We start from the raw sequence: 61,512 nt of genomic DNA, 5'->3' as shown, positions 1-61,512 counted from the left end.
ACTTGATGTAACTCTAAAAAATGTCACACCAACCAATAACTTATTGTTGAATTAATATTTTGAAAATCCAACCGTTGGATCACATTTTCTATATGTTTTTAACATGCATGCCAATTTTCTTGCCAATCGGATGTAATTTACCCTTTGATCTTGAAACTCATCTTTTATGCGTTATTTTAAATTACGAAAACTTGAATTTAAACAATTGATTGATGACATGGCTATTAATCTTTGATCACCTTGAAATTTTTTAAGAATGAAAAATATATGAAGATAATGTAATCTAATGGTAGATTTGTCAAAATTCACATCAAATTAAGAAATATAGGGTTGGGTTCAAGTTTCACTTGATGTAACTCTAAAAAATGTTACACCAACCAATAACTTATTGTTGAATTCACTTTTTGAAAATCTAACCGTTGGATCACATTTTCTATTTTTTTTTAACATGCATGCTAATTTTCATGCCAATCAAGTGTAATTTACCATTTGATCTTTAAACTCATCTTTTATGCGTTATTTTAAATTACAAAAACTTGAATTTAAATATTTGATTGATGACATGACTATTAATCTTTAATCACCTTGAAATTCTGTATGCTTAAAAAATATATGAAGACAATGTAATCTAACGGTAGATTTGTCAAAATTCACATTGAATTAAGAAATATAGGGTTGGATTCAAGTTACACTCGATGTAACTCTAAAAAATATTACATCAACCAATAACTTATTGTTGAATTCATATTTTTAAAATCCAACCGTTAGATCACATTTTATATTTGTTCTTAACATGCATGCCAATTTTCATGCCAATCGGGTGTAATTTACTATTTGATCTTTAAACTTATCTTTTATGCATTATTTTAAATTACAAAAACTTGAATTTAAATAATTGATCGATGATATGACTATTAATCTTTGATCACCTTGAAATTTTGTATGCATGAAAAATATATGAAAATAATGTAATCTAACGGTAGATTTGTCAAAATTCACATTGAATTAAGAAATATAGGGTTGGATTCAAGTTACACTCGATGTAACTCTAAAAAATATTACATCAACCAATAACTTATTGTTGAATTCATATTTTTAAAATCCAACCGTTAGATCACATTTTATATTTGTTCTTAACATGCATGCCAATTTTCATGCCAATCGGGTGTAATTTACTATTTGATCTTTAAACTTATCTTTTATGCATTATTTTAAATTACAAAAACTTGAATTTAAATAATTGATCGATGATATGACTATTAATCTTTGATCACCTTGAAATTTTGTATGCATGAAAAATATATGAAAATAATGTAATCTAACGGTAGATTTGTCAAAATTCACATTGAATTAAGAAATATAGGGTTGGATTCAAGTTACACTCGATGTAACTCTAAAAAATATTACATCAACCAATAACTTATTGTTGAATTCATATTTTGAAAATCCAACCGTTGGATCACATTTTATATTTGTTCTTAAAATGCATGCCAATTTTCATTCCAATCGGGTGTAATTTACCATTTGATCTTTAAACTCATCTTTTATGCGTTATTTTAAATTACAAAAACTTGAATTTAAACAATTGATTGATGACATAACTATTAATCTTTGATCACCTTGAAATTTTGTATGCATGAAAAATATATGAAAATAATGTAATCTAACGGTAAATTTGTCAAAATTCACATCGAATTAAGAAATATATCGTTGGGTTCTAGTCACACTTGATGTAACTCTAAAAAATGTTACACCAACCAATAACTTATTGTTGAATTCAAATTTTGAAAATTCAACCGTTGGATCACATTTTCTATATGTTCTTAACATGCATGCCAATTTTTATGCCAATCGGGTATAATTTACTATTTGATCTTCAAATGGGAAGACGAAAAAATAGAGGGAAATTTAAATGTCTATTGCGGCGGTTCAACCCGCCGCAAAAAGGAGTACATATAGCGGCGGGTCAATGACCTGCCGCTATATCTAAGCTTAATGCCGCTAAAACAGGTCTATTGTGGCGGGTCATGACCCGCCGCTGTAGTACGCCGCAAAATACTTGAGCTATTTCGGCGGGTCATTGACCCGCCGCAATAGCTAAGCTAAATGCCGCTAAAACAGGTCTATTGCGGCGGGTCATTGGCCCGCCGCTGTAGTACGCCGCAAAAATACTAGCGCTATTGTGGCGGGTATATAGAACGCCGCAATAGATCTCATGTACAGTGGCAGGCAAAAAATGCGCCGCAATAGGCGACATATAGCGGCGGTTTTTGCACCCGCCACAATAGCTCAGTTTTCTTGTAGTGTATAAATGTGAGTTAGATTCACATGTGCACCAAATTTTATGTCATTTATCAGTTCTATTGGATATATATATTTTAAAGTTGTCACTTATTTATATGTTCTTTAACATTTACACCAAATTTTATGTCAATTTGATTTATTTACCATGTAATTAATAAACTTAAGTTTTATATTTAACTAGTGTGTAACTCGTGCATATGCACAAGTTTAATTAAAAAAAATCACAATTACGTACATAGATCAAATTATACCCTTTTTTTAAAAAGAGATTGAAATTATACATGGTATTACATTAGACATTTTTTAAACCATAGATTTCTAAAATATGTGATGGTTTCTCATTATATATATATATATATACACACTCATCGATTTTTGCATCCATTAAGTCACTTGTCATTCATAAAAAAATAAATAAATCATTTGCCACAAAAATTAAAAAATTAGATGGACACATGGCACCTAATTGGAATCTAATTGAAATCCTATTTTGAATCTAATTAGATTTGGACACTTCGAATTTTACAATCAATAATTCACTTAATACAAAAATTAAAAATTAGATAGGACGCATGACGCACAATTGGACTCCAATTGAAAGTCAATTTGGATTCTAATTTGATTTTATTTTAGCTTTGGTGGTACAATTAAAAACTACACAATTACACATATATATAGATTCAAATTATACCTTGTTTATGTGATAGATATATACTTGAGTTTTACACTTTCTTTCTTATTTATTTAAGTCATAGACTAGTGTCTAGCCCCATGCATATATAAACTCTTTGGTTTTTTTATCCAATAATTCATTGACTACAAAAAATTTAAGAAATAAATGAACATGTGGCGGAAAATTAGATTCCAATTGAAATCCAAATAAAATCTTATTGGATTTGGACTCTTCAATTTTTACACTCAATAATTCAATTGGCAAAAAATTTAAAATTAAATGGGACACGTGACGAAAAAGTGAGAATCCAATTAAAATCTAATTGAATTTTCTTTGATCTTTGGCTATTAAATATACTAGCTTATAACCCCATGCAAATGCATGAATACACTTAAAGATATACAATAAGATGTGTAGGGGCAAAGGCCCACAGGTCCAAAAGTCATACAATGGGCCTTGGGCCCTATACGGGATGATCAACCTTGTTCGAGGAGATGATGTGGATACCAAAAGGGGCCCCAGTCCAGTTCTCGTAGGCCTAAAGTCACATAGAAGGCGGTCCGAGGAGAAATGTCTCCTCGGACGTAACAAATATGGCTCAAACATGCATTCTGCCTGCTAGAAGAACCCACCCCAGTGGGCATTAGTAACAAGGATGAGTCCCACAGGCCCGCAGGAAGGAAGGAAGCATAGGGTGTCCAAGGAGAAGCTGCAGCTGCAGCATTAAATGCATGACAACTACTTTTTTGGCCACATTAATGTGAAGGGGACCTGTGAACAGTGCTACCTTGGCTACCACAACTCACAGAAGGATGGGGGGGATATTCGATGGGACAAACACTCAAGTGAGGGTTCAGATGATCAACAAATGTAAGGCCCTGATGACTTCAAGAAGACTATATAAGAAAAGGGAGTCCCCATGAAGAAGGGGGAGCGAAAAGAAAACTAGAACAGAAGAACAGTGAAAGAACGCTAGTCTTTGAACAAGGACCCGTGTCCACTCCTCTCGTCTCCTTGAATTAAGAATCTATGGACGTTAAGGGGCTTTTTCTTATTTTCAATCGTTCTATGGCCCTACTCAAATATTCTTTTAGGCCTAGTTCTATAGCCCACTCTCTATAAATTCATTGTTCCGGGGCTTTTTGGACCAGAATTCCATACCTGTTGGGCCTGGGCTCTAAATCGTGACCCTACAAGATGTATAATATAATTCATATACATACATACATATATATATATATATAATTTAAATATTATTGATAGTCATTTTTATCTTTTGTTAACTATTTAAAAATTTTGTAAGGATATTATTAAGTATAAATTGTAAGTTGTCCATTTTAGGACATATGTGAATCATTTTGAGAACATATGTTATTTAGAATTGACTAATCATTTGACAAAATGCTCTTTACTTGTAATTTGGTAGATCTAGGATAGTTTAAGTCTTCAAGAAACATGTTGTTCAAGTCAAGAGTTAAAACCGTGCAAATCTGTTCAAGAAACAAGTGAATAAGTGTTGTATTTTAAAACTCGACGGCTAGCTTGACAGATGGCATCTATCGAGGTTTAAAAGGCAGTTTTAGCCTGATGCTCGATAGCTGCTCGATCAATAACCTATTTATCGAGATTTACGAAAATCAGTTTTTCAAATTTGATTTCATGCATATCCATGTGTATGTGTTTAGGCTTTCTTTTATCACAACCCTAAACATATATAAGGATTATTTTAAGGGCCGTCATAAGGTTGTTGCACTTCTTGTTGCAAGTGACCGGAGACAATTTGCCTTAGTTCATCTTTCTCTTGAAGAAGCCGCTGCATTTGTACACCATAGGGTTTTGTAACCAAGGAGCTTCATGATCTTCATCGTGTGGATGAACTGAAGAACTTTGCAGCTAATATCCTTCTCAAGTTGGTACTTGGACTCGTCAACACTGCCTGTCATATGGTTAATAGGGTGTATTTCAGACTCATTACCAAGAAAACTTCCTATGAGTTATGGAAGGGAAGGAAGCCAAATGTTAAGTATTTTAGAATCTTTGGAAGTACTTGTTTCATTCTCAAGAATAGAGAGAATGTGAGAAAATTTGACTCCTGAAGCAATGAAGGAATATTTTTGAGATACTTCTCTACAAGCAAGGCTTATCGGATATACAACAAGAGAACCAAGAAGGTAATGGAAACTGTCAATGTTGTTATCGATGAAGCTTTAGAGTCCGGTTCTAAGATTTTTAGTGAGGAAATCCGCAAAGAAATTCTTCCTCCCAAGCCTCAGGTTGTTCAAGAAATTGTTGATCAAGAGCCCGCATCTCTAAGTACTCCTAGCACTCCAAAGTGTTATAGAAGGTTCAGCAGACATACCTACCTCACCTGATTCTGAATCTCATGACGAGAAATGACTCTCTTCCAGGATTAAGTTGAACCATCATCCTGAAGTTATTGTGGGAAACATGAATGAACTTACACTAAGGAAGCGTACAGTTGATAAATGTCTTGCTAACTTTGTGTAACATTTTTGTTATTTGTCACAGGTTGAACCCACCAAGGTTGAGGAAGCTCTTCAGGATGAAAGTTCGGTTGAGGCTATGTATGATGAATTGCTTCAGTTCAAAGGAATGATGTTTGGACTCTAGTACCTAGATCGGAAGGCGAGCACATCATTGTCACAAAGTGGATATTCTGCAATAAGACTGATGAGGAGGGTAATGTGATCCATAACAAATCTCATCTTGTGGCTCAAGGATACTCTCAAATGGAAGGAGTAAACTATGATGAGACATTTGCTCCAGTAGCCCGTATGGAGTCTATCAAGATTCTCCTAGCCCTGGCGTGTCACTTGAAATTCAAGCTTTATCAAATGGATGTAAAGATTGATTTCTTGAATAGGTTCCTTAAAGTACTTGTTTATGTGGCTCAACCAAAAGGATTCATTGATCCATACTTTCCGGACCATGTGTTGTACCTCAAGAAGGCATTCTATGGTTTAAAGCAAGCCCCTAGAGCTTGGTATGATCGGCTCACACAATACTTGGTATGACATGGGTTCACAAGGAAAAGTTGATCAAACTTTCTTCATCAAAAGGGAAGACAGTGAGTTGATAGTTGCTCAAGTCTATGTTAATAATATCATGTTCAAGTCGACAAAGGATAACCTTGCTCATAGTTTCTCCAAACTCATGCAGGCCGAGTTTGAGATGAGCATGTTTGGAGAGTTGAATAACTTCTTTGGGTCGCAGATCTGTCAGCAAGAATTTGGTATATTCATATCTCAATCTAAATATGCTAAAAATCTTGTGGAAAAGATTGGTTTGGAATCTACTAGTTCTGTTAGAACCCCTATGAGGCCAAATGTTAAACTCACTATTGATTTATTGGGAAAGAGTGTTGATTCGTCTCTATAAAGAAGCATGATAGGTAGTCTTCTTTACCTTACTGCTAGTAGACCTAACATTAGTTACAATGTGGGTGTGTGTGTGCTAGATATCAGGCTAATCCCAAATAGTCTTATATGATTGCTTTGAAAAAAATCATAAAGTATGTCAAAACTATTGCCAATTTTGGTGTGTGGTATAACAAGGACACAAATGATGTCTTAGTTAGGTATTCTGACGCAGACTGGGCTAGGATTGCTGATGATCGAAAGAGTACTTCGACTGGTTGTTTTTATGTGAGTAATAATCTTGTCTCCTAGATAAGCAAAAAACAAAATTCCATCTCATTATCCACTGTAGAGGTTGAATACATCGCTGCCGGTACTGTTGCACCCAACTTCTATGGATACAAAAACTCCTTTTTGATTACGGTATTCGTTAAGAACATCTTACCATCTATTGTGACAATACCAGTGCCATCAACATCTCTAAAAATCATGTTTAACATTCTCGAACTAAACACATAAAGATTCAACATCACTTCATTCGTGAGCTTCTTGAAGATGGTACTCTCACTCTTGAATTCATTCACATTGATGATCAGAAGGCTGATTTTTCACCAAACCTCTTGATAGCAAATGGTTTGAATTCCTTCATCAAAACATCAGTGTTATCTCTATGGATTGATCTTCTTTTCTCCTTTTCCTTCCTCATGCATTTGCATCTAGTTTTATGCTTTGCTTTGTTTAACATGTTTTTGTTTGTTTGTTTTCAGTTTTGCTTTATTTTTTTTTCATAAAAATAATTTTTTTTTGAAAAATTAGAAAAATACAAAAACAGTGTGTGTTTTGTGTACATTAGTACTTGTGTACCTTGGATGACCATTGAAACAAAATTTTCTAAACTTTGTATTTTTTGTAGCTTAAATGAGCATCTCTATGCACAATTAAGCAAGTGAGTTTTGTGGCTCGTATTTGTGATGAGTAAGATTAAGTAATCTTTTATGCTTAATACTCATATCACTCTTTTTGACAAGAAGAACTAGAAAATCTTAAGAGAAAAGCATAAATAACCATCTCACCACTATTGCCTGCCAATCGGGAAATGACATTTGTATGCTTTGGCATAGTAAAAGTGCAATGTCAATGACATCTGTATGCTTCAGCATAACAAAAGTACAATGTCAAAAGCTTAACATCATTGAGTATTTTTTTTCTCTCTCTTATATGCCCATGCATGGTATGCTTAAAAGAAAATATGCAAAGAAAAATAAAAGCAAAAAGAATCAAAATGTTTTATATATGATTGTAAGCATGTCTTCTAGGAGATGTAGGAGTTATAGGATGTACCTCGAAAGTGATAGTCCCCATCAAGCAGTTATGATTGTGTGTGAGTTAAATTGATTTTCTCATATCTTAAATTGTCATAACATGTAAACACTTATGCAATCTTGTGATATTTTTCACGCACAACACACAATATTCTTTGCTACTTTTGATACATGTGCAGGTACAATATGATTTGGCCGTCACAAGGGAAATATGTGTTAATGTATGCTCACTAAACTGTCTTGACTTGTTTTTAAACTATAAAATTGGTTAGACTTGTTTAGTGTGTGTGTGTGTGTGTGTGTGTGTGTGTGTTTTGGATCTAAATGCTTGTCATTTTTATTTTTAAGAGATGTTTTCGAGAGCTTAAAATGTTGATTGGATTCTTGGTTGAGTAGCATGCTTGATTGCATTTATTTTTGTATTTTTCTCTTCTTTGAAAAACTGTTTCTGTGCATCTGGATTGCTTCTCAATACCTCTCGACAGCTAAGTTATCTATCAAGCCTTTTGACCTTCTTTCTCGATAGAAGTTAACGCAATCTCGATCCATCGACATTTTTGAGAATTTGTCTCGATAGCTTCTCGACAGATTCTTGATCCATCGAGAAAGTTTCTGTATTCTCGATAGATGCTTGATAGCTTCTCGATCCATCGAGGTCACTTTGCTGTGGAGAGCTTTCGATAGCACCTCGACAGCTTCATTTGTCGAGATTTAGCGCTTGATAGCTTCATCTCTCATTTTCTCCAATCTCTCTCGATAGTTTTTGACCCTTCACTTCCCAAAACACTTTTCTCTCTCTCTAAACCTCTTACCCAGTGGATCTTCGGCCTAGATTGATCTTCCCATCTCTGGTATGATCTTGTTTTCCCTCTTTTTCATGCATTTCATTCATATAGATCTAGGTTTTTTAGGTTTTTGAAAAGTTTTGGGGTTTTTCAAAATTGATGAGGTTTTTACAAAATTTTTGGGTTGGTTTTTTCTTAAATGATCCTGTATATTCATGCATTGTATCACATTTGCATTTTAACAATGTTTCATGCACTATAGATGTGTGTTCCATATGTTGAAATCATGTGTGCTAGTAGGATTGGATTGGGCTGAGCTCATGATGTATTTATTGTTGCATGTCACATGTTCATGCATTTTTCATGCATACGTACCATTCTTTTCCTTCTTATTGATATTAACTGTGTTTGGTACTTCTCTCTCTCTCTCTCTCGGTTAGTCTACGTAGGGCACCTAAGAGAAAGTCTACTCCGTCCTGGAACCCTCTTCGTTCTGGGGTATCATTTTCTTCCTCTATTGATCCTACCCCCTCTCATGTCAGGTTTCATGATGATAAAGCCCATAAGGACTTTTTGGAGAACTTTTCTCGACGTGGCATTCATTCGGAACGCCAAATTATCCTTTTAGATTTTTCCAATACTGACCTTTACACTGTCATCTACAGTAGGGGTTAGGAGTCCCTTTGTGACATCCCAATCACTTGTCCTTTCGTGATCATACAGGAGTTTTACTCCAATATGCACAGATTTGATTACTCTATACCTCATTTCATCACTCGCGTTCAAGGTACACGCATTGTAGTCACTTTGGATCTTATATCTGAGGTACTACATGTTCCAAGGGTAGAGTTTGCTGACTACCTCAGTTGTTCTTGCCTTCTGACTGTGTCTAAAGACGAACTCATGTCTCTTTTCTATGAGACACCTTCATCTTAGGGTGACCGTCAAAACACCCCTTGCTCGGCCTTTACTAAAGGTCCAAAGTTCCTGAATATGGTGATGACATTTGTTTTACATCCCTTGTCTCATTATAATTCTATTACTAAGCCTCGTGCTCGTTTTTTGTTGTCCCTCATTGAGAGGCTTACCATAGACCTTCCCTTTTACTTCATACTCTCCCTTATAGATGTCTATAAGGATACAACGACTCATGATAAGCTTATTTTCCCTTCTGCTATCACGTGGATTCTTTGCCATGTGTCTATCTCCTATCCCAAGTCTCCTCGCTTCTCTGTCATGTGTGACATTGGTGCGGTGACTGTTAGATGGAGCGAGGCCCAGCTTCAACCGAAGCAGACACGGACCGAGACGATGACTCCTTCAGCTTCATCCATATTCGTTCCTTCTTCTTCTGCGGGTGGTGTGACCCTCAAGGCAGTCATAGCGCAGTTTCAATGCATGGATGCTTGCCTTGACACTCTCAATAATGAGTTGTGTCAGGTGAACACCCATGTCGGTCGTATTGCACGACAACAAGCTCGCCATGGTGGCTTCATCAAGTCTCCCTCTCCTTCTCCAGAGGCTTCTGAGGATGAGGATGATGGTGGTGACTCTGATGGTGGTGACTCTGATGGTGAAGCTAATGAGGATGAGGCTTCTAGCTCTTCTGATAACGAGGAGATGACTACTTCTCAGTGACTTACCCTTTGTCATTCGTGACAAAAAGGGGTAGTAGTTTTGAGTACGAGAGTAGTCATGTACTTAGGGGGAGAGTTAGTATAGGAGATATTTTTGTTAGGGGGAGTGTTTTTGTTTATGATGGATGTAGTGAGGACTCTTTGTATCTTTTCTTTTCTTTCTATTTTAGATACATTGTTCTTACATTGTGATAGCAAACCTTGTACTCTTATTGATATATATTGAGGTTGTTATTACATTTTTTCACCTATCTCTTTATATGTTGTTTCTTTTCTTTCTTTATGGACATGCATATATATTGAGGTTGTTATTACATTCTTTCACCAATCTTTTCATGTGTTGTTTCTTTTCTCTCTTTATGCACATGCTTTTTGTTTATTGTATGCAATCTTTTTGTTTTACACTAAGATGTCGTGATGAGTTTTGTTTAAAGTGTTTCAGAAATATAGGTTGTCAAAGTCTTTCTTGCCATGAACTCTCTTCTTGCAAAGTTTTTCAAGAGTTTGTGTTAGGATAGATTTTATTGTATTCAACAAGTGAGTATGAGTTGAGTGATTTATGACTTCTCTCATATGTTCATTTGTTTGTTGTAGTTTTGTCACAGATTGCCAAAGGGGGAGATTGTTAGGACATATGTGAATCATGTTAAGAACATATATCATTTAGAATTGGCTAATCCTTTGACAAAACGCTCTTTACTTGTAATTGGGTAGATTTAGGATGGTTTAAGTCTTCAAGAAACATGTTATTCAAGTCAAGAGTTAAAACCATGCAAATCTGTTCAAGAAACAAGTGAAGAAGTGCTGTATTTTAAAGTTCGACAGCTAGCTCGACAGATGGCATCTATCGAGGTTTAAAAGGCAGTTTTAGCCCAATGCTCGATAGCTGCTCGCTAGATAACCTATCCATTGAGATTTACGAAAATAAGCTTTGCAGATCTGATTTTACGCATATCCATGTGTACGTGTTTAGACTTTCTTTTCTCACAACCCTAAACATATATAAGGATTATTTTAAGGGCCGTCATAAGGTTGTTGCACTTGTTGTTGCAGGCATATTGTGATCGGAAACAATTTGCTCTAGTTCATCTTTCTCTTGAAGAAGCTACTGCATTTGTATGTCGTAAGGTTTTGTAACCAAAGAGTTTCGTGAACTTCATCATGTGAATGAACTGAAGTATTTTGTAGCCAACATCCTTCTCAAGTTGGTGTGTTAGTCACGTACTTGGATTTGTGCATCGATTGGTTAGTCATGTACTGGGAGTCGTGCATTGAAAATGAGAGATTGTTACTGTAGAATAAGTCCAATTGTGTATTGGGGTAAGGGTTCAATTGTAGGTTGGTATAAGGTACTGGGATTCCTTTACTTATAACCACTTGTTGTGATAATAGTAGATTCTCGAAAGTGGTGACCTTAAAATTGCCCCGTGAGGTTTTTGTCTTGGAGGTTTTCCCCATTCGTAAACAAATTACCGTCTTAACTTTATTTTCCGTTGCATTTAACTTAGTTTGTGATTTATTTGTGCTATCAAGTGTATTGCATGTTAATTGAGTTAATTAATTAATTTGACTAATTAATTAGTTAATTTATCACAATGGGTCAATACATTCTTGGCCTATCATGAAGTACTTTTTTTTTACGATTCATTTATTCTAGACTCTTTGATTTTTGTACTTAATAACTCACTTGAATGAATATTTATGATGTTGTCCCACATTTGATTCTAAAATTAAAAAATAAAACTCTTTAAAAATAAATAATTTAAGACACATGGCACAAAATTGTAACTCTAATTTAGAATTCTAATTTGAGTTGTTCTCAGGTTCACCTATTATATATATATTAGTGTGTAACCCCGTGCATATGCACTGATACATTTAAAAACAATCACAATTATATATATGAGTTCACGTTAAACTTGATGTAAGAATTACAACTTAATTACACATTTTTTTTAGTCATAAATTTCTAAAATATATAATGGTTTCCCATTTTAAGTTGAAATGGAAATGAAGTAGAAAAGAAAGAAACAAAATGAAAATAAAATTTATAAAAAAAAAAAAAAAAGAGTGGCAGACACTTGACAGGACCACTTGGAATCGGCCTTCCAAAAACACAGACTTGCACACAGACTTGTTTGGGAAGAAATTGACACACTAACAAAACCATTTGATGTTTTTTTACTCACTCATGTTGGCATGTTGCTACACATAATTATTGGTTTAAGAAGCTTGGAGGTCCTCCACTTGGGAGGCAATATTTTCAATTGTTCCTTGACAAAATGTAATGGATTTTTTTTAAAACCTAATTTTCTATTTTTTGAATTCTATGGTTGAATTAACTTTGGGTAAATGTCTAAAAAAGTATTTAAATTTTGATTAGTTTATTTTATTTTAAAACTATATATATATATATATATATAGATAAAATTCAGAGAAAATCTAATTAGATTCTAAATTTTTCTTTTTTCTGAATTCTATGGTTGAATTTACTTTGGGTGCATGTCTAACAAAATATTTAAATTTCAATTAGTATATTTTATTTTAAGACTATATATATATATATAGAGAGAGAGAGAGAGAGAGAGAGAGAGAGAGAGAGAACGAAGAGAGAGAGAGAGAGAGAGAGAGAGAGAGAGAGAGAGAGAGAGAGAGAGGGGTAAAACTCAGAGAAAATCTAATTAGATTCTAAGTTGGGGTCTAATTTTGCACCACATATCTCATCTGATTTTTGAATTTTTGTGTTAAGTGAATTATTAGGAGCAAAAATCAGAGAGTCTAAATTCAATTAGATTCTAAATTGAATTTTAATTGGAGTTCAATTTCATGCCATTTTTCTCATCTAATTTTTTTAAATTTTGTGGTAAGTGAATTGTTGGCTGCAAAAACTGAAGAGTTTAGATCTAATTAGGTTCCTTTGTTTTGGAATCCTCATTTTTTGGTTAAAAAATGCCCCTACACCCCTATGTTTAAGAAGAGATAAAACAAAAAGACAATCTAGTAAAATTACAACTCTAACTCCCATTAAAATATTGCTTAAAAAATAGGGTCACTTTCTTGTTGATTTTGAAATTGTTTTATCTACTTATAAATTAAATTCTCAAAATAAAAATTATCTATAAAAAATAAAGACATAGGTTCCTTTTTTTTTTTTGGATATAAAATAGGACCATTAAACCCAATGTTTTCACTTTTTCTTTTCTTCTCATTTTTTCCCTTTTATTATAACTTAAACGGTTCTCTCTTTATCAGAAACCATTACATATTCTTCCCAAACAAGTCTGTGTGCAAGTGTGTGTGTGTTTTTGGAAGGCTAGTGCCGTGGTCCTGTCAAGTGTCAGCCACTCTTTTTCATATTAATTTTTTCCTCTCATTTCTTTGTTTTCTACTACATTTGCATTTGCACTTAACAGCTACATCGTACTTAAGATTTTAGTTCTTTATTAAATCTTTGTTCAGGGTGTAAGCTAGAATCAAAAGAATTTTTCTTTGGACATACCTATGTCATATGGCAGGCTCTTCATGGCATTATAATCCAATTTCAGGGATTTAAGCGTGGATAGTGCACCCAAAGATCTTAGAATCCTGATGTCGAATTGATTGAGACCTAGGTCTAAGTGCTTCAACTTGCTTAGCTTCGACCAACTTTTGAAATCTGAGTCTACTGTACACAATGAAAAATGATAGCCCGTTATTATAATTATGATTCTCAGTTTTTTTTTTTTTTTTTTTTCTTGTGGATAATTTGATAGTTAGAATTCTCAATCACACTTTAGCAATTAGCATGGTCATAAGCAAGGCAAAAAACCATCTTCATTAAAATTAAAGTATATATTAAAGGAACAAATATTATTAATGTAATCATAACCTCTACATGTACATGAATGCAATTAAAAACAACCACAAGCAACATATTATATACGTTCATAATTTATGTAGAAGTATAATAAATTCAAATTAAGTCTTAATATTCTCAAAGTTTAGATGCATGAATTTACATATAAATATAGTTCTCTTTAAATTATATTATAATTTTTTTTTTTTTTTTTTGAGAAACATACACATAAGAGAGAGAGAGAGAAAAGGGTCCTAACACTTCAATTAAATTATTATATTATAATTGAAAGGAAAATTGACATAAAATTGTGCATTTAAAATTTAAAGACTATTAGTCTCAATCTATAGGGTAATTAGAAGTACATTCAACACAAGATTGAAGTGTAATTAAAATTTAATTTTGATTATTGATTGAGCTTCTATTATATATAACTAGTGTATAACCTGTGCATATGCATGGTACAATTAAAAAAAAATTTACAATTACACACATATATGGATTCATATTATGCTCTCTCTCTCTCTCTCTCTCTCTCTCTCTCTCTCTCTCTTATTTTTTTATTTTAATTTTTTTTGGATATACACATGAGTTTACTCTTTCTTTTTTTGTTTATTGCGTTTTTGATGATTTATTTATATTAGACCCTTCATTTTTTGCACCTCATTGACTCACTTAGAAAAAAAATTAAAAAAATCTTAAATAGGACATGTGGCGCAAAATTAGACAACAATTGAAATCCAATTTAAAACCTAATTGAATTTTCTCTTAGCTTTACCTATATATATATATATATATATACTAGCTTGTAACCCATGTATATGCATGGATACACTTAAAGCTATACAATAAGATTTTATATAATAAGATTTTTGTTAACTCTTTAAAAAATTTTGTAAGGATATTATTAGGTATAAAATGTAAACTTTCCATATTTTTATTTTTGTTATTGTGAAGCACTTTTTATTTTACGATTTATTTATTCTAGACTCTTTGGTTTTTATACTTAATAACTCACTTGGATGAATATTTATGATGTGATCCTACATTTGATTCTTAAATTAAGAAATAAAATTTTTTAAGAATAAATAATTTAAGACACATGGCGCAAAATTGGAACTCTAATTTGAAATTTTAATTTGAGTTTCTCTCAGTTTCACCTATTATATATATATATATATATATGCAATAAAATAGTGTATGATAAAAAAATATTTGTATTTTTCAACTAACATGAATGTCACAAGGCTCATTCATTTTCAAAGAGCATCAAATAATTGTTAGTCACGCTGGGGACTTTCACTTTTGAGCAACTAGCCAGAACCAGTCTAATGTGCAATGTATTTTGAAACATTTTGTAAGAAATTATATGATATCTCACATATAACACTTATTATGTGTCATAATATATATGAAATCAGTTTCAATTATATTACATGTTATTAAAAAGAAAGAGTAATAAAGAATATGAACCAATTACTTAATTGAAAAATATTTAATTATTTTCATTAATTTAAACGTGTAACTATCTTTTAGGTTCTTGATTGAGGGTAATTTTTCTCAACAGAAAAAAAAAAAAAAAAGGAAGAAGAAGAAGAAGATTGAGTGTAATTAAATTAGATATTATATCTGTAAGGACGCGATTCGTGACGGACCGTAACAGTGTCGGGTTCGCACGTGAAAAGGCCCCTAACAATATCATTTGTAGAGCGTGGGTTTGGAAGGCTAGGCCTTGTTCGATAGGCGGTGGGTTTCTCGCGGTGTTCGTATGAACTTAAGCTTTCCTACATCCCTGGAGTCTTTCTCCTGGAGGTGGGCTGGGAGGCCCTGGTTTCTGACCATTTTTCCCAACCCCCCAATCGGTGCACCTTCCTTTTTATTATATAGTCCGTCTTGGCTGATCCTGACCCTCCACTTGTAGGTCAGGCAGGAGCTTGTTCCTGTGTCCATCCCATCAACTGTCCCGTCTAACTTTTTATTAGTCGCATGGATCGACGTTTGCACCGCCCAAACGTCTTTTCTCATTAACCAACTCTGGGTATTGGCAGGTACATTTACTGAAGGGGGTGGGACGCACTTTCCTTGGTCCGAGTTCACACCCTGCTTCCCTATGGGCCCCATTCCGTTCACATCCCATTGAGGGGGCTGTTTGGGGATTACCTACACCAAGGTGTTGGTCTTCCTGTTGAAGCTATGGAATGCCGAGGACAGGGTAAGTTCTCAGCCGTTCCCCTTGCTACCTCGGCCACTGAGCATTTGTCTTCGGCAAGGTACCTCCTCGGCACGGGCCCTGGGCCCAGATAGAGTTTGGGCCGGACTGCAGAGCTCTCGGACCCACAATATCTTTGCTGTAATTTGTTACAATTGCTATCAAAGCAAATCATTGAGTAATAATATCATTTTCCAAATCAATTGTTTCTTATATATAATAATCGTAAGAATCCAATTTACATAAATAATTATTGGATGGCCTATAAATATCTGAAACATAAAAATAAATAGGTTTACCCTATAATCTCTATATAATTACATGACAAATTTAGAATACTATAGTATACATAATTATTATATAATATATCATTAAAATAATTTAGGAAATATAAATTGTTAAGATTAAAATAATTATAAATATAAATATATTACTTTAGTGAATTCAACTGTAATTAGTTATTTTTATTTACTTAAGCATACCATTTTTTTTTTATTGAATGTGTTATTTTAATTTAATAAATATTATTAATTAAAGTTTATTAAAATAATCATATAAATAATTTATATATATATATATATATATATATATATATATAAATTAGTGCACCATGTAAAATACATGAAAATCAATGCATTTATCAAACATTTCTCTCAAAAAACAATTTCCATTAAAACATGACAATTAATTAATATATTGAGTCATTAATATAAATGCAAAATTTTGATTTTGTTGATGTGGAAGGATGAACTAGTATTAACTAATAATGCTGTTTAAATCAAAATCAAGGTTTCTCTATCTCTCTACCTGGAATTTTTTCGGAGCCATTGAGCCCGTTGTTTCTTAAATCCAAAATTTCCAAGTCCTTGAAAACTGAAAGTTCTACAAAAAAAGAAAAGAAAAAGTACTCCGATTGAATATATTATGTAATTAATAAATAATATATTATGGGGAATGCATGCCTTTGGCAGGCAGGGATCCTTCCAAAGCATTGTGAGAAAGATTCAGACTTTTAAGTGACGTAAGTAACCTCAATGATTGTATGATACTCTGATTGAAAATGTTAGCATGAAGATCTAAACTCTCCAGCTTGTTCAATCTCAATAAACTTTCAGAACCTATATATGATAAGATTGTAAGAAATATAAATAATTATATTTTGTATTCAAAATTAAACAAATTTATTCTTGATAGCAATAGAGAACATAGATCACCACCACCTTAAAATATAGCAAGTACAGTTGTTATGTCAAAGCACCCCTCATTAATTAAAGGAACTAGAAAATGCATGGATGAATTATAAAAAGAATTAGTAATATATGTCTCTATGTGTCCATGAGTTAATTAATAAAGGAGTACATTTTTTTTTCTTCGTAAAAACAAAAAGATAGACCTAAAATTGTTCACATAAATATTGCTAGTAAAATAGTTGTAATGTCATAGAACTCCTTTCCACGGTTGTGCATTTAACAAAACCATGCAAGGGGTAGAGAGTTGAGACCTTTTATAGTATGAAGATTTAGATACAAAACCACGATGTTTTGTACCACAACTTTAATGCACTAGATTGTAAAAGAGAGAGAAAAAATAGTAGGTTTATATGAAAGTAATAGACAAAACATTATAGTTTGGCTCATAAGATAGTTGAGGGAAATTGTGTAGTAAAGATTATGAATCTGTGGCCTTAGAACTACTTGTCCCTACATCACTTATGAGTAAAATAATGCACAGTCATTTAATAAAATTATTTTCTTAAAATTTGGGCATATTTATAATATGGTGGAAGCCTTTTTTTATGAAGGGCTGAAGACTTTTTGTAATGGGGGAACTAAGCCTAAGCCTTGACCCAGTCCTATGACAGTATAACGCTAGTATGGATGATGATATAGTGAATTTAGTAGCAAATATTCTAAATCAATGGTTCTAATGAAAAGTTATTGTATCAGAAGAGGTGAATTTTTTTTTATACAAGATAGAAATTCTACTCTCACTTAATCAAAGTGTATATGTATACGAAACTCCTTCCTAGAGATTTAAACCCTGACTCTTACCCCTCATACCTTACAAGCACTTATATTTGTGGAGTAACCATCGCACCAAAAGTGTACGGTAGTTAGAAGAGGAGGTGAATTTAAAATTAGCATAATTTTAACTACTAAATCCTAGGCACCTATGGTTTGTTATTATTATTATTTTCCAAATAGAATCTGTTAATTTTTTTAACACCATTATCTATGAGTAGTTAAATAGAAGGGAGTCAATTATGTACTAGAGCCTGTTTTAATTTTTTAACAAACAAACGATATATTTCAGTACTAATCAATAGTAATATATCCTTTTGAAATTATCATTATATTTTAATAAATTACTAAAACAAATCTTAATGTATAATTTTAGCTCATAAATATACTAACTAATACTCGTACAATAGAAAATTTGAAATGACTTTTAGCATTAAGCAAAAAAAAAAAAAAGACTTTTTAGCAACAAAAAAAAAAAAATGAAATGATTTATCTTTTACGTTTACCGAAAAAAAAAAAAAAAAAAAAGATATTGAAATGGTGTATCCCACTCAGTCAACAACTGTAATCCATTAATCTTTAATTATAAGGTTTTTTTTTTTTTTTTTTTTTTTTTTTTTAAAAATTACCTCCACACGTTTTGCTTTCACGTGAGTGCACCCAAATCCAAAAAATAAAAATAAAAACTTTGTAGTTAAGAGATAAACACACACCTTAATTATATGTTATTATGTGTTAAGAGACAAGCACATAAATGACAAGATAAGGAGGCCGTATGAATAGAGGCCAACGAACTGAAGAAAAAGAAGAAGATGAGAGACCGATGTAAGAGAGTGGAGGTGAATCCTGAAATTTGCGGAGAAAAATTACAATTTTCTGAGTGCTTTATTTTTTCTTCGGTATCAATTTATTTGTTGGCTGAAACTGATATTAACATAGGATACATTACATCCATTACAGATAATAAGAAACTGATATTAACATACCTTTATGCTCAACCCAACCACCAATTGCATTAAAAGATAAATCAAGACTTCTTAACTCCTTGAAACTCTCAAATAAAGAAACGTTTAGAAATGAGACCATATAATAGAATTCGTAAGAGTAATAGAAATAATCATCGAATTCCCAGATATTGTGGAGAGAGAGATAGGTCACGTAACCGGTGGTGGAGTCGCAGGTGACTCTCTCCCACTCACAACACTCACTCTTGTAGTCATCTACCCAAGAAGGGAGAAGATGATCTCTGATGGTCACAAACTCCTCCTTGATTTCTAACAGACCCATCCTCTCTTCTTCAAAGCAACCTCTGTGGCCATGAAGATGAACTAGAACTATCAAACCCCACAATAACCACTTCACCAAGGACCGTCCCATTGTGAATTTGTAGTAATAGTAATACTCTAATTTTTTGCTAGACACCAAATAGTTTAATATAATATGATTTTTTTAGTTTTTAGTTTTTAGTTTATATATTAGTTAGGAGAATCCAAGTATAGGTGTAATGGCTGTGGAGAAAAGGTGGGCGGTGGCATTTTAGTCCAAAGGATTCGGATAGCATTTTTGTCTTTATGCTGAGTTGTACTAGATATGGAGCATTTTAAACTTTCCTTTTTCTTTTTTCAATTGTCAATAGCCTTGACGTTGAACTGAAACTTTTTGGTATTTTTAAAAAACTCATTTAGTGCTTAAAATTTAAATCCACTCTCCTCCACTTATAAAATTATAAATTCAAAAAAAAAATTATACTTGTAAATATATATATATATAAAAGAAAAAAAAAATTAGGTTCAAACTGCATTGGAGTCATCTTTAAAAAAAAATCACAAAAATGGACTTAGCGTTCAAGGCTGTATTTTAACATTGACATGATATGGAATAATGCATTAAACGTAACTAAGAGAATGTCTTAATTTCAACATTCACATGGGCTGATGGATTTAATTTCAACTTGACGAAGACATGCCGTGTAGCGTACCCCAGATCGCATTTCCAAATTCCACGTCTCAAGTAATAATTAGATGAACATGTTGTTTTGGTTAAGAAATGAATATTGATAAGTGAGAAAAGATAAAAATTTGTGGAGTGCACAGATTTTCTGTAATTCTAATATATTTTACTTTACATATAGTGTTTTATCTTTTTTTAGAAAGTTTCAACTTATAGCATTCGCTTCTGATGATAGTTCTATCATCAGACTTAGACATCAATCGGTTTTTTGTGTAGTTGAAAATTGAATCTCAGATTTCTTATTTAACTATCAGAGACTTTACCAGTTGAGTTAACTGGAACCCCCCATATCTCATAAGTGTTGTACTTGAAATATTGATTTGTATGATTTAAAGTGCTTTTATACACTGACGGAGCTACCATTTGATTTTAGCAGGGGATAAATTTTTCAAAAACATATGTGTGCACTAGGGTATAGTATACAAGAATGAAAAAAAGTAAGTAGTTAATATGATATAGTTGGGCTCAAACTCATATGTTTAAGTCTTTTGGGTTTGATGGTTTTCTTATATACTATTATATTTATGTATTATTCAGTTGAAGACTCCCTAGGGTATTATTTCCACAAGGAAGGGGGAACGAAATTAAGGACAGTAAATCTATGAAGGTAGTAGGTAGGATAATTGAGTCAAGTCATGGCACCCTCTTCGTTTATTGTATAGGCATTTACTACTGTTGTGCTTATTGTTTAAGTTCATATATATTCTTTAATCGATAACACATGAAAGTGATCTTGTTTGAAAATTGAAACATATAGAAATATACTATCAAATTAGAAACTCTAATTTCTACAATGAAAGAGACAGAGTGAGCCTACATCCGTTTTATTAATTTCCTTCAACTTACAAAATATGTCCTAAATAATTAATATTAATATGGGTCACTCACTCAGTGCCTTAGATTTCTACATTGACGTGATCATTCAAGAATCCATGTTCATAAATTTATTGTGAATAAATGAGACTTAAATGAGAAGAAAGCAGGGAGAAAAAACTTATTAAGAATTTGAAGTCACAATCCATTATAAATATAAATTAAGTTCGCTACATTTAAGAGTTCCCAAATATTGAGAAAGCAACCATAGCTGTTTATACATACGGACTAATAACTTACATAGGATATTGGCAACACAAAAATAACAAGAATATATGAAATCCTTGGCAAAATTGAAGCACCACAGTCGCTAATGAGGATTGATATAAAGAAAAGTAATAACTCCCAAGAGGAAAATGATATAAGTTACCGAAAAGCTAGTGAATAAAACCACTTGATCTATTTTGTACCATTAGCACTTTTGGTTGTTCCTAACGAAAGTGTCCAGTATTATTCAAACATATACACTTGGGACTTGGGAGGCCCAATAAGCCTATAAATAGGCCCTATTAACAACAACACACTTAACATAACAAGCTATTCTTTTCAAATAAATAAATAAATTAATTAAAATTGATATGACCTTAGCCCAGCCCAAAAATCAGGATTTCTAAGAATGAAATCGGTTGGTTTGAATGTGTGATATGACCCTTAGACCAGCCCAAATGTGTTTGATTTTTATTTGTTATTTATTTTTAAAATTTTGTTTTGTAGTTTGGTTTGTCTCACAAACCACCGAGGGTGGTTGCCGCTGTTCGTTCCGTAGCAAGTATCTTATTACCTTGGAAGCAGCAAAAGCAGAAGAAGAATGTGAAAATTAAGCCCACGAAATACTTTGTGAAGACTTATGAGCATTTTATAATGGAAACCAGTGTTGTTGATACCGTACCGTACCGGCCGGTACGGCCGGAATATACCGTGCCGGCCAGTGATCCGGTACAGTTAACCCCTACGTTTCGTACCGGTAAAAATACCGGCCGTACCGGCCTCGTACCGGCCGTACCGGTCAATACCGGGCAATACCGGCCGGTACCGGGCGTACCGGCCGGTACAGAAATTTTTTTTTTTTTTTTAAGTTTTGTAATTTTTGAATTTTTGTTAGGAAATAATGGTAACTTATTTGCATTAACTTATTAGTATTATTTGTTTTTTTAGTATGCAATGGTAACTTTTAAGCTTTCTATTTTATTTTTTTATTTTTTTTCCCTTTTAATTGATACTAAAGTTTAAAACCATGAATAATTAGTTTTGAATTGAGGAAATGTTTTATGGTAAACTTTTATATTTATTATAATATATATATATATATACACAAACACATACATACATACATATATATATATATATTTATAAATATAAAAAATAGCGATAAACCCGAAACGGTACACCGGTATTGACCGGTATCCGAAATATATCGTACCGGTAGCCAAACCGGTACGGCCTCCAGTACGGTATTGACATCCTTGATGGAAACCAAACTCTAACGAATTCAATTTCTACGTTTTCGTTCTTCATTGGTAAATTACTTAATTCTCTTCTTTGTTACTCTCTGATTGTTGTTGGTTTTCAGGAATCTAATGTAATCTTTGGTTGCTCTTGATTTTACCATTATGCCTAATTATTCATCTTTTTTTTTTTTTCCTGTGAGCTTGGCTTATTAGTAAGATCGAAGTCTGTTTAGATTCTTTTAAGCTTTTTAAAGTGTTTTTTGATAGGATTATTTAAAAAAAAGAAGTGTTTTTTGATAGGTAACAAAAAAAACTTTATTAATATAAAACAAACCCAAGTACAACGTGGGTGAACTTAGGCAGCAGTACAATAAATTTCTTAAATTACAATATTCCAACATATCTAATATAGTAAAACAGATTCCAATGTAGAGCTTTGTTCTTATTTTTATTTGTTTTTATTCCAACGTATCTAATAATAATAACCCAAGTGTTTGTTGTTATTGAGTTTGTATATAAAATTATACATTCTAGTATTTAAGGGAAATTTGATGTAATAAAATTCTAACAAAGTGTTAAATTATGTGATATAATTTATATTTAATTAATTACTCATGAGAATAATAATATGTAAAATTGTGGATTCAAAAGTTTATATTATATGGCACAATATAATATAGATTTTTTTTTTTTGATGGGATATAGAAATATATTAATATGCCCAAGAAAAGTCTTATTAGAGCACGTCTATAAGAAACGTTTTGAATTTCGTTCTAGACTGACTACATTAACAGAATATCTTAGCAGAAACATTTTTGCTATAATAACAATAAAAATGATCTGCTGTGTCATTATTAAGCTAAAAAGCTAAAAAAATTTAATTGATTACATAAAAAAAATAAAATTAATAATGTAAAACTGTCTAAAACACTTTCTAAAGTGATCTGATGTGTTATACAAGGAAAAAATAAATAAACAAAAGAGGTAATATATTAAGAGAAATGTTATATCCAAAACACTTTAATGTTATTAGTTGGAAAAATTATTACTTTAATGTTATTAGTGGGAAAAATAATAATTTTAGTTTTGGGTACTTATTAGAGTCAATAATAACTTATCACTTATGATTTGTAGGGAAAATTTTATGAACGTAACATTTTTTTTTTTTATTGCTATAATGTACCACAAACTTTTCTACAAAATTTTTACAAACAATTGAAGTAGCAAGCTCTTATTGGTTCTTAACTAGCCCACCATGTACATCACCTTTTTACTCGCAAATAATTACTTACCACATCAGCAATTTGTAAAAAAGTTTGAATTTCTAAGATTTTCTGTCTCTTTTTTTATTTCACCCTTCCACATGAATGTCAGATCCTTTACATAGTCTCTACTTTGTATATGTTGATTTTTTTCCCTTTCTCAAATCTCAATTCTACTTTATTTTCATTTTTATTATTTATTACCCTTCTCTAATATTCTCATCTTGCTTCTTATCGATTCATTTTTGATTTATACTCATCCTTTTTTTGATTCAGTCCCTTTCCTAAAATGTCCCTGCGCCTAAGCTGTGGGCAACCTCATGTACACTATGACAACCACAATGCTAGATACTTGTCATGTGATGAGACCAGTGAGTAGACTGTTTAACTGATTTTCCCCTCACGTATAGGCCAATACTACCTTTTAATAGGTGAGGTCTAGAACGTGAAAATTTAAATTGGAGGTATAGTGAAAGAGATAAGAATCAAACTCAGGATCTCTTACTCTAATACCATGTTAAATTACTGATTGTTTCACAAGTTTAAACTATTGTGATATATATGGTAAATTTAATCATTTAACTATACAATTCTAACATAGATATTAATCTAATCACGTTGAGCACATTGGTAGGTAGTTAAATAGATATCTAGTTATCTCCAAGGCACTAAGGGAAAGAAACTGTGTTTTGGTTCAAGTGATCTAGAAATACTAGAATATATTATCGCAGATTTTACAGGAGATATAGATGATTGAATCTACAGGCGAACATACATTTCTAAAGTTGTGTATGAAATATATGATGGATGTAGTATACATATTGTGCAATATAGCAGGTAATTAGAACATTATGGATTTTGTCGACAATTTAAAATTAGTTAAACGTAATAGAACGATTAGTGTGTTTTGTAGGACAAAATGGGCTTCTGCCCTTTTTGGGTAAATTAATTAGCCTTTTGTCCTTCTTCCCAAACTAAATAGGGAAATGCCTCTCTTTTGAAATTCGACTTTCTCAAAATCGAGTTAAAAAAAAAAAAAATTCTAGAGCCTTATAGTAACGTTTTTAAGAACCTATAGTGATGTTTTAAGAACCTATAGTGACGTTTTATAACTTGATATCCATGAAATTGAGTTATAGGCAATTTTATTGCCTATAACTCAATTTCATGGATATCAAGTTACAAAACGTCACTATAGGTCCTTAAAAAGGTCAATATAGGTCCTTGAAAACGTCACTATAGGACTTAACTCGATTTTGAAAAAGTCGAGTTTCAAAAGAAGGGCATTTCCCTATTTAGTTTGGGAAGAAGGGCAAAAGGCTAATTAATTTGTCCGAAAAGGGTAGAAGCCCATTTTGTCCGTGTTTTGCGACAACAAGTCTATTGTCATGTTAATAAAAACTAGAGCAAATGTTTACATGGGCAAACACATTGACTATCACTATATTCAATATATAGTGGAGATGGGTGAGATACGAGTTTGGTTTATCCCCTCTAATGAGATGGCGGCTGGTCTTATAACCATGGTGTTGACTTAATAATATAAATTCAGAGAGCATATATTAAAAATGGGGCTAATTATGCAACTTTTGCTTATTTGCATAATATAAATAAATATATATATATATATATATATATATATTGAGAAACTTGCTTATTTGCATATAGTAGAATGTAATTATGCAACTTTTGCTTGGGAAATATACTTTCAAATTAGGGACTCCGATTCCTGAAAACAACAAAGACCGCGTAGGCTTACATCCTTTTTTTTATTTTTCTTCAACTTGGTAGAAATGTCCTAAATAATATGGGTTAGTCAATGGATGCCTTAAATTTCCACATTGAGGTGATCGTTGAAGCACACCGATCCACATTCATATTTTGATTAGACTCTTTATATCTTTTGCAGTACGATGCTGAAATCAATAATTCTATGGAGTAAAGAGAGTGCATTAGGTAACTAAGAGAATCTCTAAATTTCCACATTCACATGAGCTAGTGTAATTTAAACTTCGATGGAGACATGCTGTTTAGTGTACTCCACATTGCAATTTTAACTCTCAACTAATAACTCAATGAACAAGAACTGCATCTCAACAAAAATGATTGAGAAGTAAAGGGAAAAAAAATGACTAGTGCAAACTACACCTCTAAAATTTGGGTACTTCAAAATTTACACTTGAAGATTTGGAATTTGGATTTTACCTCCTGAGCTTACGTTGCATTTGTAGCCATTCTATCCATACTTTATGTTATTAATTGCCACATAAACTTGCCGCATGTGTTTAGCTCATCCAACAAAATAATACCACATCAGTTTTTATTATGTCACATGCCGTTATTTTATTGGATGGATTAAACTTGCATGACCAGCCAATTTATGCATCACTTAACTTAAAATATGGATAGACGAGCTATTAATGCAAATAGAATGTAATTTCAAGGGATAAAATCTAAATTCTGAAATTTAAGGATGTAAAATTCAAAAATCCTCAAACTTTGGAGTGTAATTTACACTTTTACAAAATAAATAAATAAATAACAATAATAAGAAATATGTGCATATTTTACTTTAAATATAACGTACTATTTAAAAACTTTGTTGTAATTTATAATGCTTTTGTAGTATTAGACTGTTATTGTTTATTCCTAGGAGTGCGGTGATTGTATTAGTGTCCTGTCAGACACGGTTGGTGTTGTTGAATTATTATTATTATTATTTTGGTTGAGAAACTGAATAAAAATTTCTTGCTAACCTTAAAAATGATTTTTTAAAAGTTGATAAATGAACTCACGCTTCATACACAAACGGGAAGGGTGACTAAGGAGGAGCACTACGGAATTAGTAGGGGCATATTTCATGTATTTTGCCATAAAGCCGGAATTTCTTGTGATCAAGCAAGAGTTACAAGTGGTTTGAATTAGTTTTCAGCATAGTATATATAAGGGTTTAGACTAAGGGCCCATTTAAATTGAGGGGAAAAGGAGGGGGAGCAGAGGGGAGTAGAGTAGTATAGTGTAGGCTGAAAATAGGTTAATTTTGAACCAAATTTACTATGCTTTACTCTATTTTCTCTCTCTCTCCCTCAATTCAAACGGACCATAAATGATTCCTACACATAATCTGAGAGACAGCCCAAAGAGTTTAATTAATTTACTAAGAAGATTAGTTAAAGAGGTTCACAAATGCTAAAATGAGCTATCAACCTGTGGAACGTAACAACATGTGCATTGATCAATGACAAATAAATTGCTTGAATTTTAGGTATCCAATGCCAATGTTTTAGACTATTTAGCAAAAAATTAAAAATGTTGTTCCCAAATTGACTCTTAATTAGCTTAAAAGTACTTAAAAGAACTATGATAGTAATATCTAGTGTGATCATCCGCATCAACAATGCACTAGAACGTACCGTAATATTTACGTAGAAATGGCACCGTTCCACAGCCAGTGAGTAGTGACCATTGGTCAATGTTCAAACAACAAAATGATATCGTGACACTTGATGTACACAACATCGTTTCACATGTACCTGTTAAAGTTCACGATGCATGTGACAACATTTTATAATTGTATTAATGAAGTTAAACAATGCCTTTTCACTTATAGCTGTTAGACCGTAACAAAATTTTAATAGAATCTGTTTAGGCAATTATGAGTTCTATAGAGAGTAATTTAATAGTGCAATTGATTCTGCTTCTTAAGCTCTCAGTCCATCATTCATCAACATAGATATAAAATTCGTTACAATAAAAGTTCCTAGATATTGAGGAAGCAACCTTAGCTAATTATACAAATAGGCTGATAACTTACGTAGAGAAATTGCAATAGAAAAATAACAAGAATACATGCAATCCTCAACCAAATTGTAGCACCACAGTCGCCAGTGAGTGTTGATATAAAGAACAGTAATTACTCCCAGGCAAAACATGATGTAAGTTACCGAAAAGCTAGTGAAGAACACCGTTTGATCAACTTTGTACCATTTCTCATCACTTACATCCGAGGAATGCATTGGCGTTGGAGAATCATATATCTTGGTGCAATTTTTCTCCAATGGCAGTCCACAAAGAAATGGATTTCCATCATAACTGCTTGCATCAAAAGTTCCAAATTGGGCTTTCATATCTGGGGTCCTACCTGATAAGTTGTTATATGCAACACTAAACACCTCCAAAAAGGTAAGCTCAATCAATTGTGGAGGAATTTCTCCACTCAATCTATTGTGAGAAAGATCCAAGCTCTCTACATTAGTCAAGTCTGAGAAAGATTTTGGAATGGAACCTGTCAATTGATTGTGAGACAAGTTTAGTGCATGAATTCTTTGTAGCTGTCCAAGTTCAAGTGGGATTTCACCTGTTAGATTGTTACAAGATAAATCCAAACCTGACATGTAAGTAAGAATGTGATCCTTGTAAGAGCTAAGCCTATATTTGGTAACAAAGTTAATTTCAACTTCTAGGTTATACACAAGATCGTGAGTACCATCGAAGGGAGTAATAGGAGTAACAAATTCAGTACCCCAATAAATTTCAAAAATACCAAAAGACAGTGTGTGTCCAAAACAATGAGGTATTGTCCCGGAAAATAAGTTTCTTGAAAGATCCATTAAAGTTATATTGGTCAGTTGACATAACTGTGTTGAAATATTGCCACTCAAATGATTTCCTCCCAGCAACAAAATTTTTAAGTTGGAAGTTTTACTGATTGCACTGGGAATGCTGCCTGACAATTTATTATCACTGAGATCCAATGTCCAAAGCTCCGACATATTGAGAAATGGTTCTGGTATTGATCCTGAAAAGTTGTTCTCTTCCAAATGTAAATGTTTTAACCGAGTGCTTGACCACAAAGGTAAAGATCCATCAAGGAGGTTATGAGAAAGGTCCAAAAACTCAGATGTAATTGTTTCACATGGAATTTGACCTTCAAAATTATTATTTTGCATGAGAATACCATCAACATCTGTTAAATTGCATATCCAAGTAGGAATCCTACCCGACATTTTGTTGTTGCTAACATCCAAGATAGAAATAGCCACGGAATTGGGTAATTCATTTGGCATAGCTCCGGAGAACTGATTATGATTTATGTTTAAAATATGTAGCTCAGATAAGTTAAATAAATGTACCCAATCTAAATGGCCGTCAAAATAATTATTGGATAACACCAAGGTCCACAGCCTGGAGCAACCGACAAATAAGTCCTTTGGTACTTCTCCGGAGAAGTTGTTAAGGGACACGTCGAGTGTGCCCAAGAGACTCATATTACCAAATGAGGATGGGAGAGAACCTGTGAAAGAATTATTGGATAACAGTAGGTTCCGTATATTTGGTAGGATCTCCCCAATATTTCGTTGAAGCTTTCCATTGAGCTGATTGTTTGACATATCTATCACATAAGTAGAGTTAAGACACAGCGGCAAATGAAAATGACCCGTGAAAGAGTTATGGTTAAGAAAGGCAGATTTTAGCCTAGTATTGTTTCTAAACAACCAATCAGGAAACGGTCCTTTCAACCCATTGTGTGAAAGATCAAGTTTTCTCAAGCTATGCTGGTGAAAGAGAAATGTCGGAAGTTGATGGGATAGCTTATTCAGAGAACAGTTAGATATCACTAAAGACTCCAACTGAAATAAGGGTACCCAGTCTGAATTTTCTGTTTCTATATCAAACTTCTCGTTATCAAGACATTCAAATTGAAATAACTCAAGCTTAGAATGATTAGCAAATGAGCCGAATGACAAACCCTCAAAAAGATTATGATTGAGATCAATGTACTTAAGGGAGGTAAGGCCAGCTATCAAAGATGAAATGTTTCCTCGGAACTGATTCCCTTTGAGATCTAACTGTTGAAGAGATGTCAAATTGCATAGGCAAGATGGAAGGGTCCCTTCAAAAGAATTCCCGCTAAGATCTAACTCTTCAAGTTTTTTGAGTCCACATATACCTGTAGAACCTCGGAACTGATTCTGTTTGAGATCTAACTGTTGAAGAGATGTCAAATTGTATAGGCAAGATGGAAGGGTCCCTTCAAAAGAATTCCAGCTAAGATCTAACTCTTCAAGTTTTTTGAGTCCACATAAACCTGTAGAAAATGACTAAACGTTTGAAAATCTTCAACTTTATTATATCTTATTCATAAGAATACATAGGATCTAAAGTTGAGTTTTTTTTTTTTTTTTCCTTTTTTTCTTCAATTTCATGAAAAACTATTGACATCAAATTTGGATTAAATACATGGTAAGGAGCCATCAAAATAATTTTGGCTCAAATTAAGATAAAGATTTGAGAGAAAATAATACTCCTATGGAAGGAGGAACAATTCCAGTGAAGTGATTGTTACTAAGATCTAAAAGCTCCAACCTACCCAAAACTGCCAATCTCTATAGAAAAAGAAAATCATTTGTGGTGTGGAAAAATCACTGCTCAAATTATGTATGTGAGAATTACATCTAATATTACTCTTTGTTATATGTATTACACAATTTTATAACACTTAATTAGATTAATATTTTAAAAAAATCTCAATGAAATATACAATCTTAACACATACACCAAATTTATGCCAGTAGAATTTTATTTTCCTTGTGATCATTAAAGGCATGTTTTATGGATGATTTTATTATTATTTTATATTTCAATATCAATAATTGATGAAATAATTTTTGATTACTCTGTAATTATAATAGGGGAGGGAGGTTTGGAACCCCAAATGTTATAGACATATCAGGAGGTACCAATCGATTGAGCTACAAGGCTCTAGCATAAAAAATTTTTAATTATTGATTATCATAATATATATTTCTAAATTATGAACTATATATATATATATATAATGTATTCAAAGTGTGTTTTTATCAAAAAAAAAAAAAAACTCATAAAATAAAAAATTATTAAGTAGTGCAATTTGAACATGACCATTATATAGACATGCACCCAAAGCTAATTCAACCATAGAATTTAGGGGAGAGAGAGAGAGAGGGGAGAAGAAGAAGAAGCAAAGAGAATAAAGAAAAATCCCTTACATTTTGGAAAGGAACCATTGAAATTATTGACTCCTAAATTGAGGACCTCCAAGCTTCTTAGATTAGCAAGATCTGCAGCAATATGAATATAACGTATTTAGAAGAAACAGAGCATTATATATTGCAACGTTAAATAATATATATAATTATATATTGAAAAGCAAGGAGGGGAGGGAGGTTTGGAACCCTAGATGTCAAACATATTAGGAGCTACCAATCAATTGAGCTACAAGGCTCTGTTATAATATTTTTTTTTAATTATTGATTATCTTAATATATATTTCTAAACTATGAACTGTATGTATATTAAATAATGTATTCAAAGTGAGGATTTGTTAAAAAAAAAAAAAAATCATCAAATACAAAATTATTAAGTAGAGTAATTTGAACATGACCATTATATAGACATGCACCCAAAGCTAATTCAACCATAGAATTTAGGGGGAGAGAGAGAGAGTAGAAGAAGAAATAAAGAGAATAAAGAAAAATCCATTACATTTTGGCAAGGAACCATTGAAATTATTGCCTCCTAAATTGAGGACCTCCAAGCTTCTTAGACTAGCAAAATCTGCAGCAATATGAATATAACATATTTAGAAGAAACAGAGCATCATGTATTGCAACGTTAAATAATATATAATTATATATTGAAAAGCAAGGCAGTAGTCAACTTCTTCCCAAATCCTTATGTGTTTATTTTTGGAAGACCAAACAACTTTGAGTAATGTTTTAGTAGTCCCACTCTCGCATCAACCACTCTTTTCTTATATATATATATATATATTTCCAAATTTATTCTTTTATTTTCTTTGCACTTACAAGCTAGATTAGATCTTAATAAACATTATCCAGACAAGATTTTATTTGTTTATTAATTCTTTATTTTGAGTGTAGGAACCAAAAGAACCTTGCATTACCTTGGTCATTAAGTAGGGTAATTTGAACATGACCATAATATAGACATGTACCCAAAGCTAATTCAACCATAATTTAGGAGAGAGAGAGGAGAAGAAGAAGAAGTAAAGAGAATAATAATAACATATTTAGTAGCCCACAATTAAACCAACATATATGTTGTGTTCTGTGTTTCAATATATATGAAATAAATATAATAAAGTACTCTTATATTTGTATCTTTATCTTTATTTTTATGATGATTAGTGGCTAATTTTGAATTATCTATGTTTTATTAGTAACTGAGAATTTACATGCTAATGGACTTTATTTAAGGCATAAGGATAGACTCTAACTCAAGTGGGCTGAACCCAACTCAAACTCAAAGACCTACAAGATGTGGAGAATTTTAACCGATTAAGAAAAGAAGCCAATTGGAGAAAAAAAATGTCAAAATCCAAAATCAGAATTTTTCTGCATAGGTCTCAGTATTTTGAGTATAACTCTCAATTCAGATATTGGATTGCAATGATTCAAGTTGGAAAGGAAATTTAACTCAAAGGGCTACACCTTTGCAACATGGGCCTGAAAATTTGACGAATTTCCCAATCCGAATTTCCTTCCTTTTTGGGGGTGGGGGAGGGGGGTTTACTCCTTGTGCAACTTGTATTAGTAGTGTGTTCTCTTATATGAAGGCTTTATGGCAGTTTGTGGGTAAGAAGAAAAAAGAAGAGAAGGATAGAGAGGCAGGGGAGGCTGCCTCCGTGGCTTTCTTCCATGCATAGTGACTATTTCTTTCTCTATTTTATTATATTTGTTGAGAGAGAGATAGAGATATTAAATAATGTATTCAAAGTGTGGATTTTCAAAAAAAAAAAAAAAAAAACCTCATCAAATACAAAATTATTAAGTAGTGTAATTTGAACATGACCATTACATTTTGGCAAGGAACCATTGAAATAATTGTCAGCTAAATTGAGGACCTCCAAGCTTCTTAGACTAGCAAGATATGCAGCAATATGAATATAACAAATTTAGAAGAAACAGAGCATTATTTATTGCACGTTAAATAATATATATATCGAAAAGCAGGGCAGCAGTCAACTTCTGCCCAAATAACAAAGTCCTTATGTGTTTATTTTTGGAAGACCAAACAACTTTTGAGTAACGTTTTAGTAGTCCCACTCTCCATCAACCACTCTTTTCATATATATTATTTGTTTATTAATTCTTTATTTTGGGTGTAAGAACCAAAAGAACCTTGCATTACCTTGGTCATAAAGGGGGCCCTCCATTTGAGTATAATCCAATTTCAAGGATGTAAGCGCTGACAGTGCACCCAAGGATCTTAAAATCCCTTTGTCGAAATGATTGCCACCGAGGTCTAGGTGCTTCAACTTGCTTAGCTTCGACAAATTTTTGAAATCTGAGAGTACACAACGGAAATAATAACTCCTTATTGTATGCAATTAAATTAATTACACTTTTTTATGGTAATAAGCAGAGCAAAACACCATTTTCACTCAAATTAAAGTAATTACTAAAGTGATGTTTTGCAATTAAATCAAGTATAATACAAAAGAATATTTAAAAAAGAAAATTTGGAAGCAATACCCAAACTGTCAATTTGGAGATCATATTGATCATAAAGCTGTCAATTTAATTAGATCACTGCTTTATTATAAACTAGTAACTCTGATTAAATCAAAATATGATCTTCTCTATCTCTCTACCTTGAATTGTTAGGGAGCCATTGAGTTTGTTGTAGCTTAAATCCAACTTCTCCAAGTCTTCAAAAACCGAAAGTTCTACCAAAAAAAAAAAAAAATGAAAAGTAGGAATTGTTTATATACTTTGTAGGAATTATGATGTATAGGCATACCTTCAGTAGGAAAGGATCCTTCCAAACGATTAGATTGAAGACTCAAAGTTTTGAGTGATTTAAGTAATCTCAATGATTGTATAATACTCCGTTTGAACCCGTTTGAACCAAGATCTAACCTCTCTAGCTTCTTCAACCTCAACAAACTTACAGAACCTATAATGAAATGGTAAGAAATAGAGTAATTATATTTTTTATTCACAATAACAACAACATTAAACACCAAATTATTCTTTATAAACTTGCTACAAATCTACCATATAATGCTCTGATACAATATTAAATTACCAATTCTCCCAAAGGTCTAAATTATTGGGATATAGTAAATTTAATCATTTAATTACATATATCTAACAATAACACCAATTCTTTATGAAAACCATTTTTTCTTTAATCTTAGGAAAATATAATTAGAAACAAATAAATAGGAGGCAATATTAACGTACCTTCATTCTCAACCCAACCAACAATGTAATTTGATGATAAATTAAGACTTCTTAACTCCTTGAAAGTCTCAAATAGAGAAACATTTAGGAACCAGGCGTTGTGCTTTTCATAATAATCATACTCTATAAAATCCCTAATGTTGTGGAGGGAGAGGTGGGTCACGTGACCAGTGGTGATGTTGCAAGTGACTCGCTCCCACTCACAACAATCACTCTCATGGTCATCAACCCAAGAAGGGAGAAGATGATTTGTAACATTGGGGCTGGACCTCACAAATTTCTTGATTTCTAAAAGACCCATCCTTTCTTCTTCAAAGCAACCTTTGTGCCCATGAAGTTGAACTAGAACTGTCAAACCCCACAATGACCATCCCATAGTGAAAAATGTAGTAGTAAACTAGTAGTACTCCTATATTCATTGCTATGACCAGTTTTATACAAAGTGAAGGCGGTAGGTACGTAGGAGAATTCAGTCAAGTCTTTTTTTTTTTGGGCTGAAAATATAGTTTAATAGTATTACGCCACTATTCGTTGCTTGCTAGACTAGTTTATATGGTAGTCCGGAGAATCGTTGATAATTCAAAGGCATTCAGTTGTACTAGATATGCTTATTGCTTACTTAAGGATAATTCACAGGCATGTTTTGGAGCATTAATTTTTTATTTTTTTAATGTCAAGTCAATAGCCTTAAGAGTACAATTGAAATATTCTTTTTGTTCTAAAAAAATACATTCAGTGTTCAAATCAACCCTCCTCCAAAAATCAAATAATCAAAAATTAGAAAAAAAAAATGTCAATAGCCTTATAGTTTAATTAGCACTTTTTGTTGTTTCTAATAGATGTTGTGAATATTTTCTTCTACAAAAATTAAGATTAAAAAAAAAAGGAGTAAACTAAGCTTATCAAATTATACTTTATAAAGCTTCAGAAAAAGAAAATGAATGTTGTGAATATTTTTTAACAAATAAATGTCAATGATAAAAATTATTCACAGGCACCTCACACATGTATAAAGTGCTAGTTATTTCATAAGTAATAGAGACTAATTTTTAAAATTTACATTTACTAAAACTACTCGTCCTAGAACTACTCGTCCCTACATCACACATAAGTAAAATAATGCACAATCATTTAATAAAATTATTCCCTTAAAATTTGGGCATATTTATAATATTGTGGAAGCCTTTTTTTTATGAAGGGCTGAAGACTTTTTGTAACATGGGAACTAAGCTTAAGCCTTGAGCCAGTCCTATGACAGTATAACGCTAGTATGGATGATGATATAATGACTAAATAGCTAATATTCTAAATCAACAGTTCAAATGAAAAGTTATTGTATCAAAAGAGGTGAATTATTTTTTTTTTTTATACAAAATAGAAATTCTATTCTAACTTAATTTAAGTATATATGTGTGTGAAGCTCCCTCTTGTAGACTTGAATCCCGGTCCTTGTCCCTCACACCCCACAAGCACTTATACTTGTAGAGTGACCATCGCACCAAAGGTATGTGGTGGTTAGAAGAGGATGTGAATTTAAAATTAGCATAATTTTGACCACTAAATCCTAGGCACCTATGATTTGTTATTATTATTATTATTATTATAGGATCTGTTAATTTTTTTAACACCATTATCTATGAGTAGTTAATTAGAAGGGGGTCAATTTTGTACTAAAGCCCGTTTTAATTTTTTAACAAACAAACAATATATTTCGGTATTAACCAATACCAATGTAATCTTTCGAGGTTGCCATTATATTTTAATAAATTACTAAAACAAATATTAATGTATAATTTTTACTCATATCACCAATATATATTTTATCTTATAAATATACTAACTAATACTCGTACAATGGAAAATTTGAAATGACTTTTAGCATTTAGAAAAAAAAAAAAAAAAAAAGACTTTTAGCAAAATAAAAAGAAATTTTGAAATAATTTATCGTTTACGTTTACAGGAAAAAAAAAAAAAAAAACCTTTGGAGTTAAGAGACAAATACACACAGATAAATAATAAGATAAACAGGCCGTATGAACAGAGGCCAACGAACCAAAGAGGAGAGACCGATGTAAGAGAGTGGAGGTGAATCCTGAAATTTGGGGAGAAAAATTACAGTTTTCTGAGTGTTTTTTTTTTCTTCGGTGTCGATCTATTTGTTGGCCGAAACTGATATTAACATAAGTTAAATTATAGTCATTACAGATATATAAGAAACAGAGAGGATATATATTAACATACCTTTATGCTAAATCCAACCACCAATTGCATTTAAAGATAAATCAAGACCTCTTTACTCCTTTAAAGTATCAAATAAGGAAGCGTTTAAAAACCATGGCATGAAATAGAGATAATCAACCCGTTTGATTTCCCAGATATTGTGGAGAAAAGATGGGTCACATGACCGGTGGTGGAGTTGCGGGTGACTCTCTCCCACTCACGACCCTCACTTTTGTGGTCATCAACCCATGAAGGGAGAAGATGATCTCTGATGGTCACATTGGTGGTGGACCTCACAAACTCCTCCTTGATTTCTAACAGACCCATCCTCCCTTCTTCAAAGCAACCTTTGTGGCCATGAAGATGAACTAGAACTATCAAACCCTACAATAACCACTTCACCAAGGACCGTCCCACTGTGAATGCACAGTAATAGTAATAGTAATACTCCTCTAATTTTTTGCTAGACTAATTTATATATTAGTTAGGAGAATCAAGTCAAGTCAATGGCTGTGGAAAAAAGGAGAACGCAGATTCATTAAGGGTTGGCTAGTAAAGGTGGGCGGTGGCATTTTAGTTAGTAATAAACAGTGCAGAGTCCTGGTATGTTACATAAATGACTTATAAATTTGAATTATTTTTTATTATATGATTAGGTGTTTTATGGTTTATTTATATTTGACTCATCTTTTTTTACATTAAATTAACTCATTTGGTATAAAAATTAAAAAAAAAAAAAGAATTTAGATTAGGTCGGATACGTGGCGCAAGATTAAACTTTAATTGAAATCCAATTTTTACACTGAATTAATTCACTTGACTCAAAAATTTAAAACTTAGATTAGATGAGGCACTAGGTACAAAATTAAACTTTAATTGAATTCCAACTTGAATTCTAATTGGATTTTATCTCAACTTTATCTATTAATATATATATATATATATATATATAACTAGTGTATAACTCATGCATATGCACGGTACAATTATTAAAAAAAAAAAAAAAATTACAATTGCACACAAATATGTATTCAAATTATACTCTCTCTCTCTCTCTTTTATTTTTATTTTTTTTTATTTCTTTTGAATATACACATGAGTTTACTCTTTCTTTTTTTGCACCTCATTAACTCACTAAGAACAAAAATTAAAAAATCTTAACGAGGACATGTAGCGCAAAATTAAATAACAATTGAAATCCAATTTAAAACCTAATTGAATTTTCTCTTAGCTTTACCTCTCTATATATATATATATATATATATATTTGCAATAAAATAGTGTATGATAAAAAAGTATTTGTACATTTCAACTAACGTGAATGTCACAATGCTCATTCATTTTCAAAGAGCATCAAATAACTTTTACTCGCGCTGGGGACTTTCATTATTGAGCAACTAGCCAGAACTAGTCTAATGTGCAATGCATTTTGAAACATTTTATAAGAAATTATATGATATCTCACATATAACACTTATTATGTGTCATAATATATATGAAATCAGTTTCAATTATATTACTTGTCATTAAAAAGAACGAGTAATCAAGAGTATGAACCAATTACTTAATTGAAAAATATTTAATTATTTTCATTCATTTAAATGTATAACTATCTTTTAGCTAGGTTCTTGATTGAGGGTAATTTTTCTCCAAAAAAAAAAAAAGAAAAAAAAAAAGATTGAGTGTAATTAAATTAGATATTATATCTTTGCTGTAATTTGTTACAATTGCTATCAAAGCAAATCATTGAGCATAGTGTCATTTTCCAAATCAATTGTTTCTTATATACTTTAAAAAATAATAATCATAAGAATCCATTTTACATAAATAATTATTGGATGGCCTATAAATATCTTAAACATGAAAATAAATAGGTTTACCCTATAATCTCTATATAATTACATGTCAAATTTAGAATACTATAGTATGCATAATTATTATATGTCATTAAAAGAATTTAGGAAATATAAATTGTTAAGATTAAAATAATTATAAATATACCGTAATTAGTTATTTTTATTTATTTAAGCATACCATTTTTTTATTGAATGTGTTATTTTAATTTAATAATAATTATTATTAAAATTTATTAAAATAATCATATAAATAATTTATATATATAAATTAGTGTACCATGTAAAATACATGAAAATCAATGCATTTATCTCCATTAAAACATTTCTCTCAAAAAACAATTTCCGTTAAAACATGACAATTAATTAATATATTGAGTCATTGATATAAATGCTAAATTTTGATTTTGTTGATGTGGAAGGATGAACTAGAATTAACTAATAATGCTGGTTAAATCGAAATCAAGGTTTCTCTATATCTCTACCTTGAACTGTTTCGGAGCCATTGAGCCAGTTGTTACTTAAATCCAAAATTTCCAAGTCTTCAAAAACCGAAAGTTCTACAAAAAAAAAAAGGTACTCTGATTGAATATATTATGTAATTAATAAATAATATATTATGGGAAATGCATACCTTTGGTAGGCAGAGATCCTTCCAATGCATTGGAAGAAAGATTCAGATTTTTAAGTGAGGTAAGTAACCTCAATGATTGTATGATACTCTGATTGAAAACGTTAGCATCAAGATCTAAACTCTCCAGCTTGTTCAATCTCAATAAACTTTCAGAACCTGTATATGATAAGATTGTAAGAAATAAAAATAATTATATTTTGTATTCAAAATTAAACAAATTTATTCTTGATAGCAATAGAGAACATAGACCACCACCACCTTAAAATATAGCAAGTACAGTTGTTATGTCAAAGCACCCCTCATGAATTAATGGAACTAAAAAATGGTTGGATGAATTATAAAAAGAATTAGTAATATATATGTCTATGTGATCCATCAGTTAATTAATAAAAGAGTACATAACAAGATAAAGAGTGCATCCAAATCCAAAAAAAAAATACTTTGGAGTTCAGAGACGAACACACACACATAAATAAGTAGATAACAAGATAAAGATGCCGTATTAACAAAGGCCAACGAACTGAAGAGGAGAGGCCGATGTAAGAGAGTGGAGGTGAGAAAAATTACAGTTTTCTGAGTGTTTTTTATTTTTTCTTCCATATCGATCTATTTGTTGGCCGAAACTGATATTAACATAGGATAAATTAAAGTCATTACAGATAATAAGAACAGAGAGATGATATGTATTAACATACCTTTATGCTCAATCCAACCACCAATTCCATTAAAAGATAAATCAAGACTTCTTAACTCCTTCAAACTCTCAAATAAAGAAACGTTTAGAAACCAGACCATATCTTTGAAAGAGAAATAATAATTCGATTCTTCCAGTTCAATATCGAATTCCCAGATATTGTGGAGAGAGAGATGGGTCACGTGACCGGTGGTGGAGTTGCAGGTGACTCTCTCCCACTCACAACACTCACTCTTGTAGTCATCGACCCATGAAGGGAGAATATAGACCCGTGCAGGTGAAGTGGGAAGATAATATCTGATGGTCGCATTGGGGGTGGACCTCACAAACTCCTCCTTGATTTCTAACAGACTCATCCTCTCTTCTTCAAAGCAACCTCTGTGGCCATGAAGATGAACTAGAACTATCAAACCCCACAATAACCACTTCACCAAGGACCGTCCCATTGTGAATATGCAGTAATACTCCTCTAATTTTTTGCTAGACTAGTTTATATACTATTAGTTAGGAGAATCAAGTCAAGTCAATGGCTGTGGAAAAAAAAGGAGAACGAAGATTCATTAAGGGTTGGCTAAAATAAAGGTGGGCGGGGGCATTTTAGTCCAAGTATTCGGAGAGCATTTTTGTTTTTATGCTGAGTTGAACTAGATATGCTTATTGCTTAAGAATAATTCACAGACATGTTTTGAAGTATTTTAGGCACATTTTGTACATGTGTTTAAGTTTTTAAATAATATTATATGTATTTTTATATTTTTACTCATATGTATTTTTAAAAAATATAAACAATGTTACTAGAATAACGGTTACTAAACAATTCTTTAATCTTTTCTTTTCTTTTTTCAATTGTTAATAGACTTGAAGTTGAACCGAAACTTTTTGGAATTTTTAAAAAACACATTTAGTGCTTAAAATTTAAATCCACTCTCCTCCACGTATTGAATTATAAATTAGAAAAAAAATTATACTTGTAAATATATATATATATATATATATATAAGAGAAAAAAAATTAGCTTCAAACTGCATTGGAGTCAACTTTAAAATAAAATCACAAAAATGGACTTAGCGTTCAAGGCTGTATTTTTCAACGTCCACGTGATATGGAATATTGCATTAAGAGAATGTCTTAATCTCAACATTCACATGGGCTGATGGCTTTAATTTCAACTTGATGGAGACATGCCGTGTAGGGTACCCCAAATCGCATTTCCAAATTCAATGTCTCAAGTAATAATTAGATGTAATAATTAGATGAACATGCTGCTTTGGTTAAGAAATGAATTTTGAGAAATGAGAAAAGATAAAAATTTGTGAAGTGCACAGATTTTCTATAATTCTAATATATCATGTCGGTGGTGGAAAAGAGGCGAACCCTTGTTATGTCCTGTGGCCGCTGGTGAAGGTGGCAACCTCAGAAATTCTACTTTCTCTTTCATTATAGTCCAATTCACTCCTAATTAACCACAGAAATCCAATAAATGTCGGAAAAATGGAGAACATGCAATATTATGGGGAGTAAGCTGTAAAGGTAGTACTTTGGAGAATTGTGAGTCAAGTCAATGGCGGGAAAGAAAATTACACTAATTCAAAGCATCTTGTTGGAGCATTTTAGTCCAATTTACTCTCAGGTAATTTAGTTAGCATTCAGACCGCATTCGATAATATATACTCAGTTGTACTAGTTGTTCATGTCGTTTAAGCATAATTCAAAGCCACCCACTTGGTATTTGGAGCATTTTAATATTAAAAATTTATTTAAATGAATTAATTAAAAAAAGGTTGATATTTTTTTTTTTTTTTTTTTTGAGAATTAGAAGAAGTGAGAGTTTAATGTGGTAACTAATTCTAAAGTGAGTTTATCCTGGCTGAGAAATTATCTAATTAAACTAGGCAATAGTTTAGACCCCTAAATTAACAATTAAGGCCAAGTACATGATTAACCAATTGAACTAAGCACAGATAATAAGTAAATTAAATTAAATAAGTAATAAAACTTTAAGTAAAGAGAAATAAATCTAAGATATAAAACACCAAATGTGTTATCGAATAAGAAAACTTGAGTACCAAGTGTAAATATCTCTTCATGGCCAACTGCCAAAACAATCTACTAATTATAGATAGTTGCAATATAGAATACACACATATAATTATTTATAAACTAATATGTTTTGTCTATTCTAAAAAATAATATTGAACAGCTTGACTTAAGGATCCCAATAATTTGGGTTCAACAATAGTAATTTTGGCCTCTCAAACATAATCCTTAATCCCTTAAAAAAACTCAAATAACAATAATAAAATTAGCCCAAACAACAAAAAGATTGGGACAAACAACTACAAAAGAACAAAATATTCAACAAAAAGGTCATTCAAAAGTAATTAAAAATATAGATACTAATTATTGTGATTGGAAAAGATAATTATTATCCCATCCTATTGTTGGTATAAGTTCAGAAAAACTTCCATAACAACTCCATTACATCTAAAATTAAAAGAGAGAAATTAATAAAATGTAACCTAATATATATATATATATATATATATATATATTCTATGCTTAAAAAAATATTTTTTTTCCTGCAAAAATAAGATTAAAAAGTAAAGTACACTGATAAAGCATAATCTATGCACAACCAGTGTACAATAATAAAGCATATATAATTTTTTTTAAGTATTTAAATTTTTTGATGGGGAATTTAAATTTTTTCTTCCTAAATGTAAGAACATTATAATTCAACAAGCACTTTCTGATAGTACCTTTTGGTGTTTCTAAAAAAGATGTTTAAGAGTTCAAATTCTCCATCCCAATTATCAAATTTTTTTTATATAAAATAAAAATGATTTAAACAAATTTTTCTTTTTTATTTAAACAAGAATAATTTTGAGTTTATGCTAACTAAACAGTAAACAAAGCTTTCCAACAATGTCACAACTTCTGAGCATTACAAGGGAGTACAAGCAGCCATATATCTCTTGAAACTGAATTGTGGAATAGAACTTATAGAAGATGATCAACGGTTCTTACAACTATTTTTGCACTACAAGGCCAAGATCTTTCTTAGAGCAATTGTGCAAACAAAGAAGGCAACTTTTGGAAGGGCCTTCATATGCCAATTATTCTTCCATGAGAGTGTTAGATCTCTTAATTAGAATGAATATCAAACTTAGTTGTTATCAATTCTTGTAAAGTCCAACACATTCTTTCTTCTCCTACTCTAGTAAACTCATATGAATACAAAAATCAAATTGACAATCAACAGAATCAACATTGATTCCATTATTGGAATCCCAATATGTTTGTATAGGAAATTATAGAGGCACCCTCCTTATCCATGAAATTGGGAATAAGGAAACATCTTTTTAGAGCAGCCCTCTGCACCATAGATCCCGTGAGGATTGACTGGAGATGCAGGAGGTGAAGAGGGATTGAGATTTTAGGGAAATGTGAAATAGGTTTTGTTTATTTGTTTGTTGAGATGTTATTAAGTGTATTAAGATGTATTGAACATTCTTTCTTCTCCTACTCTAGTAAACTCATATGAATACAAAAATCAAATTGACAATCAACAGAATCAACATTGATTCCATTATTGGAATCCCAATATGTTTGTATAGGAAATTATAGAGGCACCCTCCTTATCCATGAAATTGGGAATAAGGAAACATCTTTTTAGAGCAACCTTCTGCACCATAGATCCCGTGAGGATTGACTGGAGATGCAGGAGGTGAAGAGGGATTGAGATTTTAGGGAAATGTGAAATAGGTTTTGTTTATTTGTTTGTTGAGATGTTATTAAGTGTATTAAGATGTATTGATTTTACAATGAGTTTAAGTGAAAGTCTGATGTGGCATGTCTTTATTAGCTGGTATAAACTAGATGGTTTACACCCGTACTTATTGAATTTAATCTCATGGAAAAATCTAGGTAAGTTGCAGATTCCACTCATTTTTCAATTTTTGTTTTTTGTCTTCAGGTTCCCTTTTTTTTCCCCCTTAATAACTCTATCAATAAAAGCTAGATTATACTTAAGTTAATTTGTTTTGTTTATACTCCACACATCTTTAATGCGATAATTACTCGCTCATCAAAAAGTTAATGCGATAATTACTCTACAAATATAAATATTTGTGAAATATAAAAGGCAAAGGCTAGAGTTTATATCAAGATTTAAAAGAAAAAAGTTGTTTGGTTTATATAAATTATTTTCCTTTTTTTTTTTTTTACTTGAATGAAGTTTTTCACGTCATCAAAAATAAAATAAAAAAGTCATGATCATAGAAAAAGTGAAAGACAAGATAAAATAAAAAATAAAAAACCTATGCAAATTGGATGCCAAAAATCTACCTCTTCTAATTTGCGTGCCAAATGTAAAATATAAAATAATATTAAAGATACCTACACAAATAACTAAATATATCATTTTTAACTCAATCAACTCAGTGTAATTATAAATCTAACATTAAAAATATTCATACTTGAGAAATATACGTTAAATTTGTAATTAATTTTGTCAATTTCTTCGTCTATAATACAGTAATTTAATAACTTTAGTAAACAATGAAAAAAATAGGTAAAACAGAATTATAATTTTAATCCTTAAAAAAATGGATTGACCGTATAACACAAAAAAATCCTATCTGGCCCATGTTTTAAAATGGTTAAATGTTTTTTAGCCATAGCCATGTTATTTTTTAAGCTTTAAGTGAATAAACAGATTAGAGTCCAATTCTGTCATGTTTAAAAGAAAATAAGGAAATTACTATATTTTATATAAAATTAAGAAAGTAAAAAGGTTCTGAATATCTTGTAAGAATTACTTTTATATCTAGGAATTAACAATTAATAATTATAAAAATATTAAACAAAAAAATTTAAGTTTATTTTTCATTCTTTTTAATTTTATATCCAAACACATATATAATGAGTATTATTGTCTCCTTCTTTTATTCTTATCCTTCCTCTAATATTTTTTTTTCTTTTTTATTTCTTCCTTTAAACATAATATTAATTTCAAAAAACAACAGAAAATTCCACACCCTCCCTTTTTTTTTTTTTGGTTATCGTACTTGGTATCCACGTATTTTATGAGTTTTATTTTTATTTAGTCTTTTGCTCTTTTTGTTCAGCTATATTCACCCGATTGACAAGAATTCAATCAATGCCATGAAAGAATGCTCGATTGATCAACTATCAATGGAAGACCGATCAAAAGAGATCGACTTTTTGCTTTTTTTTTTTTTTAATAAAAAATTTAGCAGAATTTTGGCAAAAAAGAAGACACTTTTATATATATATATATATATATATATTTTTTTTTTTCTACAATATATAATATATTTGGTAAAAAAAAATTTATAAAAGAAAGGGTGCAGATTTTCAACCCTTCTATTCCCCACCAGAGTGTGGTAAAAAAAAATTTATAAAAGAAAGGGAAAAATTTATAAAAGAAAGGGTGCAGATTTTCAACCCTTCTATTCCCCACCAGAGTGTGCACAGCTTTTGAGGGGCAGAGTGAAGATTGGGGCATCGTCACGCGTATCTAGGAAATTTCCAAGAAGGTTCATTCAATTCAACGTATATTTACTTTGGCATGGTGTCCTTTCACTTCATTCAATGTATCTTTTACTTTAGCCTACCGTGTTTCATTCACTTCAATTGCAGGTCACGTACGAAAATTGCAAGGAAGGGAAGCTTCGCGTTTTACCTTGCTTTTTGACCAGCCAGTGAATGGCAATGAGAAAACTGATATGATATCCAGAGCCAGAGGAAATAATGGTTTCAGTTTCATAATGCTGTGGGTTCTAGTTGTTTTCTTCTTTCTATATATATATTTTTTATATAACATTTTATATTTCTTTTTAATTAGCTATGAAGTTTTTTTTTTTTTTTTTTTTTTTTTTTTTTGAGGAATAGATATAAACTTTTCTCAACAGTTATCACTACTTTTTAACCAAAAAAGTGAATCGATTTTTGTGACAAAAGTGAGGACTTTTAGGGAATGGAAAATGGGGAAGAGAAGTGAGAGAATGACTTTTATTTATATTTGAGTTTAGTTGGGATGATATTATGAAGAAAAATTTAGCAGCGGCAGAACACAAATTATTTCGACCAAATACAGTATTTGACCATTTTTGCCCCAAAATTGTATATAGATGATCCGTAAATTTGTAGCAAGTGTCCTCGCCCTCTGAAACTAAGGAAGATATTGAACTTCCATCGGTTGGTAAAGATTAGGAGTTTGAATCCATTAAATCGCGATAAAGATTTGCGAAAAGAAAAATCAATTAGAATTGATGATGTAAAAAATTGTCAGTTGAACTCCTCGTCGATATAGATGGACAAAGGTGACCTGCAATAAGATATGAAATAGAGAAAAAGAAATATATCGGTGTAGTGTGTGCCAAATAAGTTTGAAATATTTCAGTTATTTGCGCAAGTGAAATAACATCTCTAGCATGCAAACCATTGGGCCACACACATCTTGTTGATTAGGAATAAAAAAATTAATAAATATAAACCAATTTAAGTATCAAATATATTAAAAAAATTAAATGACACATTACGGTTTAACCTCAGTTGAACCTCGGTCTGACCTCAAAAATCTTGAACCTCTCCCTTTTTTCGATCTATTAAATGGTCCGGGTTTTAAAACCATGCTGGATTAAAGTGCAAAAGGCAAACTGATCCGTAACATCATTTTTTGTATCAGTTAGGTATTTTGATTTTTCAGGTGCAAAAGGCAAACTTTACTAGTGGAACTAATTGAAAATATGAAACCCTTATTGAAGAAGTATTTTTGAGAACCTGCTCTCAGCAAGTGAAATAACATCTCTAGCATGCAAACCATTGGGCCACACACATCTTGTTGATTAGGAATAAAAAAATTAATAAATATAAACCAATTTAAGTATCAAATATATTAAAAAAATTAAATGACACATTACGGTTTAACCTCAGTTGAACCTCGGTCTGACCTCAAAAATCTTGAACCTCTCTCTTTTTTCGATCTATTAAATGGTCCGGATTTTAAAACCATGCTGGATTAAAGTGCAAAAGGCAAACTGCTTAGTAACATTATTTTTTGTATCAGTTTGGTATTTTGATTTTTCGGGTGCCTGAATATATAGGGACTAGGGTCCAATGTTTGGATTGGTCTAAGGCTCATACGGTGATAGTAAATTGCTAAAATATGAGATAAATGGTATGTATATTATTGGACTTACACTGTACTTGAACTTAAAAAATCACGGGTTGGGCTTGTAGTGTCAAGTGGCGATGGGAGCAGTGGGTTGAGCCTCGAGCATGCTGGGTTCAAGGGTGTTCGAAGTGGGTGTATGGACCCATGATTAAAACACAAGGCATAAAATGGTGCTGTCACGTGACAGCAAATTTTTTTTTACATTTTAACACAATTAAAATTTACCCCTAATGTATTAAAATATGGAAAATATAATTGCTACAAATAATTAATCCAATAAATTAAATTATGCTTTCTACGGAAAATAAGGAAAACTTTTGGGTATTGATAGTTACCCTTCTTTGTTTTGTGTCTCATGTATACAAGAAGATGCTAGATGAATGAAAAAACTGTATTATGAATTTTGACTCATGTGATAAATTCAATCTATGTTCCATAAAAGTGATTATTAAGATTTTAGTTCCATAGGAATTCGTACCTTAGGTGGTTGTCTATAGCTAAACAACCATTTTTCTGCCCAATCTCTTTGAGACTACATAAATAGGAAGTTAAATGGAGTATTGGTTTTGTGATTTTTGAAATTAGAAAGTTTCTAGTGTGAAAGAATAACTATTTGATGGTGAGGTTGGAGGAGTTGAAGTGTTGGACTTTTAAATGTTTGATATGCAAGGTTTCATTTTTGTGGAGATTTCAGTTTTGGTTTAGAAATGTGGTGGGCACTGGTTGATAAATGAGGAGGAGAGGTACTGATGTAGGGTTAATGTTTCATTTTCAGTAAGGAAGACAATGAAGAGGTTTAAAGCACACTTATAACTCACCAAAATTACCATTTGTATCTTATTAATTTTCCTAACCATTCCCATTCCAACATCTATTCAATAATTTTGTTGAAAATGAATTAATTGATGTTGAACTAATAACTTTTATATATATATATATATATATATATATATAACTACTGTAAGGACCAGATTTGAATCCCTAACCCAAAGGATGGATGGACTTAGGCCCAAAAAGCCCAAAACAATAAATTTGTAGAGAGTGGATTGGAAAATTGGGCTAAAATGAATTGGACAACAAATAAAGTGGATCCAAATGACAAGGATAAGAAGATAGACAAGTTTTAACTACAGAAAGTCATCTTAGGCAAGGTCCAAGGAGATTAGTTCTTATATATTATTCTTAGGTTTGATTACAAATTTGATTCTTGATTGCTACAGTATTTCTATCCTGATTTTCCGATCCCTTTCTACCATTGCCTCCTCTTTCTTTTATACTCTCTTCTCCTTTCATCTTCATCCTCCACGTGCATACCAGATGGCTAGTGTTGATACTTGTCCCATCAGCACCTTCTATAAGTCTTATGTAGTAGCTGTAAGGCTGGTAACCACTGTTCAGGTATCACCTCCACATTAATACGGCCAGAAAGTTAGCTGCAGTGCATTTAATGTGGTGATAGCAGCTTTTTCCTTAGATGTTTAAGGACTTCTCCTTGTCTTATGTTTCTGCAATGCATATCCATACCAACAGAATTTCCTGGAACGTTCCCTTAAACTACAGACCAACTCTTCTGACTTTGGCCTTGATTAGTCGAGGAGGCATTCATCCTCGGCCCACCCTTCTGGGTCATTATGACTAAAACTAACTTCTTCATTTACTAACACGGACTCTTTTGGCAAAGTTTACTCCTCTTTGGATGACCCCTCATTCTCGAGTTGGGCCTCAGGTCCAATATCTACATAAATAGTGAGCTCCTGGCCCAATACCCCTACAATAGCCCCTCAAGATTCTTCTTTCTTGATCCTCAGCAAAAAAGGAGGATTTCGACGTCACCCTAGCTAGTCCATGCTCACCACACATCGCCTCTGCCTGTGTAGATGTCTTTTCAACTGTCCAAGACACGCTCCTGACGCTTCGGCATACAAGACATACTCTTCATTAAATTTTTACGGCTACCTATCCCTCACATTCTATAGCACGATGCAGATCCAACTATTGATACCTCATTTTGCAACTTGCATTTAACCTCACCTGGAGGGTAAAAGGGTAATTTTGCCTTGAAAATATGCATCTTGATTCTGGTCATTAGATCCTTAATCTTATTTCACCAAAATGATCTTGATGTTGTAACGATCAAATCGACTGGTCATAAGCCCTAATCAGACCCCCAGATTGAAAGTTATCATCAAATCAAGTTTTAATGGCTAAGATGCGCTATAGAAATTGAGTCCAACTATATGTGATTATGAATAATTGATTTTAATTGGTTATATGTATAATCAATTTGAGATCAATGATGTGTCATAATTTGATTGGTTAGGACTACATTTTATGGTAGGGTTACACACATCTAATTAACTAAATAGTTAAACATTAATCATTTAATGAGTAATTTGTACAATTATCTTTTAATTAGTGTAAATCCGAATCTAATTAATGTTAATTGGAAACTAATTTGGGACCTATTAATGCTAATTGTGCTGAAATTGTTTTCTAACAAATGACATTTGCTCACCACTTCGTTGATATCTCGCAGGATATTTTGAATCTGTGAATGAGGTTAATTTTTTCAGAAACTAGACATTCGGGGCTTCAATTAGATTACAAGAATTAGACAATTCTGATCAAAATTAAGTAAGATATGGTTTTTTGAAGTTGGCTCTATAGGCTATTACAGTAGTTACGGGAAAACCGAATTTTGCTTACTCCTTACTCTCACCAATCTCTACATTTAATGCACCAGATTTTCCCAAAGGCTAAAATGAGGTCTAGGTTGATAATTCTTTGTCAACCCTTATTAAATGGCCTTTCATTCATATTTCCTCAACCACTTCTATGTAAACCTCCCTCTCCTCCATTTCAAAGCACACAAAAAACCACATCTCTTCTCCTTTCTTGAGTTCTAGGAAGTTGAGTAGTCTTGTCATATTTTGGTTTTTTTGAGACTCAAGGTATTGAGTGAGACTCACTCTTCCTCTCCTAACTCGTCGTTTCCTCCACCCTTAGGACCTCCCTCAAGAGTCTCCTCCTCCACCATATGGATCCCTTTCCCTAATTGTTTTTTGTGTTGCCATGATGAGAGTTTAAGATTAAAGCATAATAATAATTATTTAAATTCCTTTGAATATGTTTGAATGTTCTTAATTGTTCTTATATGTTTTTCACATGTTTTTGGTTGTTCATCACATGTTCATACATAATACTAGTTTCGATCTTAAATCCACATCAAAAACATGAAAAACATGTTTGTTTAATAATTCTTTTAAATTGTTGAATCTAGGATATCACCATCCATGCACATTCACTAGAATTTATTTTTCAATCCAAATGGAATGCTTAATAAATTGAATTAGGGTTTATCACATGCACACACTTTAAATTCAACATGCAAATTGATTGATAATATATTGGATGATGTGATATGAATGTTGACCACCATAGTCTAGAAAACTAGTTTCACCCGGCAAGATGGGTGCCTAACACCTTCCCACCTTATAACATAGCCTCCGAACTTAGATCAAGGGTTGATAGACCAATGTTTATCCTTGTAATTTTCAATTTTTAGATTGTAACTAGGAAACAAAGCTATGTACTTTATCTTAGATTGTATTTAGGACCAAAACCATGTAATTTTCCTATGATTAATGTAAATTCAATTGAAAATTAATAAAATGAGGAATTTTTCAATTTTAGTTTTCTTATTTATCCTAATAATTAAATAAGTGGCGACTCCATTGTAAAACCCTTAATTTAAAGGGGGAAATATAACTAGTCGAACCTCCATTTTGAGAGATAATAACACAACTCCACCCATTCACGTGGGTTTGGCCCAACATCCTATAAAACGAGCCGGGGGCGCGGTCTCTTACACCAACGGTTGAGGATTCTGCTAGGACTTGGGCGGGAACTTTCCCACTCTGTAGCTCTCTCTTTGATATAAATATCACTCAAATCAATCACTTACCTTACTTTTGCATTCACTTAGCTCTTGCGCACATACACTGAACCTGCCAAACCTTTAAACTTACTCATGCTCTTACAAATACCAAAAAGCCTGTCCGAGGATACTCTTCTTTCTTCTATAAGTTTTCATAAATCCTTTTCACTTTATTTTTCCCACACTTTTCTTTTCTTAGTGTCCTTTCCTCCTCGGCTCTTCTTCCTTTCCATTATTTTCTTAGTATGTCCAGTTCTCCCTTAGGAATGGGTAGTTTCAAAAGCTTGGTAGACTCTGAGGAAGGAATGGAAAGCTTTAGAGCTCGGTATAGGATTTCTTCAGGGGTAGGTATTAGGTACTATAAGGAGGGATAGTGGCACGAAGACAGGCAAGAGGGAGATGTAGTAATCCCGATGATTGCCTTCATAGAGGGTAGGATGAGAATCCCCATGGGCACCGTAACCAGGGGTTATCTTAGGGCCCATAGGTTAGCTCCTACCCAGTGTGCTCCAAATATGTTTAGGATCCTAGGTTCTATAGATGCCCTCAATGAAAGGATGGGGTTAGGACTTACCCATTATGATATTAATTAGGTCGACAACCTCCATCACTTAAAAGGGCAAGGGTATTACCTGAAATCTAGATACCCTGAAGTTAGACTCATTAAGTGCCTACCTAAATCCAACAAAGGCCTGAAAAAAGATTTCCTGATCTTGTCAGGGGAATGGCACGATGGCCTCCCCTACTCGACGAGAAAGGGGTAGCTAGGTAGGGTCTTAGACTTAGGACAGTTATTTTTAAAGCTACACCATTTGTGTTCTTCTTTTCTTTTTTACTTGTACCTGAAATTTTTTGCAATTTGCATTTTTTTATTTTATTTTATTGATGATGGCTTCTGTCTTTCCCAATGGTTTTGCAAACAAAAATGCTGTCGTCCCCAACCTCAGCCCTATGAATCAGACAAGCTTAGACAAGATCCTAAAGGTTGAAGTGTTCGTTCACACAAACGGACAACTAAGGACTGCTCACCTGATTTTGGATTACATTCCAATTTCCAATGCCTTCCAAGCACCGAAGTGCGTAATCAAGGCAAGGGATCCACTTCTACAAAGGATCAGTGTCGCCACTCTAGGGTTTCTTATTAGCGGTTCAATCCCAGAGGGCACACTTGCCACCGGTTCGATTCCAGAGGGCATCCCTAAGGTCACCCAACCACCACAGCATACAGCCAAGGAGGGAACTTCTTCTCATCCTGCCTTGATAGAGGAGGAAGAAGAAAAAGTAGTAGAAGTGTCTGATTTTGAGGATGAATTTGGCATGTTCAACCAAATCTTGTCCCCAGAATCCTCTACTGGTAACCTCGACTCTTTTTCCTTAGCCCCAGCCAACACTTACCAAGAAGCTTCTGATACCTCCAGTGATATGGGAATCCAACGCAAACAGAGGTCCACCCTCGAGGAGTTGTTGGAGTCTCAGTTGGGGAGAGATGCTCTAGGGAAGGCTCCTCAGACCAGGCTCTCCACTCCTCCACCCGCCCAACCAATCCAAACTAATCCGGCCGACCACAAAAGGAAAAGGGAGGAGAAAGGGAAGGAAGTGATGAAGGTCAGGAAAAAACAACCTCCTCAAGAGATCGAGCCCCAAAGGGGGGCCAAGCAGCCTCAGACGAGGACTGCTGCTGAGGGGGGAAAAAAGGGTTAACCATCGAGCAGCAACCCCTGTCTGGGACCCACGCATGGAGCTGGATTGAGCTCCCCTTCTCAATGATGCCTCCATCCAAGATTTCCAGCAGGGCACAGTTGGGTACGTGGCAGATGCAGTGGAGCAATCCTTACTTCTACCCAAGGATATGGCTGACCTTAAGTCTATGAGGTAGCATGAAGTCTTCCTCGGAATGAAGAGGAACTTGGCCATGGTAAGAAGTTTTTAAGTTAAGTTAAGCCCCCTTCTTCTTCTTCTTCTTCTTTTTAAAAAAAAAAAAAAAAAAAATTGTATCCTTTTCCTTTCTAGGCCATCCAAGCCACTTTTAGGGCCGAGGAGATAGTGAACTATTCCCATCGGAAAATGAAAGAGGAAGAGGGGAAGAGGATAGCAACCATGGATGCCTTCCACATGGATGAAAAAAGCGTCCAAGATCTTAAGGCCAAGCTGATCGAGGAGGAGAGAGAGAGAAAGAGCGCTGCAGTGGCCTTGGACAATGTCGAAAGACAGGTAAAAGGCCAAAGGGTGCTACTCCACAATGCTGAGGACCAATTGGCCGCCTCCAAGGAGCAAATCGCAACTCTTAAAAAAAAATTGGAGGAGGTCCAAAAAGTCAAGGACTAGGCAAAGAAAGCCAAGAAGGAGGCAAAAAAAGTCCGGGAGGAGGTAGAGCAACACAGGTATGATGTTGGGGTGGCTAAGACCGAGGACGCCCTTAAGGTCGAGGTCCCAGGGGTATATAGGACTTATTGCCTCCAGGTATGGAATGAGGCTCTCAACCTAGCTGGGGTTGAGGCTTCTTCTGTACATAGGAAGGCAGAAAGTGTTTATTATCCCCCAGCCATCCGCCCCTCTCCCTCCAGCAGTTCTGAGGCAGACACTCCTCCAAAGGTGGTTGATCCAGAGAAGAGTGGCTCCGAGAAGGCCTTTTCCTCCTCTGGCAACCTTCCGAAGGTGGCTGAGCAGCCGAGGGTAAACGAAAAAGAGACCGAGGTTACCAAGGGAGTGCCCCCTAATGCCATCAAGCCTCCGGCTGTTCCCCAAGATCCCACCAAAGACAATGAGGCATCTAGGATGGAGATTGTCCTTGCAACTCTCCCATTTCCAACTAAGGGTGACCCCAAATGTATTGACCAAGGATCCTCGGAAGCTACAGTCCAACAATCCAAGGCCTCACCTTATGGAAAAATTGTAATAAAGAAGAATTAGATTTAAGATAGTCCCTTTTTTTTTTCTTTTTTGTGCGGCAACTTATGTTTTGGTTTTCATAATTTGTAACCAAGTTACCCCTTTTGTATTCAATCCGCCTTGCTTCAAGGCTGTTATTAATGAAAAATACGAATATTTTCCTTACTTTTGTGATCCTTATACAAGTGTTGATATAATTTCCATATTGTTTAACACTTAACAAATGTAATAATAAAGCGAAACCCTTTTCTCACCAATCCACATAAGTAACGGAAAAGTTATCCCACCTTACATAATTAGTAGTAAAACAAGTGAAGTCTACTAAGTTCACCATCTCGACAAAGCATAATTCTAATTTTAAGAACATACACAGTAATGCAGCATACATATAAGTTTAAAATTACTTTGTGTCTTACTCATTAATAAGTTTATAGGGTCGAAAGGATGATCAGTTTTCAAACAGACGTGGGTATGCTTGTAAATGCTTTAAGTGATGCTTATATTCATCTAGTTGAGATTCGTATTACAGTGAAAACCATTGCTATTTGGAGTGATTATACCTGACATTAAAGCAATCAATAAGGAATACTAATTTACCTTAAACGTGTAGTCCAAAAGGTTCGCAATAACTAAGGTTTTGCCCTATCACTCAGCAATTTGATAGAAAGTATTAATTCACCCGAAGCATGTGATCCGAGGAGCCAGGCATAACTAAGGTTCTGTTTGATACTTGGAACAGTGATTAAAAGTATCAATTTACTTAAGGTATGTGGTCCGAGGAGCCAGGCATGACCAAAGTTCTATTTGATACTTAAATAGTGTGAGAGGGTGGGTTGTGCTAGCGGTGTTGGGTTGCCTCCTATTGCACTAAGCCCAAGTCTTTTGGATAAGAGAGTCGGGACTGGCCCAGCTTCAGCTTAAGTTAGTCCAGCTTGTGTACAAACTAGGCCAAGTCTGCCAGGGACGTGTTCACGGCAGGCGAAACTGTTTCAGACAAATCATGGCAGGTAGACATAATAATAATAAAGTAAACAGAAAATATCTAGCCGCTTTAATGGGGAATTGACCAAATAGCCCTTAAAATCAATTACAACAACAATACTATTTGTTTTCTTTTGTACGGAAGAGAAAAAGGCATAACAAAGGACATCAAATGTTAATAAGCGTGGGTTAGTCGGAATATTGGAGGAAATTGACTGGAAATCCAATCCGCAGAAGCAAAACCACAAAGGGAAGAACGTTCTTCCTCAAAACAGTCAATCTCTCAGGAAAGAGTCCTGCCGTAGAGGTTAACTGCCCTGAGGGAAATGGGTCTGAGTGGTTTTTTGTGTAGATTCTCTTGAGTTTTTTTTATAGAGGGCCGGATTTCATAAGGGAGAGAAGGGACCAATCTATCGGTGCATGCCCACCTTTCTAATTCTCACTATTTTCTTTCTTTCTTCTCACTTCGTTTTCTTTACTATCTCTTTTAAGTTTTCTATTTCTTAGTCAAAGTTCCCGTTGTTCCTCCCCCTTTTTCTATTCACGACAAGGCCTTCCTTTTATAGTGCCTGCCGTGACCCGATTTTACTATTTTAACCCTTAACTCCCTTTGTCTGGTCTGGGTGTACTGGCCGACCATCACTGTTCCATTTGTGTGTCGCCCTCCCATCGCCAGACAAGGAAGAGTATTTTGTTTGCTAGTCCGCCGTGGCACCTTTTCCTGCTACGGTCTGGGTTATTTCTCTCTCCCTATCCCTCGTGGCGTGCACCTAATGGTTCCAACTCAGTTTGCCTCTTTTGGGTAGTAAGCCATCCCAACAGGACACCTCTCCGAAAGAGCCTGAACCGGAACCTTCAAAATAGATTTTTCCCCTCTCCCCACCACCAAACCATGCCCTTTGATCCTCTGACCCCCCGACCTCACCATGCTCTGTATTGGCTGGGTACAGGCTGGTGGTGACTGGGCCTTGCGCGTGACTTCATTCCATATGTGTCCAAAAATTGCTTACTGCCCATTCGTCTGCCGTGGTCTGAAGGCTCGCTGTCCGTGTTTTTTGACCTCTTATGTGGGCTGTTTTTTTGTTTTCCCGCTCCTCTCAGGAGCTGGGCTTTATTTGATGAGGGGTCTTACATTTCTTTGGCCCATTCCTTGGTTTCCTTTATTTCTTGCAATGTTGTTCTGTTATTCTTGCTGTAATAACTTAATCCTGCTGGGCCTCTTTTAGGCCAGCCATTTATTCCTTCTCTCAGTGGCTTGGCATGGCCACTGGTTTGCTTTTATTTATTGGTTCCCATGTCCCTTTTGGCTTTCCTTTGGGCATCCTCGGCCCGTTTGCCTTCTTTGGGGTTCCTCGGTCCTTTTGATAATTCTACATTCCCATGGGCTTTTTACTAACCTCGTTGGGCTTCTCTGGTCCAATAACCTTATTCTCATCCTTGGGGTTTATGGGCCTGCCATAAATCCCTTACTTTCTTGGTTTGCATTACTTTGGGCCTACGGCGGCCCTTTCTCGCTTTTCTACCTCATACACTGCTCATGAGATGCTATTTCTCTCTTTCCGGGCTTCTTTGAGCTCACTTGCCTCTTCAAGACCCATTTGTTTATTTCTTGGGCCTGTGATCCATTATTCCTACCGCTTGGGCCTAATGGTTTTGCTATCTGCTTTGTCAATTCTTTGTTGCCTTTGTTATTGGGCTTTCTTTCTTTCCACCTAGATTCTCACAAATGGCCCTCAACAAATAGATGTCAAGGAGTATTAATTTACCAAAAACATGTGGTTCGAGGAGTCAAGCATGGCTGAGATTCTGTTTAATACTTAGAACAATGATTAAAATATATCAATTTACCCAAGGTATGTGGTCTGAGGAGCCAGGCATGACCAAGATTCTGTTTGATACTTAAATAGATGTCAAGGAGTATTAATTTACCCAAAGCATGTGGTCCAAGGAGCCAGGCATGGCTGAGGTTCTATTTAATACTTAGAACAGTGATTAAAAGATGTCAATTTACCCAAGGTATATGGTCCAAGGAACCAAGCATGACCAAAGTTCTGTTTGATACTTAAATAGATGTCAAGGAGTATTAATTTACCCAAAATATGTGGTCCGATGAGCCAAGCATGGTTGAGGTTCTATTTAATACTTAGAACAGTGATTAAAAGATATCAATTTACCCAAGGTATGTGGTCCGAGGAGCCAGACATGATCGATGTTCTATTTGATACTTAGATAGATAGTAAAAATGCATGACACGCAATATAACAAACCCAAATATGGTGCAGTAAGCCTGCATTAATAATACATTTTTAGGTTATTTACATTCCAAGGACGTGGTACAGCCTTTTCCTCTCAATTCTCAAGATAATATGCAACTATTCCTGCCACCGATGTGATACGATATGGCCCTTCCCAGTTAGGTCCCAATTTTCCCTATGCTGGGTTCTTCGCAGTTCCTAAAACCTTTCTTAAGACCAAGTCTCCAACTGTTAGTGGCCTTAGCTTTATGTTGGCATCATACTCCTACTTGAGCTTGTGTTGATAGTAGGCTAATCGAACCATGGCATTTTCTCTTTGTTCTTCAATTAAGTCTAAACTCTTCTCTAATAGCCCATCATTGTTGCTTGGAGTGAAGGAACTCATTCTCAATGTGGGGAATCCAGTCTCTAAATCATTGAAAATGGGGTCTCCCTAGTGGACCTACGAGGAGTAGTTCGGTAAGTCCAAAGGACATGTGACAGCTCTTCTACCCATTCCCCCTTCACATCATCCAGTCTCTTCTTGAGTCCACTCACTATGACCTTATTGACAGTCTCGACCTGTCCGTTCTCCTATGGATATGTCAGGGTGGAAAATCTATTTGTTATGCCTAGGCCACAGCAATATCTCCGAAAGACTTTACTATCAAACTGAAGTTCATTGTCCGAGATAAGTGTATGAAGGATTCCAAACCGGGTGACAATATTTTTCCAAATGAATCATTTTGCATTCACGTCCCTAATATTTGCTAGTGGTTCAGTTTCAACCCATTTGGTGAAATAATTCGTGCCAACCAATAAATATCTCTTATTCCCTACTGCCTTAGGGAAAGGACCTACAATGTCTAAGCCCCATTAAGAGAAAGGCCAGGGGCTTGATAGTGGATTGAGGACTCCACCAAGTTGATGAATGTTTGGTGTGAATCTTTGGCATTGGTCGCACTTCTTTACATATTCTTGTGCTTCTTTCTGCATATTTGGCCATCAATTGCTAGGACATATGTGATTCACTTGTTAGGAACATATGTCACTATTTTGTGTAATTGGCTAATTCTTTGACAAAACGCACTTTACTTGTAATTGGGTAAATATAAGATGTATTTAATACTTCAAGGAACAAGAGTTCAAGTCTAGTATTGAAGCCATGCAAATCTGTCCAAGAAACAAGTGAAGAATTGCTGATTTTTTAAAGCTTGATAGCTGCTCGACACCTCTCAACAGCTAGGTTATTTGTTGAGCTCTTCAGTTGATTGTTATCGCAATCTCAACACCTCTCGATAGTTGGTGGATCGATCAAGAAAGCTCCTGTCTCCTCGACAGCTCCCCGATAGCTTCTCAATAGCTGTATCTGTTGAAGTTTAAAGCTCGACACCTCCCGATCGATCGAGGTTATGGGAATTCATATTTTTAGATCTGATTTTTGGCCCATGATGACATGTATGTGTAGGGTTTCTTTTCTCACAACCCTAGACCTACATAAGGCTTATTTTAGAGGCCGTCACATAAGAGAATACAAGGAAGAACATATGCAAAAGGTGACCGATGTCTTATTCTCTCTGAAAGAAGCTACTGCGTCTTTGCGTCTTAGGGTTTTGTAACCAAGTGCTTCTTGATCTTCATTGTTGATGAAGTGAAGAACTTTGCAACCAACATTCTTTTTCCTCAAGTTGGTGAGTGAGTCACGTACTGGGATTCGTGCAAAGGAGTTAGTCACGTACTGGGATTCGTGCATCAAAGGGTGGCGTTCATATATTGAAGAGTTCAGAGGTTCTGAGGCGGTAGAAGGTTTCTACTGTGAGTTCATTTACGAGGATTGTAGAGTTTGGGGACAAAAGTTTTGTACTAAATCTGAAACTTCTCTTTACTATAGTGGATTGCTTTTCGAGAAGGTTTCCCCTCAGGCTTTTTACTATGAAACTAGTTTGTTTCATTGGTTTTCCTGAGTCATCATATCTTGTTTTATTTATTTTTCCACTGCATGATTTTGACATGATATGATGTTTGTTTGTTTGTTTTTACAAGTTTTATTCATAATAAATCTAATTAACAACTTGGGTCTAAATTTCCCAACAAGTGGTATGAGAGTGGGTTTACTCTGATTGGATTAACTTCCTGAGTGTGATCCTTGACCCCCATTGTTATGGATCGTGAACAATCTCTTTTGATTCCTCCTTTATTTGATGGAACTAATTATACATACTGGAAAGTTCGTATGAAAGTTTTTTTTGCAGGTTCTAAGTGAACAGGTATGGCAAACTGTTGAAGTTGGCTGGATTAAGCCAAAGGAAGCGTCGGTGGATTGGGATAATGCAACAATCATAGCGGCAAATTTCAACAGTAAGGCCTTAAATGCTTTGTTATGTGGGGTGATCAATGAAGAATTCAAGAAAGTATCATCCATAGAAGTTGCCAAGAAAGCATGGACCATTCTTGAGACCACCTATGAAGGTACCAAGGCAGTAAAGACTGTGAAGCTTCAAAGACTTACTAGTAGTTCTGAAGAAATAAGGATGGAGGAGGGTGAGACCTTTAATGAGTTCTATGCTAAATTCATGGATATTGTGAATTCTACCTTTAATCTTGGAGAATCTATTGTGGAATCCAAAATTGTTAGGAAAATCCTTAGGTCCTTACCTGAAAGATTCCATGCCAAGATCACTGCCATTGAAGAAGTCAAGGACATTGATCAACTTCCTTTGGCTGAGCTTGTAGGGAACCTTCAAACCTATGAGATGGGATTAGGCTTAATTGGAAAAGGTGGAAAGAGTAAAAACTTGGCTCTTAAGGATATAGAGGAAGAGATTGAGGACTCTGAAAATGAAGATGAAAGTGAAGATGAAGATGAAGATGAGGATGAGGATCTAACCTTTATAACTAATGAGATTATCAAGCTTCTTCAATTTAGGAAGAAGACTAAGGGCAAACCTCCTAGGAAATCTAAATCCTCAAGGAAGGACAAGAATGAAAAACCCGTCATCTAATGCCATGAGTGCAAAGGTTTTGGTCATATGAGGATAGAGTGCCCAAACTACCTTATGAAAGAAAAGACCAAGGAGTCAAAAGATAAAGGGTTGGTTGCTACTTGGAGTGATACTGAGAATGACTCTTCTGATGAGTATGTGGATGAATGTAGTCACGTTACGGCCTTTGCTGCTACAACCGATAAGGTGATTGTGGAGAGTGCTAGTGACAGTGAGGATTCTTCTAATGATGAAGTACCCAAGAAGATGACCCTTCAGGAAGCCTATGATAAGCTGTGCACTGAATTTATAAAATCTGAAAAGACTTCCCATCTTTGTAGAAAAGAGCTTAATGAGGCAAAAACTAAAAAAGCTGATCTGTTAGTTAAACTAGATGAGACTACAAGGTTAGTTGAGACTCTTGTTATGGAGAACACCTCATTAGAAGAGAAGGTCAAGAATCTTGAGGTTGAGCTTGGTCAAGTTAGAACTCAAATAGAGAGGATGTCTAGTTCAAAGCTTGATGAGGTCTTGAGTGCTCAAAAGCCTAGTTCTGATAAGACTGGCTTAGGATATGTTGTCTCTTCCGGCCCCTCCTCTTCCCCGGCTTCTGGATTAAGGACTATCTTTGTGCCTCAATCTGAGAAAGGTAATAAAGGTATGAAATCCAAAACTGTTTTGGCTAATTCTAAATCCTTTATTAGACCTCATGTTTGTCACCATTGTGATGTTTCTGGACACATTCGTCCTAATTGCTTTAAGTTGTATCCTCATAAGCAATTGTCCAAACGGTCATAGGTTTTCTCTCAAGGACATACACCTTTGTTTGGAGAGTTATTAAAAGTCTTGAGCTTTTTAACTCAATTTCAGGAGAATTCTAATTCTTCTATGTCCTTTAGTAGACATACTAGGACATGTGCCTTTTCATCTTCACGGCCAAAGACTCGTGCTGTGTGAGTGAGAAAGGAGCCTAAAACTTAATTGTCTTTTCTGTTTGTCCTTTACTTTAATTCTTTCTATCTAAAGTAGGACTCTCTTTGCTTGATTTCTTATCTGTTTTTGGAATCATGCTTTCATGCATTTGCATCTTTCTATCATGCCTTCATGCATATGCATCTTTCTTTCTGATTTCATGTTGTTTGTCTGTTTTTGTTTGGTTGTTTAGTTTTTATTTTGTTTTATTTTCAAAATAAAAATAAAAAGGAAAAATAAAAAAAATACAAAAACAGTGTGTGTTTGTGTACATTGGTACTTGTGTACCTTGGATGGCCATTGAAACAAAGTTTTCTAAATTTTGTATCTCTGTAGTTTAGATGAGCATTTCTATGCACAACTAAGCAAGTGAGTTTTGTGGCTTTTGTTTGTGATGAGTAAGATTAAGTGATCTCTTGTACTTAATACTCGTATCACTCTTTTTGACAGGAAGGACTAGAAAATCCTAAGAGAAAGATATAAATAACCATCTCACCATTGTTGCCCTTTAATTATAATATGACACGTGTATGTTTCAGCATAGCAAAAGTGAAGTGTCAATGACATTTGTGTGTTTGGACATAGCAAAATTGGAATGTCAAATGCTTACCATCATTGGGTATTTCTTTTTTATCTCTTATATGCCCATGCATGATTAGCTTAAAAGAAAAATATGCAAAGAATTTAAAAAGCAAAAAAAAAAAAAAAGGATAAAAAATGCTTTAAATATGATTGCAAGCGTGTATTCTAGGAGATGTGGGAGTTATAGGATGTACCTCAAGGGTGATAGTCCCCATCAAGCAGTTATAATTGTGTGTGAGTTAAAGTGATTTTCTTATATCTCAAATCGTCATAACATGTATACACTTATACAATCTTGCGATGTTTTTCACACACAACACGCAATATT

General features: G+C 33.5%; 2 protein-coding genes across 2 annotated transcripts; both read right to left on the bottom strand.

The window, feature by feature from the left end:
- Nucleotides 1–17,087: 17,087 nt before the first annotated feature.
- Nucleotides 17,088–19,570, bottom strand: LOC115991361 (receptor-like protein 56). The gene is made up of 2 exons (XM_031115064.1): nucleotides 19,150–19,570; nucleotides 17,088–17,260 (listed from the first exon to the last, which is right to left on the bottom strand). The coding sequence occupies exons 1-2, from the start codon at nucleotides 19,538–19,540 to the stop codon at nucleotides 17,088–17,090; spliced, it is 564 nt and encodes a 187-aa protein (XP_030970924.1). The 5' UTR covers nucleotides 19,541–19,570.
- Nucleotides 19,571–27,453: 7,883 nt separating this feature from the next.
- Nucleotides 27,454–39,853, bottom strand: LOC115991360 (receptor-like protein 14). Its single transcript, XM_031115063.1, has 8 exons — nucleotides 39,409–39,853; nucleotides 38,714–38,869; nucleotides 38,565–38,639; nucleotides 33,561–33,716; nucleotides 32,949–33,104; nucleotides 31,281–31,352; nucleotides 30,785–30,856; nucleotides 27,454–29,844 (listed from the first exon to the last, which is right to left on the bottom strand). The coding sequence occupies exons 1-8, from the start codon at nucleotides 39,851–39,853 to the stop codon at nucleotides 27,542–27,544; spliced, it is 3,435 nt and encodes a 1,144-aa protein (XP_030970923.1). The 3' UTR covers nucleotides 27,454–27,541.
- Between the last annotated feature and the right edge of the window lie 21,659 nt (nucleotides 39,854–61,512).

The sequence above is a fragment of the Quercus lobata genome, chromosome 5 (genome assembly GCF_001633185.2).
Source record: "Quercus lobata isolate SW786 chromosome 5, ValleyOak3.0 Primary Assembly, whole genome shotgun sequence".
Lineage (NCBI taxonomy): Eukaryota > Viridiplantae > Streptophyta > Magnoliopsida > Fagales > Fagaceae > Quercus > Quercus lobata.
The sequence above is the reverse complement of the archived record's forward strand: the minus strand, read 5'-3'. Positions and strand labels throughout refer to the sequence as shown.

What these genes read in the sequence shown, in the direction of transcription:
- LOC115991360 (XM_031115063.1), bottom strand. Translation starts at nt 39,853, where the DNA reads ATGGGACGGTCCTTGGTGAAGTGGTTATTGTGGGGTTTGATAGTTCTA. An exon ending in AGGATCCTTTCCTACTGAAG is followed by an intron (nt 33,105 to 33,560) that starts GTATGCCTATAC and finishes GTGTACTCTCAG; the next exon opens with ATTTCAAAAATTTGTCGAAG. An exon ending in CAATGGTTCCTTGCCAAAAT is followed by an intron (nt 30,857 to 31,280) that starts GTAATGGATTTT and finishes ATATTGCTGCAG; the next exon opens with ATCTTGCTAATCTAAGAAGC.
- LOC115991361 (XM_031115064.1), bottom strand. Translation starts at nt 19,540, where the DNA reads ATGGGACGGTCCTTGGTGAAGTGGTTATTGTGGGGTTTGATAGTTCTA. An exon ending in TGGTTGGGTTGAGCATAAAG is followed by an intron (nt 17,261 to 19,149) that starts GTATGTTAATAT and finishes TATCATATATAG; the next exon opens with GTTCTGAAAGTTTATTGAGA.